Genomic DNA, 62,430 nt, shown 5'->3' on the forward strand with positions numbered 1-62,430 from the left:
TGCATTTCTTCTGTAAATATCTACTATGCAGTGGATGTAATATTATGCACCAGGGTGGTTTGCATGTGTAGAACATGTCTCAGTTTCCTATTCATATTGCAAAGACAGAAACCGCTCCCTTGTAGATCATCCCTGAAGACCTGGGTGAAATGCCTGCTGATAGCTCAACACACAGGTTTAATCATTTACACCTGTCCCTATGCTTCAAACCTGTAATTTGGAATCCAATGCCAGGTTCATAAATGAGAGTTTGAGCAAAGTCTACATCTCAGAAAATATTAGGTGGAAAACAACAATAAGGGGTCTCCCCAACCACCTTGTCTTCTACCCCAGCACTAACAGAAGTCACAGACCTGTAGCAAGTATCTTCAGCGACCGACATGATCTCATTCATGTTCCGGACACTAGACACTCAACAGGCAGGATCATGCAGCTGTCTATGACTCTGACCTTTCCCATTCTAAACTACATGGGGCTACCAGGAAGACCTGAATCTTCAGGTCCCACAACCATTGGCCTTTCCTGGAAATGCAGCCATAAATTCATTGAAAACTAAAGAAGAGATGGAGTTATTCAAAAGAAGACAAGGAAGTAGATAAAGTAGAGGAAGAGGAAAAGACTTAGGGGGATAGTAGCTAGGGGCAGAGCAAATGAACTGTCCACAGGAAATAACTATGAACTTCTTTCTGCATCATATTCTTGTTGCTAAAGTCTTTTGTTAAAAACAAATAAACAACAACAACAACGAGGCAATGGGGACCGTACACAGAGAAGAAACTTACTTAGGAGGGACCATACTTCTCAATGTTCCAGAAAACCAGGGAGAATAAAATTACTTGTTATCAGAAAAACTTGGTGGCTTCTTTCCCTAGACTTAATATAGAAATAAAAGACCAGGAAGTGGGCACAGACAGAGAAGCATTACTTGCAATGTGACCAGGTGAACATGAAAAGAGGAGGGAAGGGTAAAGCATACCCAAAGAGAGAGAGCCAGGAGGTGAGATTCCCCTTGAAAGCAGAGAGGAAGAGACACCAAAGGTTTGAGGAAGAGCCTTGAGATTTTAAATCTTCCCCTATGCTGGAAGCCAGCTCCAACCAGGTTCGGAACTTAAGAAGGTTGCGTGGAATAGAAGTAGAGAAAAAGAAGTGGACCACTACAATTTCAGGATTGTAATGGACAACTCAAGTAAGTTGTCCCCTTTATTTATACAGAAGCAGTCACAAACTCTGGCACAGACCTTTTACGTCATGGTGTTGCATCCACTCAACCACAGAGGGCAGGCCTCAAAAAGTACAATTGCAAAGTTTTCTTTAGGGGTAGTTTGACACAGTTTCAAGGGGCGCACAGTTTACAACAGGTGAGTGAGGAAGGATTATGCATTCCTAGCTTATCTCGGCTTGCCAGCTTCAGTCTGCTCTCCTCAGGTCGGGGCTCTAGCCTTAGTGCTACCTGTGACAACCAGACCCCGATCTTGAATTATCTATTGGTGAATAAAGCTGGAGCTTTGGTTTATGGGGATTGGGGCCATTGGCACCAGTTGGCAATTAGGCATGCAAGCTCGCACAGTTTGATAGCTAAGCAAGTAAAGCAGGAGTTATAAAGGCAAAAAGAATTGCAGTTAGCAATCAGCCATGTTTCTCCATTTTGATTTCAACTCTACAATGAACAAGTGGGTGTTTCCAAGGATAATTCTGCCAATTGTTTCACCTTAGAGTGGGGTATTATCCATTCTGATGTTGCAGATAGAAATTCCTCAGTAGTCAACACGTATTAACCAGTAATACACTCCTACTACGATTCTCATTCTATAACTTATCTTATCAGAGGAGAAAATATATCACATTGGGGAAAAGATAATGATCAGAGACAGAAAACTACAAACAGATTCCCATTGCAACTATGGACTCAATAATCCTGAATTAGTTTGAAAGCATGTATTACAATGTTACTACATTCTTGAGCTCTTCCAGACAAAGGGCCATTAAAGCAACCAAGACAGCATATATTATTAAAGGCCTGTTCACCAAGATGTTATCAGCAACATTAATTCCCAAGCTCATATAGGTTGTGAACACCATCTCGCAGGGGCAAACATCAATGCCTCAATATATTATAGAACTCTCAGTGGGGTGGTCAAGTGTCCTCGCAAAGGGAGTTGGAACTGCATTCAGGTGGTTGCAGAGACATCCACTGGGCCTTGTCATGCAGCAGGAAACTCCCCTGGGCCCTGCCAAACAGGGGAGCTGTTCTTTTCACACCTTCGTGTCATTCACACCTACTGTATGGACCTCAGTACCCTGACCCCTCCTTGTTGGGTGGGAACCTATAGGTAAAAGGTTCTTCATCGGCAATCTCTTAACCAGCTAGGAAATAACTTTGGAAATTTTTGTGTCACCCACTTCAATGTGACCAAGATCTCAGTGCGCTTGAATGGTCTCATTAATCATTGGAAATTTCAGAATCAGACAACTGCGAAGTTGAATGGCTGACTTGCCAGTGAGTGATGAAGGATTTGTCCAGGAGGGCAGAAACAGACAGAACTGCAGACACCCCAGCTGGAATAGACTTTCACAGTCAGATGTCCTCTGATAGGGGAAACAGCAGAAAGCAGGGCAGTGGCAATGTCTGAGGCCAGTGTTCCCAGAAAACAGACTGAAACAGACTTGGATGCAGGCTCAGAGGGTGGAAGACTGAGACAGACCTGGGTGCAGACACATGGGTTGAGAAACTGAGACCAACATGTGGGTTCAGCACAGGGGATGGGAGACTGAGACCAAAGCATTGGTGCAACTCAGGGACTGGGTTAAGGAAACAACAATAAAGGAGAAAGGTGTGGAAAGGAAGATAGGTCATGTCCATGGATACTGCCATGGACATTTGGCGTCCATGTTGCAGCAGGCATCCACTGGGCAGGACATGAAATGCTCTACATGGGTATCTGCAAGGAAGTCCAAAGGCAAGGAGCATTCTGCCTCCCTGTGGGAAAAAATTGCCCCAGGAGGATCTCACCTTCCCTGTGTTGTCACACACACAAACATCACCAGAGGGAACACCTCCTGCAAACTGTAGTACTGAGAGAGGCCAGTGGTGGAAGACCAAGTTGAGGAATGCATGCTGGAGACGGCACTGTCAGCAGACAGTGAATCAAAGCTTGCTGGGAACTGCCCACAAAAGCCATGGCTGGACTCAAAGATGAAGTCAGAAGGTGCCAGGTGGGCCCAGGGCTACTTCTCTGGGGTTTCTGCTGCTGTATGTTCTCACGCTCTGGCATGTTCCTCCCAAGTGCTATCACAAGGTTCCACCAAGACTCCTGTCCAACTATTGCTTTAAACGCCAAAAATACAATCTTATAACTCCTTCTTGAGTCACCAGGTCATCTTGACTTCTGTTAACAGAAAACTCTGAGTTCTCTGAAGGCAAAGACCAGCTCATGTCTCAACCTCTGGGAGGAAAATCTTTCTTACCCCAAATATCCCTGAGATAACTTTGACATCAATGTGGAGCAAAGTGTGAAAGAAAATTATACAATTCTTCAGGAGCATTTCAAGAGCAGACCTCAATGTTCTAAATAAAGGCAGTTTTCTCCTTGCTAGGGTGTCCTTGAAGTTTTTTTGAGGGAAAACACAGCTGATAAACTAACTCTGCGTCTACACATATGTCTGGAAGTATTAAAAAGCAAAATGTTCCAGATGTTGGTCGAGACCTACTATACGCCTGGACAGCAGAGCACTTAACACGCTGCTATGCAAGTTCATGGCTCTGGGAAGGGTTCCCGGTGTAAAGTGGTTATTTCAGTGCGAGTAGTGCCACCATCAGGGGCAAAGAGCCGACTGCACACGGCACTGAACATGTGCATGCATTTGTTAGGCATTGTTTATTCTGACACCAGTAGTTTCCTGTTTGAAAAGATGTATTGTGGAGTGGAATGTGGAGTTGATAGTGGCCATTAAGGTAAAACATGGAACTAGGGGATTCATATCTAGCTGGACCTTTGGGCAGTGCCCTTGGCTGCCCCCAGTTGTGGGAATATGCTTGCTTGTACTGACAAATTTCAATGGAAAGTTTTGAAAATCACTGGTGAATGAAAAATCTCTATGCAGTTAGACAGACTCTCATAAAAACAAAAATCATCCCTGGTACAGTCAGTTTGGAGATTAGTTTAGCTTTGTTAAGTCTGTATTCTGAAAGCAGACAGTAATGCCTACTTCCAAGAGTTGAGTGGGATAGGATAATCAAAAGTATAGTGCAGACCTGGTACTTGATCAATTCTTGCTTTTTTCCTCATTTGAGAAAGGTGGAAGCATGTTGAAATGCAAAGAGATTGAAATGGGGCCTAAGCAGTAGATCCAAGATCACGTTATGAACTAAAACCTAAGGCAGGCAGGGAAAGCACTAAGGGGCCTGGTTCCTTGCCTACCTGTTCTTCAGCTCTCAGTCCAATGCTGTATGACTGTGCTCTTCTGTGCTGACTTGGCTTTAGCTAACAGGATGTATTGAGTGTGATGTGAGCAGAACCGGGCAATATGTCTGCACTTGTCTCAGGTTGATGGTGCATTCTGTCATCCTCTTTAGAAGGTCAGGAAAAGACACAGGATAGCAGAGCCTGGCCATCTCCATGGTTCCAGCCAAAATCAAGTTAGTGCTGACAGCTACAATCTTCCAAGAAATAGGATAGCCCCATGAGCACCTCCTGCCCACCCGTGGCTCACCCTTACCTACCCAGAGAGTGGAATAATCACTGCAGAATCCCATGACCAGTGTGGTGCTAGACATATGTGATGGTACGGTGATGGCAGTTCAAACAACAGTGGGAATGCAGGCCCTTGTCTAATATGGATGATGTTCTTAGGAGATTGAAATGCATAAAGAGATGTGTGTGTGTGTGTGTGTGTGTGTGAGTGTGTGTGAGTGAGTGAAAGAACTATCACATGAGGACCAGTAAGAAGTGGCCAACTCCAAACCTGGCCAGGCTGTTTCCCTAACTCCTGAGAGAAGATCCACCTCATGGTGGACTGCCAGCTTCCCCAGGAGGGAAACAGCAAACTTTTGCTGTTTGAAGTCCTGGCCTGCATGGCTGCCAGAGCAGGCCAACACAGCCAGGGCTGCCAGAGCTTAGAAAAGAGGCATGTTTAGTGCTGGGTGCATTGCCTGCACTTTTCATTGAGTCCTTACAACAACCATATGTGATCAGCTTCATAGCACTAGTGTGGGGAGAAGATAGCCTAATGCTAGCAGCTGGATAGCATCTTAGCATCACTCAAGCCCCTGTGGTAGCTCCCACTGAGACACAAGAAGAAATTAAGCAGGAAGAAGCAGCCCCCCGCAACTCACACCCAAAATAGTGGTCTCAGAATGGATGCTTTCAATAATGTGTTTTCTATTCAAATTTGCCATGGAGAGTTAAGCCAACACCAGAAGTGCCAAAACCCCTTATGGGCTTTGTTTCAAGCCCTGGCTGATCCACTTCCTATCCAGTTTCCTACTAATGCACCTGGGAAAGCAATTGGGGATGGCCCAAGTGCTTGGCCCCCGGTACGCATGTGAGAGACCTGGAGAAGTTCTTGGCATTGGCCTGGCAAAGCACCAAGAATTGCAGACATTTGGGGAGTGAACAGGTAGATAGAAGATCCTTTATTTCATTTTTTTTTCTCTGTGTAACTGCCTTTCAAATAAATAAGAAAAATCTTTAAAACTATTCCTGCCATTAAAAAAAAAATGTAAAAGCAAGGAAACATTTTTATAGTTCCTGATTATTTTTAAATGAGCAATAACAAACCCAGTGTACTTTAACATAACACACCCACTGTGTTTTAACATAACACTTTCATGAAAATTCAGAATCAGACCACTGCTGAGGAGAAGAGAGAATGTCTCCTAGCTGCTGAGTCATGTCCTGAATAGAGGGGAGCTGGGTTTTCATGATCTCTTCTACTTCTGACCTGAATCAGTACGAGGCTCTTGCTGAGTGTGCAGAACAAGGCAGCCTCACATAGAGGGACTATCGGGGCAGAGAGAAGGGGCATTGTCATATCCCTTTTGGAGAATCCAGGATCCTCTTCCTCAATATTCCTTGGAGCCAGATAAGTAGTGTATTCCATGGCCAGACTTAAATGTGTAACTTGAAACCCTCTCAGTGAACTTTCCACTACCATACATTTTTCAGTTTGATGTGCACCTCAAACTTACCATTGCATGAGTCCTTGTCAACAGCTCTGCACAACTTGACGACCCAAAGTGAAGCCTGTTTCCAGGCAGCAGTAGGAACAGTCATCTCGGCAGAGCTCTTGCGGATAATGAAACCCCAACTGGAACATTTTTGGGGAGGTAGAGACTGAGAAAGGCAGATGGATAGTTCAAGTTGTTTACTTGCTCTGGAATGAATTTAAGAGATTGTTCCTGAATATACACTGGCCCAGAAGGAAAACAGAACAAAACAAACAAACAAACAAACAAAAACCGGCATTGATTCTAATAAAGCTGGATGTGCAAATTGGTTCAGCAATTTTCTAACTGGACAAAGATAAGCCACCACTTGCAGGACCAACATCCCTTACAGAATTGCTGGTTTGACTGCCACATACTCTGTTTATGATCCACCTCCCTACTAATGGCCTGGAACAGCAGTAAAAGATGGTTAAAGAGTGGGCCCCTATACTCACATGGGAGACTGGAAGAAGTTACTGACTTCAGACAAGTAGTGGCCATTTGGGTAGTGAACCAGAGAAAGAAATATCACCTCTTCTCTGTCCCTTCCACTCTCTCTGCCACTCATTCAAGCAAAAAAGCAAAATTCTCTTTTGAAAAAAAAATTAATACAAATGTAAACAATAAGCTTTTAAGTCTTTAGTTCTGAGATGAGAACATTGCCATATTCACTCCATTCCCAGAGCCCTATTGTAAGGTTCTTGGTCAATGTGTGATGTTCCAGGGAACCCAGAAAATGCCCAGAACACTAGGAGTCTCAAGGATCATCATGGTACCAAACTGGAGTCTGTAGTACTCCTGAAAAGCTCAAATGCAAGCACTTAAAAAAAATCTTTTTTTGGGGGGGTGGGGAGGATTAGAAAAGCCAGAGTTACAGACAGAAGGAGAAAAAGAGAGAAATATTCTCCATCCACTGGTTCACTTCCCAAGTGGCCTCAATGATTGGAGCTTAGCAACTTCAAAGCCAGGAGCCAGGAGCTTTCCCTGGATCTACCAAGTGGGCACAGTGTCTGAAGCATTTGGGCTGCCCTCTACTACTTTCCCAGGCCACAAGCAGGGAGTTGAGTGGGGAGTAGAGCAGAACCAGCATTCATATGGGTTCCCAGTGTGTGCACAGTGCAGCTTTAACCACTGAGCTACTGCATCACACCTGCTTTTTTATTTTTTACACAAAACATTTATTTTTGTTTGAAAGGCAGAGTTACAGAGAGAAGACAAAGAGAATCTCCCATCTGCTGGCTTATACCCCAAATGGCAAAGCCAGGAGTCAGTAGTCTCCTCTTGGTCTCCCACATGAGTATAGGGCACCAAGACCTTGGAACATCCTCTGCTGCTTTCCCAGGATACAACCAGGGTGCTAGATTGAAAGTGGCACAGCCAAGATTTGAACCGAAATTGATATGAGGTGCCAGCCCTAAAAGTGGAATTTTATCCTTATATAGCACAGAATCATCCCAGATCTGAAAAGAAATCTAATCAAACAAACCTGGTTTCCTCTACCAGCTAGAGTCTCGGGTCCTAAACCACGGCTCCAAGGTGACGTTGAGATTCTGTCAGCTTCTGTGGCATTTGGCCCAGAGGACAGGGAATAACCCAGATTACTTCAGTCTGATTTGTCATTCTAGGAAGATCTCCATTGATCTACCTCTGACATAAATAGACATAGTTCGAAACCTAAATGTCAGTCATCCATTCAAGAAATCACACTCTTGCCCATCACCACACATTCCTGCCTGTGTCCCTACAGCATTGAGCATCATCCCCCATAGTTCTTCCCATCACTCTACCTGGTGTCCTAGAGGAATGAGACTCTCCATGGAAACCAAACTGGTAGTTGCCATAAATGCTGAAGATAATGACACTGTCAGTCCAGGGACCACTTCTATGGGGAGATGGGGGATGGAGGGGTGGTGTGTAGGAGGCAGGGATTTCACTCAGCTGACCTCAAGTGGACAGCAGGAATTGTTCATGGCTTGAGGAGAGACTGGAAGAGTAAGACACATTTCTTGGGCCCAGCACGGTGGCGCAGTGGTTAAGGTCCTCGCCTTGCACGCCCCAGGATCCAATATGGGCGCCGGTTCTATCCCAACAGCACTGCTTCCCTTCCAGCTCCCTGCTTGTGGCCCGGGAAAGCAGTCGAGGACGGCCCAAGGCTTTGGGACCCTGCACCCGCGTGGGAGACCCGGAAGAGGCTCCTGGCTTCGGATAGGCATAGTATAGGCCATTGCGCTCACTTGGGGAGTGAATCATCAGATGGAAGATCTTCCTCTCTGTCTCTCCTCTCTGTATGTCTGCCTTTCCAATAAAAAAATAATAATAAAAAATAAATCTTTAAAAAAAAAAGACACATTTCTTGGCTGTTGAAAGTGCCAGAGTGTTCATGTTGCGATGAACCAAGAAAAGAGGTTCTTGAGACCTAACTGTATACTACTGCTCTGTGGCTGTTTGTCAGAGCCTCAGGAATGCACAGGGAGATTGTGGCCCAGAGTGCTTGCACTGTGGTCCATTGTACTGAAAGCTTCCTGTCAGGTGAGCAAACTGCACTGTGGAGCATGTGAGAGGCTAAGGAGTCACCACCCACTGGCACTTTGTCCTAAGAGCTATGTTTGTCTCAAGAGAGTATCCTGGATTCCCAGTTTCCCATCCAGCTCCCTGCTTGTGGCCTGGGAAAGCAGTTGAGAATGGCCCAGAGCCTTGGGATCCTGCACCCACATGGGAGGCCTGGAAGAATTCCTTGGCTCCTGGCTTTGTATTGCTGCAGCACCAGCCATTGTGGTCACTTGGGGAGTGAATCAACAGGTGGAAGATCTTCCTTTCTGTCTCTCCTCCTCTCTGTATATCTGACCTTGCAATAAAAATAAACACATCTTTATATTTAAAAAGGGAGAGAGAGAGTAGCTCCTGGGGAACAGCTTCTTTCCCTATTTGGCCATTAATACTGGAGAAACGTGTGTGTGTGTGTGTGTGTGTGTGTGACATTAGTGTTGATTTTCCCCTTTCTGCTTGCATTCAAGCAAAAGCAATTCTAGGACAGTAGCCTGCTAGGAGTTCGATGGTTTCTACACAATCATTGCATCAAGAGCTAGAAGCAAATGTGTTTGCTAGAGTAGCCTACACAATCAGATAGGAGCAAATCAAAAAGAAAATAAATCTACATACATATGCTTCAATAGTTGACGTTTATGTTAGTATGCATTTAAATGATGGCATAGCTTGTGGCAAACTATTACATGTTTTTCTATCAGGAGGACTGAGCGGGTGGGGAGTGAAATGTGGACAGTGAACTGGCATTCTGAGAGGTATATGGTGATGTGCTTTTGCAAGCCGTTCACAGATGTAACCAGGGTGACAGAATTCTAACGAATTATGCCCCATAACCTGGTGGTTAATGAGCTGCAGAAACCTTTGTTTATGGGGGTCCCTGGAAGTTCACATCTCCTGTTCAGGGATCAATAAGAGATTTCTGGGCTCTTCTGAATCCAAATGTATGTACAGATTGTGGGGTGGGGGGTTAGCTGGGAAGACACTCAGCCAGAGAGGGGTGGCAATTCTGCAGGTTCAGTTTTGTGTGTGGAAGGGGAGCCTCCTCTGTCTCAGAGATCACAGATTCCTACTCCTACCAAATATCATTCACAGTGACCTTGCTGACTATGACAACAACTCCTTTGGCTTAAAAGCTACTTTGGGAAGCCAGGGAAGCCTTTGATATTCAGTGTTCTGGATTTCCAAGGATGAAGACAATGAGCTGCTGAAGGTTGAAGCAGTGACATAAGGCTTCCTGCTAATCTGCCTCCCATCAGGCAGCTTTGCTCTGCTGTGCTTAGGGCTCTGGCTGCAGAATTACACACCCCCTTGAGGTTCCCGGGTTTGCTGTAATGGTCACCATGCACCTCCATCACCCGGAGCCGTTGCACTGACATAATGTTTTCACTGGCATTCCAGTGCCGTAGGGCACAGTCAACACCAGGCTGAAAAGAGCCATGCTTCAATGGTGTTTATTGCACACCTGCTACATGATGAACAGAAGACATCTAGGGACACAAACTGGGTGAGATGGCAAACTTACATTAAGTCTGCTCAGAGTTGACTGGCGAAGAACACATTCATGCTTGATGGTGATTTCCCTCTTGCCAAAATCCTTGAAAGATTTTACTTTTTATATCTTTGGAACCCAATAAATATTTTCCACTTGGAGATGCTTGCACGTCCTGTGATCAGGCTATCAAACCGCACAAAGTTAGTCCTACCGCCCAACCCTCGCAATCTCCAGCTCAGAGTTTACATAGAAGCCATTGCCACTGCACCTCCACTTTTATCCATTTTTATCCATTAAAGTCTTCTTCCCAGTATCAATGATCACAAGGTGCAGATGATCAACAGGAACAACACAGCAATTTGAGGAGGGAAAGGCTTCTAAAATGTGACAAATTAAAGTGATCTTGTTGCTGCCAGCAAGAAATTTTCACAGGTTATCTCATTCTGTTAACAGGAGGCTCTACATAACCCATCTGAGACTCAGAAAAATGTTTGCAATTCTGCAGGGGGAAAGATGGGGCAGCTTGGCTCTGTGCCAAGGTGGGGTTCCTCTCTTCCTGCTTGCTATTGACCACCAAGAATTAAGCACCAAAGTCTTTTATTGTTTTAATTAAAAATTAATTAATTTTATGATCAGTTCCAAAGACTCTGGGATTTTCATTCCCTCTTCCTCAGTCCTCCCAATGCAACACAGACTGGTTATCCCATGCATTATTACAATAAGATGTCTCATCAAAAACAGTCATAAGCACATCATCCTACTATGTAAGTGTATTCTGATAATTAAAAGAGAAAGAAAGAAGGAAGAAAGGAAGGAGGATGGAAAGAGGAAGGAAAGAAGGGAGGGTGGGAGGCTGGAAGGAAGGAAGGAAGGAAAAGAGAATGAAAGAAAGAAAGAAAGAAAGAGAAACCTAACTTGAAAAAAAAAACAGACCTTTCTGAGCAACACAGCCTTTGAATAATCACAATTAAGAGCCTACATTTTAGAAACAGAATCAATTTAACTTACAAAATGACAAGATAAAGGGAATAAACCCATTAGCTTAAATGCATGCTACATTTTATTTTTTAAAAAAAGGAGTTTTAAAAATCCAAGAGTCTTAAGAAAATTAAAATGATATCCAGGCAACCTTTTACTTGCGTACTAACCACAAGAATGACATTAGGGCTGCACATGTCAATATTTCACAGGGAAAAGCTGTTGCCTCTCCAAGCATCCAGCACATGAGGATGGGATAGACAGTTGCTGTGGGTGGGAAATCTGAACTGTCACCCCCATACCTATCCCCACCAGCCCTTCTAGCCTAGCTGGCTCACAATGAAAGGTCTGGAAATGTTGGCTTTATAATTGTGGTTTATAATTACCAATGTTCCTGTCAGCAATCTTTCTTCTGGGGGTCAAAACCATTAGTGGTATCCAGTGGGTACAGCACTAAAACTGTTTAAATGCCAGGACATCTGCTATGATAATTAGGATGCTCATGTGTTAGAGGAACCAGCCAGGCTCGAAGGCCTCTGGACCAAGGAAGCACGGCTGCCTCTGTAGTTCAGAGCTGAGCATCATGTGGGCCACACATGTGGTTTTGTCTTACAGACCCATGGGTAAAGCTTTGATTGGGTGTGGGTGGTTGGGAACACTGGATTTACTGTTGAACTTGCTCATGTGCTTGCACCAGGGCTAGCAGGAAGCACAATGCAAGCCCTTCATCCTTCCTCCCTCCAGAGGAAGCACCACTTCTCCTCTGTAGATTCCCTCAGCCACATTGTAGTTGATACCTTTGATGAAGACTGTTAAGGAAGACTATTTTACTTTGTACTCTGTAGCAGCTCATGGCCAGTTGTGCTGATGGGCAAGCTCTTCAATGCCCCCTTATTTCTCTGTGCCAATGACTTCTCTCTCTGAACTCACTGTTTTAACCTGTGCCTGACACTAAGTCACCAAGAGGAGGGATGCTTCTGTTTAGTCGATGGGACATGTTATCATTTTATAGCTAGGAAAATCCTCCCCTAAAGGTGAGTTTATGTGCTAGAACATAATTTGAAAATAAATATATACAATCTGTGCAATGTCAGAGGCTGTGAGGGTAGGCTGTGTTGCACAGTGACATAACTTTAAAGAACCCCTAACAAGAGGTGGCAGAGTATCATGTGTATGCCTCCCAGGCAGGCAGGCAGGCAGGCAGGCAGTTTCCATTGTTTTACTCATGGTAGTAGCCTGCATTCCTGCAGATTCCAACATGGATTAAACTGCTCCCACGGGAGGACTGATATAAAAGAATGTCAGGTTGAAAAAAAAGAGGGTGTGTTTCAGAACGCAAGGACATAGCCCGAGGATTCTAAAGACAGTTGAGGTACAGTCTCCTTGTCTATGCATACTCAGACATGAGCTGGGGTAAGATCATCTAGAATCACCACATTTATATCGTTCTACAGGAAATTCCCTGGCCAGAAGTGTTGGTCTCAAGTGGTGATGTCACATTACCACTTTGTGTCTATACTGTGTCTTGGGATGACAGTTGGACAAACATGAAAGGAAGGATAATTATATTATTTGGAAAGCAGCCTGGGTCCCCAAAGCTACCTGTTGAGTGAGTTGTTCCGGAGTGCCTGCTGCTTGTCCCTGAGACATGGAGCAGCCGGGAGCAACCACTCTGAGTCCATCTATGAACTAGACTGGCTATTGTGTGCCTTCACTCCTTGCCCCTCCTTTTCCTGTGGAAGGCCTAACTTGGGCTGACACCAACAATTTTCCATGCATGGAACAGCATTTTTTTGCAAGTCCTCAAAGAACTCATACATATGTATATGCTGAAACTCCCAGGCTGGGATCTCCACAGTCCCCTGACTAGCAGCAACAACTCCTGGGATTCTGTTAGAAATTCAGGTTCTCAATCCAGCAAATGCAACCACTAGCCGATCGGGGGTGATGGACTCTGCTGGGCTCTGTGCTTGCTAGAACACACAAGAATCTGGTCTGGGAATACCTTAAAGTTTCTTTGGGGATCTCCCCAATTGAAACGCCGGACTCAGAGCCCTAACCAAGAAAAGACAGAAGACAGAACAGCTATTTGTTGGCAGCAAAATACTGGGCATATGGAGACTCTATGAGGTACTGTGTCAATCAGTGGATTCTTCAACGACTTCATCATGCTTAGAGTGGTGAGATTGGCAGCAATTCATAAATGGTGAGCTATCAAAACCACTTGAGCAAGTATCTCAGAGCATGCCCCACATCTGGGACTTGGGGTGGATGGGAAACCTGGTGGGCCTTCTCCCTCAGTGTCCCCCTTTACCTCAGATACGTGAAGAAAACAGTATGGAAACAATAGTCTTGCCCAATTCCCTGTAGCCCTTGAACCATTTTACCCGAATTAACTATGTAAAGATTGTCAAAAATATAATTAAAAAATTAAAAAAAAAAGAAATTCAAGTTCTCAGACTTCCCCACACCCCTCACACACATCACTACCTGCATCAGAAACTCCAGTTGAGAACCCTGAGACACATGCACAGTCATGCAGGAAAGACTACTGTGTTCTCAAGTGTGAGAATTGCTGCTCTGTGGAGTCAGTAAGAGTGTGAATCAAAATCCCTTAGGAATTGATCTACTCACCATGGGGCCTCACAATGAGAACTCCTGAAGCAAAGACAATGTGCTGCTCATCTACCTCCTGATTTTGCATTGCCCTCTTAAATGGATGATTCACCCATTATTGACTACACTTTGGGGTTTAGCATTTAGCATAAGGAGCTAACTTAGAACACTTCCTGATAGATTATATGTGTATAAATTGCTTGAGAATTTTTCCAGAGCTTTGTGTTTGCTCTTTATATCTTCATGCATGACTTTTTTCAAATATTCATTTTTTTAAATTTATTTGAAAATTAGACTTATAAAAGAACAGAAAAGACAAAGAGACACATACACAGAGAGACAGATTTTACTGTCTACTGATTCACTCTCCAAAAGGCCACAGTACATAGGGTTGGGCCAGGCTGAAAAGCCAGGAGCCAGCAGGCCTTATTCTCAAGTATGCTATTTGGATGCAAGGGCCCAAAAAACTGAACTTTCTTCTGTTTTACTCCCAGATGTATTAGCAGAGTTCTGGATTGGAAGTGGGACAACCTGGACTTAACCCAGTGCCTTTATGAGATGTGGACATTGCAGTCAGTGGCTGAACTTGCTATGCCAAAATTTTGGTCCCACTCCAAATTATTTTTCTAAGGACAGAGAAATGTAAGAGACTTGGCACTATCAATAAATTAAGTCTAATCCATGCAAATCACCACAAAGTCAGTGGTGACCACATCTCTGTGTTCTAACTGCAAAGTTAGGCCCCGGATCTCAACTCTTGTTGCGGGGAGGAGTGCGTGAGTCAATGAGAGAAGTTAATGAGCAGATAACTGACTCTGATGTGACACTGTCTCCAGCAGTGAAGCATCTGTGGCCTGCCCCTGTACACATCACTAAGCATGAATTCTGTCTTATTCTAGAGGGAAATATCCATGGTGCCAAATGAGAACATATGGTTCTCTTAATCATATGGTGCTGTTTCACTACAACCTCCATCTGCAAATAGAAACAAGGATTCCATCTGTTTGTTAAAAAATGGAAAATTGATTGCTTATAGTCCTGTTTGGTTACCATTTTCTCATATGATTCATAGCTGCTGGAAGGCGGAGGCCAGGTGGGCAGGAGGAGATTGAGGTAATTAACAAAAGATGTTATCCTGCCTTCATCTCCAATACTGTCTGAGCTTCAAATGTCAATGTCATTTCAAATATCCCTGCATCACTCAAATGACGCATCTGTTCCGGGTGTTTGTCTTAACAGTGAGGCTGAACTGGGCTGGAGACCCAGCAAGCAGGAGGTCTACCTCATTAAGTGCCTGTGCATGCCCTAAATGAAGTGTGTGTGCATGAAGCCAGGACACCTGTGGGGAGTTTTCCAATACGTTTGAGTTGCAGCTTGCCTTATGGCACTCGGAACTCTGCAATTGTCCGTTGGTATCCCATCTATGTGAGTGCTGTGTGTGTGGAACAAAGGTCACATCAATGGCCCTGATCCCCTGACCATTGCCATCAGAGTCCCAGAAGGACCAGAATGCATGCTAGCCTCTCTGCTACCTGCTGGGGCTCCTTCTGGACACCTAGTGCCTGCCTTGTCCGCACTGTGAAGCAGGAAGCTCATTGAACTCACATCTAGAGGAGATCTTTAGTGTTCAGTAAGGAGATTACTTATAAGTGACCACAAAGGCACACCAGGGAAGCCCAAAATGGCCTCCTGAGAGTAGTGAGGGCCTTGAGCTCAGGCAACTGACCCATGATCTCCAGCCTCATCCAGACTCAGGGCCTGCTGGAGTTTTCCACGACCGACCGCTCTCTTTGCCAGCCTGCTTAATCATGGCTCCAGGATTGCAAGCGAACCCAGCCTTGTCATCTTCGCCTGGGATTCCCACAGTTCTCAGGAATATACACTAGAGATGAAAGAGCATTTTTTGCAGATGTTGACTCAGACTCAGACCCCACGCCAGGACTTGGCATGCCCCTGTCCCTCTATCTGCACAGCTCCCATGGGAGGGCCCAATTCTACACCAACTTTGTAATGGGCATGTGGAGGCATGGGGAGATTGAAAAACTTGCCCAAGAGTGTTCAGTCAGTCAGTACCACTGCCCACTGCTGCTGTAGGCATGTGGGTTGGGAGCTAGGGTGTCCAAAACATGGATCTAGGCTTGACCTCTTGCTGTTGGGGTACCCAACTGTTACAGGGCTCAAATGAGAGTTGATTCTATTAACCTGTATTCCAGGCAGAGAGATTTTGGGTCATGCATGCTGCCCCCTGTGTATGTGTGTCTGGGAGACAATGGCATTTTTTTTTTTTAAGATTTGTTTATTTACCTAAAAGTCAAAGTTAGTAAGGAACATAAATAAAACACACACACACACACACAAAAAAAAAAACGGGTTGTGTAGAGACATCTTCCTTCCACTACAGTGGCTGGAGCTGGGCTGGTCCAAAGTCAGGATCCAGTAGCTTTATCTGTCTCCCACATTGGTGCAGGGTCTAATGATTTAGGCCACCTTCAACCTCCTTCTTAGGAACATTAGCAGGGAGCTGGATCAGAAGTGGAGCAGCCAGGACTCACATTACAAGCAAGGGCTTTTACCTGCTAAGTCAGAGCATCAGCATTTGGGTCAGTTAAGGTCAGTTAAGGTTATGTGTGAGGGTACCATCCAATCCTCAAAGCTGGAATAAAAGGGCAGAGGAAGGGGATACTTTTCTGCATATTCTCTCTCTCTCTCTCTCTCTCTCTCTCTCTCTCTCTCTCTCTCTCTCCTCCAGCCTAAGTGGATCTAATGCCTTTTCCTGCCCACATGGGAGGGCTGGAGCTACTGGTTTCCAGGCTTTGAGATTCAGCCTGAGCCATACACCGGCCTTCCTGAGTCTTCAGAACCTGGGTTGCCACCTCCAGTCTCCATGATTATATTATCCAGTCCATAGGGCAGGTGTCCTCTCAGATAATGGGTTTTTAGAAAAATTGTGTAGATTTCAGAAAGAAGACAGACAAATCCTTCCTTCTCCTGAACTTTCTTTTCCAAGATGTCCACATCAGCCAGGGTTAATCTGGGGTTAGAAGCTACAAGCCATGATCTCTAGGCCCATCACCTAATTGTTGGCAGAACCCAAGCACTCAAGCCACCTTTGCTACCTCCCAGGGTACACACGTTAATGGAAAGTTGGGGTCAGGAGCCAGAGCCAGGCCAGGGAGAGAACTGACCAAACTGAAGATGGGATGCAGAGGTATTTTAAATTATTTTTAAATACTTTTTTTTCCTTTGAAATGAGTGACACACAAAGATTAGAAAATCCACTGGCTTGGAGCAGCCTGAAATTGCATCCAGGTCTCCCACATAGGTAGCAGGGGCCCAGTATTTAGGCCATTTTCAAAAGCCCTCTGAGTAACATTAGCGGAGACCTGGATAGGAAGCTGAGAGCAGGGACTGGTGCTCTAATAGAGTGTGCTGGAAATGCAGGTTATAGTCCAACTCACTGGGTCATAACACCAGCCCTGACTTAAACTTCCTGACCATTATTTATTTTCTGTTCTTTCAACATTTGGGGTTGAGGGTGGCATTCACAAAAGAGGGTGACTGGAGCAGATAAGGTTAGAAATAATGATCAATCCAAGATATTGAATACCGTTTTGTTTTTGTTTTTGTTTTTGTTTTTGTTTTTTTTTATTCAGACTAACTGATCTCTTCACACACAGCTAGCAAACATAAATTGGTGCAGACTGTTGGGGGGCAAATTATCTTCCAGTCCTAAAATGGACACAGCATTCCCCTGAGATTATTACTTCTATGTACCAGTCTTAGCGAATCCTAGCAGAAGCACAAACAAATTTGTAGAACCTTTCACTGCAGCACCATTTATGAGAACAAAAAGTAAAAATTCACCCATGGCAAAAAATGATCAACTAACCCTGTTATCCTCTGCTGAACTGAAAATAATGCTATCGGTTTGGAAGCACTACCAAAACAATCAAATCTATCAAGTTAAAACAAGTATCAGCAACCCTTCCCTAGAAAGAGTGACATGGGAACACAGTGCAATGACTCTGTGGCTAAATTCTTGCCTTGCATTCGCTGGGATCCCATATGGGTGTCAGCTAGTATCCTGGAAGCTCCACTTCCCATCCAGCTCCCTGTGTATTGCCTGGGAAAATAGCAGAGCATGGCCCAAAGTCTTGGTACCCTGCATTGGTGTGGGAGATCCTGAAGAAGCTCCTGACACCTGACTTCAGATTGGCTCAGCTCTGGCCATTGTGGACATTTAGGGAGTGAACCAGGAGATGGAAGGTTCTTCTCTCTGCATCTCTTTCTCTCTGTGAATCTCTATTTCCAATAAAAATGTTTTAAAATATAGAGAATTATTATTTTAGTGTTTGAGGGTCAGACAGTCTCTGAGAGCAGTCATTCTACCCCTTTAGAAAGGTGGTGCAGGGCCAGGTGCGGTGGCGCAGGTGGTTAAGTCCTCGCCTAGCACGCCCGGAATCCCATATGGGCGCCGGTTCTAATCCCGGCAGCCCCGCTTCCCTTCCAGCTCCCTGCCTGTGGCCTGGGAAAGCAGTCGAGGACTGCCCAAAGCTTTGGGACCCTGCACCCGCGTGGGAGACCCGGAAGAGGCTCCTGGCTTCGGACCGGCATAGCATCGGGCCGTTGTGGCTCACTTGGGGAGTGAATCATCGGACGGAAGATCTTCCTCTCTGTCTCTCCTCTCTGTATATCCGCCTTTCCAATAAAAAATAATAAAAATAAATCTTTAAAAAAAAAAAAAGAAAGAAAGGTGGTGCAGTTAAGACAGCGACAAAACTGATTTTATTCACCAAAAACATAAGGAGAATGGAGGAAGCAGTGGCACTGTATTGTTGCAGGACAAGCTGCCTCCTAAGCGCATCCCTTCTGGACATACTCACTCTCAGCTTTCACACATCAGATCCTGTTAATGGGCCTGGGAAAGCAGTAGAATATGACCCAGGCCTTCGGGCCCATGTGAGGCACTTGTAGGAAGGTCCTGGCTTCAGGCTCCCTAGCCCTGGCCGTTGTGGACATTTGGGAAGTGAATTAGCAGATGGAAAACCTCTCTCTCTCTCTCTATCTATCTCTTTCAGGATGGATCTTGTTTACATTTAGTAGTTTGCCAACAAGTGAGTTTAAAAGGAAAACTGTAGAACAGACAAGTTGACGAATAAAACTACTTCTGTACATAAAATCATAGTAGTATGAATATTTATCTGAAGGTATTTTAAAGGGTTTATGGAATGTTGAATTAAAACACAGAGGTGTTTTTAAAGATTACAATCATTATTATTATCATTACCACCACCACTACTACCACTGCTACTACTACTATTATTGAAACGTAGAGTTAGAAAGACATGCGTAAAGACAAACAGAGCAGAAGAGATCTTGTATCTGCTGGTTCTACTCCCCAGACAGCCACATAAGCAGGTCTGAGCCAGCCCATGTCTGGAGCCAGGTACTCCATCTGTGATTCCCACATGGGTGGCAGTCATCTAATCACTCGAACCAGCTTCCTTTGCTTTTAGTTCTTAAACATTCCAAGAGCCTAAAATAGAAACCTTAAAAGCTTTTAAAGATAGCTCATGTGCAGCATTAACTAAAATGCAAAGCACTCCAGAAGAACGGCTTGGCTTGATATGCTTGTTCCACAGTTTCTATGAATATGAAGCACTTGACAGGCTTCAGTTTGGAGTGAAAGGCACAACAGCTCACAGGTGGGCACCAGTGTGTGTCCCGCTGGTCTGTGTTCCCCTCAAGCTCCCTGCTTGTAGTTGGCAAAAGCAGCCAAGGGGGGCCCAAAGCCTTGGGATCCTGCACGTGGGGGGAGACCCAGAAGAAGCTCCTGGTTCCTGGCTCCAGATTGGCTCAGCCTTGACCACTGCAGCCACTTGGGGACTGAACCAGCAGGCAGATGATCTTTCTCTCTGTCTTTCCTCCTCTCGGGATATCTGACTTTACAATAAAAAACTAATAAACCTTTTTAGAATCTATTAGAAAAATAAATAACCAGAGGGTTGGAAAGAGGAGGGTGGAGTAAGGCAGCAGAGCCCTCAACAAGAGTCACTCCTGCCTTCAGAAGACCAGCGGAGGAGGGGACTGCCAGCATGTCCTTTGAGCAGGTGGAACTTACCTTGTTGGAGTGAGGGGTACAGCACACAGACCTAAGAGGCGATCGGTGCAATTTCTCCCAAGGCACAGACAGGCTCCTTGCCCTTCTGCCTGAACTGGTGAAGGGAAGGAAGAATTGAACCAGCATGAATGTCCATTTCTGACTCTCTGGGGACCACTTTGCTCCCTCTCCTGTTTTCTATTCTCAATGTTTTCAGCCCTTCCAGAGTGGGTTGCTTGTTTGTTTCTCTGTCAACCTCAGGAGCTCCTCTCACCTGCATCTCTCTGTCCTCAACCTCACTCCTGACCTCAAACTTCCCCTCTTTATTGTTTAGGGCAATTCTAGAAAGTGGTCACCCATATAGGATCCTCCAACAGAAGACTCCGCAAGCCAGGTGAGATAGTAACCACACCTACCCCAGTCATGTCTCAATCAGCCCATCAAGGCATCCCTTGCTACTACTGCTGCTGCTGTTGCTGTTTTAAGATGTATTTCATTTATTTGAAAGACAAAGTCACAAATATAATGAATCTTCCAACTGGGGGTTCATTCCCCAAATGGCTATAACAGCCAGGGCTCAGCCAGGCCAAAGTCTGGATCTTAACCTGGGTCTCCCCTGTGGGTGGCAAGGGGGTCACACACTTCGGTCATGTTGCAGTGATTTCCCAGTTGCATCGGGAGCTGGCTCAGAGGCAGAACAGCTGGGATTCAAACCAGGTCTTTGATGTGGGGTGCCAGATGTGCCACGATCAATGACATAAATGGCTTCTCCATGAAGGCACCCCCAGGATATCACTTTTCAACGTCATTATTGGTCTACCATGAAGGGTCCAGGTGAAAACTTCTGTGTCCACCTTGCTCGATGTCCCTTTAGTTCACCTCTTCTTAGGATCAGCTAAGCTGCTGATGGAAAGCTCAGATGGCCCCTGGTCTCTGCCTGCCAGTCTTTCTTGTGTTAGAACACAGCAAAGGAGCCATTTGTGGCACACTGGGGCCAAGGACTCCAGGGTTAACATGTCTGCCTCATCACTGGGCAGTGACACCAAGGATCAGGCACACACACAGGTTGGTTGGGTATACTACAACATGGCAAGGTGTGAGGACCAGAGCCGAAGAGCATACAGTGTGGCCTTGTAACAGGAGAAGGTTAGATGGTAGGATTCTCAGCTTCAGCCACACAGGGCAAAGGCTATCCAATCAGTCTTCAGAGGTACAAGATCATCCCAAGTGTGATCCTGAAAATGTGTGTTGAATTGCTCTGTGTACTCACTCTGTTTACCAGGTAGGACTAGGTTTAGTGTTAAGGTTAAAGTCAGGGTTAGGGACATCTTCTGGTTAGGGGTAAGGCTTACAGTAAAGATTATGGTTAGAGTTAAGGTTGCAGTTAGGAAAATTTGCTAGATGGATTTAGTGATAATGATAGGAATATAAATAGAGAGAGGGAGAGAAGGGGAGAGGATTAGGTTTAGATGGGGCTAGAGTTTGGTTAGAGTTAGAAAAGGGACATCTGGGCCCGACACCGTGGCCTAGTGACTAAAGTTTTTGCCTTGAGCACGCCGGGATCCCATATGGACGCCGGTCCTAATCCTGGCAGCTCCACTTCCCATCCAGCTCCCTGCTTGTGGTCTGGGAAAGCAGTTGAGGATGGCCCAAAGCTTTGGGACCCTGCACCCGCATGGGAAACCTGGAAGAGGTTTCTGGTTCCCAGCTTCAGATCAGCAGAGCACCAGCTATTGTAGTCACTTGGGGAGTGAATCATTGGACGGAAGATCTTCCTCTCTGTCTCTCCTCCTTCTGTGTATCTGACTTTGTAATAAAAATAAATAAATCTTTAGAAGAGAAAAGAAAAGAAAAGAAAAGAAAAGAAAAGAAAAGAAAAGAAAAGAAAAGAAAAGAAAAGAAAAGAAAAGAAAAGAAAAGGGACATCATCTAAACAGTTTTCAATCTCCCTTAAATGGAAGTTGATGAGGTGAGTCCTCTTCCTCCTTTTCATCAGTTGCTCTCTGACTAACACCTCCTGGGTGACAGCTGCAGAGTCTAGCTGGCATGTGAGCCAGGGGCCCTGGCCAAAGTATGCTGAGTCTGTATGCACCTGCTGAGCCTCTTAGACCTGGGAGGCAGCACATGGCAGGCCTGGCAACTGACTCAGCAAGACAAACTGAGCAAATACCCAACCCTATGTACACTGGGCTGCTCTAATAGAAAAATCCTTGGTTGGAAAAAGTAGTGACCTGCTTTCTGTGTTCACGATGTCTATACTGCTGCCTGAATCCAACCCCAAGTTCAGCCCTTGTAGAGCCTAAGGTCACTGTTAGAGCAGCTGGTCCATCTGCCCTCACCTGAAGCCCCACCCAGGTCACAGCCATGTCACAGGCATCAAAGACACTGTCAGAACCTAGATTTATGATTGTCATGAATTCCAAAAAGCAGCAGCCCAGCTTCCTGCAGACTTTTCCAGCAGGTGTTCTAGCTTGTTGTGCTTGACCTTGAGCCATGCAGTAACCTGCTTCTTCATCTGTGAGATCAGGTAGCAAACCCTTATCCTCCTCGCAGCCACACCTGGTTGCTGTGAGGCTTGATGCCTCCTAACAAGTGTGCCTCCTAAAAGTGTGTTGGCACACAGCCAACACCCAGGTGATGGTAACAGCAGTTAGGACAACAGTTACTATTCCCCAGCCACCAGCAATTGTGGTAACTGTTTGGCAAGTAGCAGCTAGTTTAGGCCTCTTCACAGCCCCACAAGAGACTGTCCCTACAGGGCTCAGCACAATGGCTCAATCGGCTAATCCTCTCCTTGCAAGCACTGGGATCCCATATGGGCACTGGTTTGTGTCCTGGCTGCTCTACTTCCCATCTAGCTTTCTGCTTGTGCCCTTAGAGGATGGCCAAAACCCTGGGGACCAAGCACTTCTGTGGGAGACGTGAATGCAGCCCCTGGACCCTGGTTTCAGATTGTGATAGCTCCAGTCATTGCAGCCAATAGGGGAGTTGACTAGCAGAGGGAAAATCATTCTCTCTTTCTTTCCTCTTCATAGACCTGATCTGTCATTTCAATAAATATAAATAAATTGGGCCCAGCCCCATTGCCTAGCGGCTAAACTCCTCACCTGGAACGCGCCCCAGGATCCCATATGGGTGCCAGTTCTAATCCCGGCAGCTCCACTTCCCATCCAGCTCCCTGCTTGTGGTCTGGGAAAGCAGTCGAGGATGGCCCAAAGCCTTGAGACCTGGACCCACATGGGAGACCTGGAAAGAAGTTCCTGGCTTCAGATTGGCGCAGCACTGGCCGTTGTGCTCACTTGGGGAGTGAATCATAGGACGGAAGATCTTCCTCTCCATCTCTCCTCCTCTGTGTATATCTGACCTTCCAATGACAATAAATAAATCATATATATACATATTTATATGTATATATATATATATATCCTTTTTTAAAAAAAGGCAGAATGGCTCTGTGTCTTCTGCACCCAATTAATGAGTCCATGTTATGCCTAGCATACCTTAAGGGTCTGCCAACTAAAATGTACTAACTTGACATCGGTTTTGGAGCTAAAATAAAGCTGTTGTTTCTCAAATTGCCTGGCTGGTGGTATTATGTTATTAGGCAACCAAAATGGACCCGTTTTGTAGGAAGAGCTGTATTGCCAAGTCCCAGTATAGAAACCTCAGGAGCTTCCACAGCATGTAACTCGGGTCTGAATTCTGGAACTGGCCCTAGGGAGTCCTATGGCTCACTACATTTCTATCAGATTCCTTCTTCCCATACACACATATTTGATGCTTAATTCCATATACTCACCATCTCCTGGTGTTTATAGAGTCCAGACATCCTCCTGCCAGTGCATGTGAAGGGTAACTGTCACAGAAAACTGAGCCTGAGACACTCACTACATTGCTATGTTAGTTAGTAACCATGACTTCTCCTAGAATGGTAACACTACAAGATTCCATACTACTCTGACCTTGCAGAAGCTTATTGGGCAGTTTGGATGGCCATGAAATGCTATGTTGTAACAGAAGATACATCCAATCAGAATCCTTCCTCTCACCAGTAGGACCATATGGGGTTGACTATGGAAGCATGAGTGAGGAGAGAGTTTGGAACTCAAGTTTTCAGTTGTCATCTCTTCATTGATTCTGGCTTTCCCTGTAGGTGGTGCTAAGTCATTGTCCTGTGCGTTCCATGTGTCCATATTCCTGCTACTAACCGTGAGCTGGAGAATGCCATAACCTGTGGCAGCTGTTATGATCCACTGACTCGTGATTGGCTTCTAAACCTTTTCTTTTTAACTTCTCTTTATACTCCTCAATGACTTCTAAATATATATATATATTTAACTTTTATTGGAAAATCAGATATACAGAGAGAAGAAGACATAGGAAGATGTTCCATTTGATGACTCACTCCCCAAGTGACCACAACGGCTGGTGCTGAGCCAATCTGAAGCCAGGAGCCAGGTGCGTCCTCTGGATGTCCATGGAGGTGCAGGGTCCCAAGGATTTAGGCCATTCTTGATTGCTTTCCCAGGACACAGGCAGGTAGCTTCATGTGAAACAGGGTTTCCAGGATTAGAATTGGCCCCCAAATGGGATCCCGTGGTGTGCAAGACAACAACTTTAGCCACTAGGCTACTGCACCAAGCCCTAAGTATCGCTTTCAAAAATGCTTTAGTTTTCTTTGGTTCATTTTACATTCCGGTACTTGCTTCCCAGTTTGCCTTTTGTTGTTGAATATCACCATCTGTTGTATTTTAGTGGCGTATGATAATTCTCCAAAATTTATTTAATTATTGATCTAGTAATTTTGCTTACTTGCAGTGTTTGGATTATGATGGGTTTTCTTTACTTGTTTTAGTGAAATGCATATGTTTTATTTGTTTAAAAGTAGACTCTTAAGCTTAGAAAGAGCACAAAATAGAAAAACTAACTTTTGATATGAAAATGAGAGTAGAAAGTTTGCATTTTGGTTTATCTTTAACTCTGTGAAATTGGAAAAATAACAAAACATTCTATTTGCCTTAGTTTCTACCAGCTGTATGTGAGCCTGGGCCACCTAATCCCCTTTATGCTTCTGAAACTCAGAAGCTACTTTCTGAGTTTTTGCTACTTTCTCTGTTTTACAAATGTATTCTCCTTATTTGAAAAAAAAAAAAAAAACTTAAAATAAAAGGAAGAGAGACACAAGAAAGCATTCTATCTATCTTCTGGTTCTTTCCCTCAAAGGCCACATTGGCCAGAGCAGAATGAGGTCACAACCAGGATTCTTTTTGTGACACATCCAACTCTGCCACATAGATGGCATTAACTCAAGGACTTGAGTCATTTTGCCATGTTTTAATAAATCCATTAGCAGGGCAATGGATTACAGGTAAAGTAGCCAGGAGCTGGCATGCAACCATATGGAGGTAAGTAGTTTCACAACTCTTTGTGCCACAATGCTTGCTCTCAAATTGTAACTATATTAAACCATGTATTTCTAGGTCTGAATACATTAATTCTATCTGTGTAACACAACATTGAAAGGAAGTTTAGGCAACTGGCCTCACTGTTGCACAATGTAAATGAAAGGAAATGGTCCCAATGTTCTTACTGGTACAATTTGGAGGCTGTGATGGTATATATTTGAATAAGTCATAGGAGAGTAAGAGAATTTTAATCTGTCTCACACAGAGAAGTTGAATTCTTTTTAAAGATTTATTGGTTTATTGAAAAAGGCGGAGTTACCAGAATAGAAAGAAATAAAGAGAGGGAGAGAGAGAGAGAAAAGATCATCGCTAACGTTAATGTCCCTGAAGGGCTCCAATCTCCATGTCTGGAGCTGGGCAAACACAAAGTGCCTAAAAATCCATCGGACTACTCATACACTCCCCCTGCTTTCTAGACGTATTAGCTAGTAGCTGGATTTGAGGGGAGCAGGAAAGACACACAATGATTCCTCAGATGGGATGTTGGTATTATAGGTAAAAGATTACCCTGAGATACATAGCAGTAAGCCCACAGGAGTTTAGTTAAAAAATAAAATCACTGGGAACCCAACACAATGGCTCAATTATTGAATCCCTACCTTCTGAGTATCAGGATCACATATGAGGGCCAGTTCATATCCTGGATGCATAATTAGTACCACTTCCAGCTCTCAGTTTACGGCCTAGTTGGTCAGTGGAGAATGTTCTTTTTTCTTTTTAAAGATTTTATTTATTTATTCAAAAGTCAGACATACAGAGAGGAGGAGAGACAGAGAGGAAGATCTTCCGGCCGATGATTCACTCCCCAAGTGAGCGCAATGGCCGATGCTATGCCAATTCGAAGCCAGGAGCCAGGAACTTCTTTCCAGGTCTCCCACACGAGCTCTATTTGTTGGCCTATCCTCACCATCTTTTGTTCCAAGTTCCAAATCAGTGCACGATGTAAGAGATTACAGTGATTTTTATCAAGCAGCCCCCACCCCCATGCCTCCTGGATACTGCTTTTCCTTCCACCGCTCTGTTCCTCAGGGCTCTCAGGCTCCCTGCACTGACTGTACCATTCACATGTGGGCCCTTATGCATCAAGGCATCCTAGTGTGTGTATTTCATCCAAGAGTCCTTTGTTCGGATCTAGGCCCCAATGTGTAAATGGTCCCTGCATGTCTGGATGAGAGCTCATTGACTTTCCACTTCATACCTTTTCCATGTCTCCTCGTTTACAGCACAGTTCTGGGATTGAAGTGAGAAGAGTATGAAATCTACAAATGAAGACAAGAGTGGCTGCACTGACTTCATAACTTCCCTGTGCCCTCTGATGTGGATGTAATTGTGCGAGGCAGGAGTGTATAAATTTGCTGGATAGTTAAGCTCTCTACAGTTGAACATAAAAAAGTTAGTTAAATCGACACGTAAAAAATGATGGATAAAATAAAGAGGATCTCCAATCAGACCTGCAGCTATAATACAGGCTAGTATAGAATAGAGATACATAATCCAGATTTTAAAAGGTAGGAACTGAAAACTCAGCAATGTGCATATAAACATGCTCATTTTTATATGAAGATGAAATTTAAAAAAACCCTAGGCAAGCAGAATTTGAAAGAATTCACTTCTACCAAACCAGCCCAACAAATAATGCTTGGGCATTCTTAGGGATATGTCACACACAGAAAATGAATATAACATTCATTGTAAACACAAAAGACAGAAGTAGAAAACATATCCTGCGGCCTGGTGAGGTAGCCTAGTGGCTAAAGTCATCACCTTGAAGTCACCAGGATCCCATAAGGGCACCAGATCTAATCCTGACAGCCCTGCTTCCCATCAAGCTCCCTGCTTGAGAGATCAGTTGAGAACTGCCAAAAGCGTTGGGACCCTGCACCCATAAAGAAGAGCAAAAAGAAGTTCCTGGCTTCTGGCTTTGGATAGGCACAGTTCCAGCCATTGTGGCCACTTAGGGAGTGAATCAACAGATAGAAGATCTTTTTCTCTGTCTCTCCAGTAAACAAATAAATCTTAAAAACAAAACAAAACAAAAAAACATAAAAAAGAAAACATGCCCTGTAAATTCATAAAAGAAACCTAAAGCAAACAAGGAAAAAAATTATGTTTAAGTTGAAGCACTAAGTTACTACCTATCAAATGGACTACAGTCTCTTACTGAGCGATAAAGACTGGAAAACTGCATCTAAAAACAAAATCCATCTACCTGATGCTAAATATATATATTTAAAAGATGTATTTATTTTATTGGAAATATAGATGTACAGTGAGGAGGAGAAACAGAGAGGAAGATCTTCTGTTGGATCATTCACTCCCCAAGTGACCACAATGGCCAATGTTGCACTGATCCAAAGACAGGAACCAGGAACTTCTTTCTGGGTCTCCCATGCAGGTGCAGGTTCCCAAGGCTTTGTTCCTTCCTCAACTGCTTTCCCAGGCCACCAGCAGGGATCTGAATGGAAAGTGGAGCTGCTGGGACTAGAACCGGCGCCCATAGGGGATCCCGGTGCGTTCAAGGCGAGGACTTTAACCACTATGCTATCACACCAGGTCCAAGAAACACATCTTAACAAAGATACAGAGACAATAAAAGTGAAAGTATGGAAAAACATATTCAATGACAATGGGAAAGAAAGATGGGTTCATATAGCTGTTCTAGTATAAGAAAAAATAGATTTCAATTGAAAAATAAATCCAAAGAAATGAATAAGGGCCACATGTAATGATTAAAGTGTCTACTCAAGAGGAGACATAGCGGTTAGAAATATGTATGCCCCCTGGGCCAGGGCTCCTGGCTATGCAAAACAACTATCAATGGATTTTCAAGGAGAGAGCTTTAAGTACCCTAACAGTGGGGGATCTCAACACTATGCTTCCATGAATGGAGAGATTGATTAGACAGAAGCTCAACAAAGAAACAACTGAGTTTACTGACACAATGGATCAAATGAGCTTAATCCATACCCACCGAAAATTTCATCCCACTGGCACAAAATATGCAATATTTACATGAGTACATGAAAGCTTTACCAAGACAAACCATGTCACAGGAAATAAAAGAAACCTCCATAGATTTCAAAGAATCATAATAATACAATCATTTCAGATGACCAGCAAATGAAGCTCGAAATAAGGGAGGAAATGAATTTCAGAAAGACATAAAAATATGTAATAAACTTAATAAACAATGTTTCATGTAAAAAAAATCAAACTGAAACATAAAAGTCTTGGCAATGAATGAGGGTGTTAACACAACATGACAAAACAAACTGATGAACAAAGATGGCAAAATCCTCAACAATCTATTAGGTAATCAAATCCAACATCACTTCAGAAAGATCATTCAACCAGATGAGGTTGGATTTATTCATGGTACGGGGATAGAATACCATACAAAAACAATTATATGTGATACATCACATCAACAAACTAAAAATTAAAACCACAGCTTATCATAATAGATATAGAGAAAGCATTTGAAATAAAAAAACTAACACCCCTTTATGTGAAAAGCTTAAATCAAATTAAGCATAGAAGATGACTCCTCCAGACATTGAAAACAATATGTGAAGAAGCCAATGCCAGCATCATAGGACATGTGGAAAAACTGAAGGCATTTGCGTTAAGATCTGGAACCAGACAAAGATGCCCACTCTCACCAGTGTTATAATACTGAAAGTTGTAACTAGACCTAAATTACAAGAAAATGAAGTTAAAGGAATGCACACTGGAGCATAGGAAATCAAATTATCTCAGTTTGCACATAGTATGATTCTCTATTCCAATGGAAGAGAAGATTAATGGAGCAGAAGGGAGACCCCCCCAAGGCTCAGTGATTTCTAGCAAAATGACCCAGTTGTGCAACTGTCACCATTGTCCAGAGTTGGAATGTCTTCTCCCTTTCAGCTCTTTTCTTCCATAACAACTTTTTTGGGTTGCCTTCAGGCAATTTTCCAATTATACATAGTTCCTGGAGGGTGCCTTGTTCTTCCATCTCAAACCTTCCATATGTGACACATCAAAGATTAGTAAGTATTATTGACAAATTATAAGTTTCCTCCGGTGGATATCACATTCAAGTCTCTCAGCACCAGCAGATTTGAAACCAAGAGAAATTTTGAAGTTTTCTGGACTGTACAGAAAGCCCCAATCTTGTCCTTTCTGGATGGACTTGTTTACTCCAGATATTGAAACACTCCTTTCCTTAGGAAAGATTATGCTGACAGGCTCCAAAGCAATAAATAAAGCTCTATCGATTTGGCTCGGCATCAATTACTGATGTGACACGACAATATTAATTGCTGCAGAAAAGCAGCCATGAACCCACTGCAATAAAATGCAAATAATTCAAAAGAAAAATATCACCAACACGACAAAGCACATCCTAATTCTCACCAAAAAATGTTTCACTTTTCCTTTCGGATTTACCTAATAATAATGCAAAACAAGGAATCAATAAAGTGTCCAATAAATAAGGTAAACTCCTACACCCTTCCATAGATTTCTTACAACACATAAAATATCTACTCTAGAGTGGTAGGGTTATTGACTGATATGCAACATTTGACACTATGCTTTCTGAATTACAGTGACATGTAGATAAGTTACGAGGCAATTCTGAGCAACAAAATAAATATCCTCCATTAACTGCCATGGGTTTCTGGAGCTTTATTGCTTTTGGACAGACAACTGTGAAAGTCCAAACAAGCAGATCATTATTTTTTCTTTTTTTTTTAAGGTTTATTTATTTTTACTGGACAGGCAGATTTACAAAGAGAAGTAGAGACAGAGAGAAAGCTCCTCCACCTGCTTGTTCACTCCCCAATTGTTCACAACGGCTGAAGCCGAAATGATGCAAAGCCAGGAGCCAGCCGCTTCTTCAGATCTCCCACACAGGTGCAGGGTCTCAAGGCTTTGGGCCATCCTTTTCTCTTATCCTAGGCCACAAGCAGGGAGCTGGAAGAGAACTGGAGCTGCCGGGATACAAACTGGCATCAATATTGGATCCTGGCACATGCAAGGTGAGGATTTTAGCCACTAGGCTATCGCAGGCCGGAGATCACTAAGTTTAACCAAACTAAACAACAGTCATGTATCAATCTAAGCAGCAGCAAAAATACTTATCATCCTTATCCACCTAAATCTTACTCATCATCAAATAAGAATAAATATCTTCAACATAATTTATTTCCCAGACAAAATAGCTTTCATTTTAGAGTTTTCTGAACTTTTAAATGAGAAAAAAAATTATAGCAAATAAGTTTTGAATACAATGTCAAAGATAAGTTACTGTCCCAGTGCAATAGCCTAGTGGCTGAAGTCCTCATCTTGCATGCAACAGAATCCCATATGGGTTCCTGTCGCAGCTTCTCCACTTCTCTTGCAGCTCCATGCTTGTTGCTTCAGAAAGTATTAGAGGACTAACCCAAATTTTGGGACCCTGGCCTCACTTGGGAGACCTGGAAGAAACCCCTGACTCCCAGCCTCGATCAGCTTAGCTCCAGTCACTTGGGAAGTAAACCAGCAGAAGGATGATCTTTATCTCCTTCTATTTCTTTTTCTTTAGTTTTTCTAAGAGTGCTTAAGATTTTTATTTCATCAATATGGAGGGAGCAAAGGAAGGAGGAAAACAGAGACATGAACTTCTGCCATCCACTGCTTTATTCCCCAGATGCCCACAAGGATGCTGGGGTGAGATGCGGGGAGAAGACATGGGTTAAAGTAGGAATGAGGAACTTCACCCAGGTCTCCCATGTGGGTGGCAGGGCTGTAACCATCATCACGTGCTGTCTTCTGGGGACCCTATTAATAGGAAATTCAAACTCAGGAGCCACAGCTGTGTGTAAACCCAGACACTGTCACTTGGGAGGCAGGCAAACCAAAGGGTGGCATCACTTGGGATGCAGGCAAACCAAAGGGCGGCTCACTTCTAGACCACATGTCCGTCCCAAAATTTACCTGCTAATTGAGTTTTCAAATGAACATTCCGAAATCCTCTGGCATACACACATATCCACACATACGGGTATGCATATTTCTTTCTTCCCAAATCTTACAAACAGGGTTTCCTCATTGTTACAGAAACGGCAACATGTTGATTACCAATGAAAGCAAATTTTTCCCCCAAGTGATTTTTAAACCAACCACCTTTTTCTGTGAGCTTACCTTTTCCAATCATTTCCCAGCGCATAGTTTAAGAGTCAAGTTGCATATCCCAAAAGCACCATTATACACAGCTTGTCTGTACAGGAGGTGACAACACAACAAAGCCACAGCTACTTGCCTGGCTTCCTACCAAGCAGCCTTTGCTAGCCTTCCTTCGAGATATACATGCGTGGGGTATTTAAGCTGATGTATTTTCACTTTTTTTTCTTTAAACAAAAAAAAAAAAAAAAAAAGGGAAGAGAGAGAGAATGTGCAACTGATCTCACCTGCCAGCTCACTTCCTGAATGCCTGCACAAGGACAGCTGGACCAGGACACATCAGCAGGGGGAAAAGACTTCATTGTGGGTCTTACACATGGGAGGCAGGGATGCAGATGTTTAAGCAACCACCTGCTGCATCCCAAAGTCTGCAGCATCAGGCAGCCGAAATGCAGAACAAGCCCGCATCCACACCCGTCACTCTGAATATGTTTATCAAAGTCAACACTACTGCAAACTCCTGCCCATGTACCAATACTTTTGTTCAATGAGCACATTTTGCATCTTATGGTTTACACATAATTTATACTGATGGGGCCCGGCAGCGTGGCCTAGTGGCTAAAGTCCATGCCTTGAATGTGCCAGTATCCCATATGGGCACCGGGTCTAATCCCAGCAGCTCCATTTCCCATCCAGCTCCCTGCTTGTGGCCTGGGAAAGCAGTCGAGGATGGCCCAAAGCTTTGGGATCCTGCACCCCTGTGGGAGACCCAGAAAGAGGTTCCTACTTCCCGGCTTCGGATCGGCACAGCACCGGCCGTTGTGCTCACTTGGGGAGTGAATCATCGGATGGAAGATGTTCCTGTCTCTCCTCCTCTTTGTATATCTGAGTTTGTAACACAAATAAATAAATCTTTAAAAAAAAAATTATACTGATGTTCAGCTGAGTCAAGAATTGTGTTGGCAAACATGTTTTTACACATTCCTGAATGTTCTGCTTGGGCTTAATAAGTGCTTAATCATTGGGTAGAAGATCTTGCTCCCTGTCTCTCCTCCTCACTGTATATCTGACTTTGCAATAAAAATAAAAATAAAAATAAATCATTTTAAAATGTTTTTCATGCTATCCCTTTTTAACACAGCATGTGTGTTAGAACACAAAGTAGCAATACATCATATTCCAATCAAAGGAATAGAAATTAGGTAACACAAAATAAGTCATTTATTGTCCATGTCAATTATTGCCATTGGTAACTTATTGTAAATTCACACCTTGAAAATCTTGGTGAAAAGTATATTTTACTATGAATGTGCTTAGAGTGAATTCTATTTCCCTGACAGGCAATCTAAGAGCTCAGACAACTCTGTCTCATTTCCTTTCTCTCTTCCTCAGCAATGTAAACCCTCTCAGTTCATCCCTTGAGTTCTAGTCTAACAGGTGAACCCATTATAATTACATGATAAAACAGAAAGTATCTCCAGTCCCAGCACGCATGCCCTCCTCAAGGAAAAACCAGAGCAACACCTGTTCCTAAACACACCTAAGAGGCCTATGACATGGGCACCAGATCAGTGCCATCCTTCTCTAGCCCTGGCAATCAACACCTGTTTTGTGTTCATCAGGATACCTTAAAAAGCCCCTGGAAAACATAGCTAAGATAGGAACATAACTTCCGACCTGACCCAGCAGGCGTGCTTGCACACCAGCGAGTACACCACTCAGGCTCACACTTCCCTCTGTGTGTGCCTGCACTCCCTCCATCACAAGGCCTCCCTGCGTCACAAGCCCCAAGGGTCGCTCTCCACGAGGATTGGCTGCTGCCCACACGTCTCCGCCCATCGCCGCCACTCTCAGGCCAACACAGGGGGGCTTTACCTCCGGGGGGTGGGTGAGGTGCGAGAGAACAGGGCCGGCCTAGGGGCAGGGTCTACAAAGTGGGGCAGAGTCAGCCCTATGGGGGCAGAATCTGCAAGGTGGGGGCCGGCGCTGTGGGCGGAGTCTGTAGTGAGGGGAGATGTCAGCATTGTGGGGGCGGAGTCGCCGCTGTGGGGCGGGGCCGGTGCTGTGGGCGGGGCCATCTCTGTGTGGGCGGGGCCATCTATGTGGGCACAGGGCCAGCTCTGTGAGGCCGGGCCATCTCTCTGGGGCGTGGCCCGCGCTGTGGGGACCCAATCCTACCTGCTGCCTGAACCCGCTGGACGTTCCCTCTGCAGGCCACCCCGGGAGAAGGACACTCCTCAGGTCAGTCCCCCTGCTCCCCTGGGTCCCCGGCCACAGCCTGTTCCTTCCTGCAGGTCAGCAGGGACAGGCTGGGAGAGGCGGGTGGAGCTGTGCTGTGTGACCGTTGGGGGCCACACCTGAGCATAGATGGGGGAGGGGGTCCCGTCACCTCTCCTCTAAGTGATTGGAGAGGAAAACCCGGACTTATTCCTGAGAAATGACACTTGCCCGAAATGAAGGATGATTTACAGATGGACTGACGCTGACTGGAATCCTTCCTCTGAAATACAGTTTGTTTAATATGTTTATTTCCCACGTCGTACGCGGTGTGACTCCAGAGGGAACAGGAAAGACCCCAAGCCCAAATGCCCTGATCTGGGGAAGTTTAGAGTTCCCTGAGAAACTTAAAGGACTTACCCTGGGGAAACTGGTGTCCCATGGGAAGGAGCTGGAGAACAGAAACCAATCTTTAACAGCCCTAGATCACGAAGTGCTGAGGGGCACTTGGGGACTCAGGGGAGTTGTTTGGGGTCTTAATCATACCGCTTGTATCATTCTTGTGCGAATTTTAAATGTGAGAATTTGTGAAGCGTCAAAAATGTAAAACGGATTTATTGGATGATGGAAGGTCCTGCGTGTCATGAGCTCATACATTTATGTCAGGGTTTTAAATAATTTCTTTGCGATATTAAGACAAAGCTAGACCTAGAGCTTATTGTGAGCCAAATATGCTTCCAATCCCTGCTGTGATGGTTCCTGTGGCATAGCCTCTGGCATTCCTGGGGCCACCAATCATTTCATCAGGTTACTTCAGCAAGTAGGGCAACTGATACTGATGTGGGTTAGCTGTCCACCTCGGCTTCCCAAAACAAATGGGAAGGTTCCTATGGGGCTTCCTGAAGTCCTGTGACCTCCAAGTATTTTCCTGAAGGTAAAAGAACTGCCTAGAATAATTGAAAATATCTTTCAGATGAGAGAGTTGCTCTTGAAGGGCAGTGAGAAAAATCAATAACACTTTCAAACTTCGCTAACAACAGCGGCAGACATTTGGCCCAGGAGTGAAGCCACTGTTTGGAATTCTACAAGTTATATCAGAGTACCTGAAAATTACACATCACATTGAGATCTTGTTTGCTCACCACTGGACAGCCAGATCCCCAGGAAGAGAGCTGGGGGAAAAAACAGGTTTCTCTAAGAAGCCAGCCTGCTTGGGAACGACCACGTTTGGAATCAAAGAGGTTCTGTTGCTTCCTTAGCAGATAAATGTTGGCTTTTTAAAATAAACACAAGTGTCTGCTTGTGTCAGCTGTTATCTCTGGTGAATTGGCTGTTCAGCTGGGAGTAGCCAGGGCCTAGTTATGACTGGGAACAACATGGCAAGCCAGCCAGGAATAGCAGTATATTCTCCAAGCAGTGTGGTTCTTCCATGGGGCAATCAACCCCTGCTGGCATCCACCAGTCTGCTCTTTGTGAACGGGCTCTGTAGTTGGGAGCTCAGGGACATCCTAGAAGCTGTTGTGAGTCCAGTTTGTCACTGTTCCCTGAGCCCCGGCTGTGGCGTCAGCTGCATAAAACACTTTGTTGCTGCAAGGAGATGGTCCTTTTGGTGGTCAGGTAGTACCCAGGACTGGTCTGTTGAACTGGGTCACATCCACCAGAAATCCTACTGCCATTCCCACCTCCCTAAGGTGGTTCATTCCGGTACTGGTTGCTGGGAGAGAAGATTCTGAGAATCTTATCCTAGTCTCTTTACAAGGAGACTGTGGGTTGGATTAGTGTTCTGAATGAGAATTAGCCTCTGTTATATATAGAGAACTTAAACATCATCCAGCAGTTATCTGAGTCCTCTCCCATTTCATTGGGCAGGCTATAGTTGTGGTGCTGTGGCTGAATTAGGTCCTTGGACCTGCCTGCATTGTGGGTGCCTTGACTATGAGTCCCAGGGATGGGGCTCTTGGTGGAACCCTGGTCACCTAGCCTTGATCCTTGGCCGTCCTGTGCGTGTCAAGTCCATGGGCCCTGGAGGCAGGGGTGTCCCATGGGGCCTGGAACACCTGGCCCAGGTCCTTAGGCCCACCTGTGAGAAATAGTTCTCCTCAGTTTAAAAGACAGAGCAATGGAAGGCAGACCTTGATGCACATGGAGAATATGGAAACCCACTGGGACCTGAAGTGGACATATCTGGTACCATACCAGAGAAAGGAGGGTGGAACCAATTGGACAACTGCCCCAACCAAGTGATGACAGAATTATCTGGGCAGATGGAGGCAGTAAGATCCACTGTGTCTGCCAATGTGTATTAGAAGTGTTTCCTTATCCGTGCATTTTAGAATCAAAATCACCTAGTTAGAATCCTTGGAACATGCGCCACATTGGGACCCTGGCTTGGTACCAGATGAGTCTTCCACATCCCTGAGTCCTGGGGCTCTTGGGAGGCTGGATGTGACTTTTTCCCTTGTCTCTTCTTCCAGAAATAGGAGGGAAATAGGAGGTAGAAATAGAAAAATTGAAATTATCACACCCAATTTCCCCTAACCCTCGATCCTTCCCACCTTGATCAAACTATATAAACATCTAAAATAAAAATTAAAAAAAGAATCATAATAATACCAAAAAAGTGCCTTTCTAATAGAGTGCTAGTGGAAGACTCTGAAACTGAGATGTAGTGGTGTTTACATTAGCAAATATGCAATTCTTTTTGAGAGATTAAAGCTGTTTGGTGATGTGAATTTTCAAGTTATAGTTTCTCACTTGCAGAATCCAGCAGAGATATAAATATGTGACAGTTGAAAATTGCTTATTAGGTTTTTCACAAGAATTGTGGTTAATTAAATCACTGAAGAGTGAGAAGTAGTTCTAATTGATTAATAGTAGTAAAAGATTAAAGTGATTTTTTTCATGCTGTTACAGACCTGCTTACTTTTTCTTCTTTTGTGATTCTTGCCATCTATAGATGAGTTGTATTGCATCCATGTTGTATTGGGTCTACACATTAAGAACCCCTGAGCAGCTGCATTTCAATTGGATTACAGATTGATTTTTGCATAATTCACACATACAAATTTGGATAAAATAAAGATGTCTTTAAATTTGCTGACATACATTTATGTCTAGGTTTACTAGCCAATGGCATTGATATTTATACCTTCCATATTTAAGGTCGTAAAAATAAATTTAACCTAAGATTATGTCAAAGTACCCCATTCTTCTGTGTTTCCACTATCACAATTTTCAGAAAATTTGTTTTCCACAATTTATTTTGTCGGTATAAGGGTTTATCCCTCCCCCTCCTTTTTCTTCCTCTCCAATTTCCCCTCCTACCATGTCCCCCTATATTATCACAGTAGTTTAGTCCCTTAGTACAAGTTTCTTACAAATTTCTTACTCATGTTTAAATGGTATGTGCAACAAGATAGAAAACCTAGTGTTATATTTTAGAGGAATATTTAAAAGTTTCATTGGTAGCCCTCCTTTAATTGTGGAAAGAGATGTGAACTGCATAGTACCGTTATATCCTGCTATGCTAGTCTCTCTTGTATAGTTCATGCATATTAATAAATAATACATATTTGCTTAATATATTATTATGTAACTGTATATATTTGCTTATACATGTGTATATATACATATGTCTATATACATGTTGTATACTGATTGTCTTGTGTCTGGGAGAAGATATTTGTCCTTCTGTGAGTGATATATTTCACTAAGCATAATAGGTTCTAGCTGGGACAATTTTTTTTTTTTGCAAACTTTCCCCCCATTTTATTCTTATTTTCTATTTTAGACACTGTCAGTATAGAGCTTACCCCATTTCTCTCCATTTTCTCCCTCCAGCCTCCACTCCCCACTGACACCTGAATATTACACTTGTATAGTTCTTCATGTATAGTCTTAGCTCAGTTATTGTTGTACTTTATGTGTGCCATGACAGTGTTGGTATAAGCAATGGCAGAGAATCTAGTGTCTTGTTTTCAATGTGTATTTAGCAGTTGTATTGGGAGTCTGTTTTGTTTCAGAGAAGAGATGCATATATCAGTTCTTTGCTTCCCAGTACTCTGATTTACATTACACTGATTTACATTTATGAGATTACAAATGTATATTTGTTACCTACCTTTTCATTCTGTATTTTGCAAGGAAGTTCTCTTATGTAAGACAGAATATATGGTATTTGTCCTTTTGCATTGGCTTCTTTCACTGAACATAGTGGTATTTATCTGAGACTACTTTTTGGCAAATGGTAAAATTTCATCCCTCTGTGGCTTAGTAGTATTCCATCAAATAGGTGTACTACAATCTCCTTATCCATTCCTCTGTTGACAGGCACCTGGGTTGATTCCATATCTTCTCCAATGTGAATTGTGTTATTATAAATACAGGATTGCAGATTGTTCTCTTGAATGTAGTTGGTTGTTTTGTACATATTTGCAAAAATGTGAAAGCTGAGTCATTTGGGAGATCAATTATCAGCTTTCTGTGTACTCTCCATAGTGATTTCCAAAGTTGTATTGGTTTACATTCCCGATATTACTGAATCAGGCTGCTTTTTCCCCTGACATAATTGCAATAATTGTTTGCCAACTTCTTCATGTAGGTCATTATCACTGGAGTTATGTGGGACTTTGCTGTGGTTTTAATTTGTATTTCCTTGATGCCTGGGGAACCGGAGCATTTTTTTTTTTTATGTGGCCAATACCCCTTTGGATTTCATGTTTGCAGAAATATCTGTTCATCACCTTTAACCATTTCTTAACAGTGTCACTTGTTTTGCTATTGTTGATGTTCTGAAACTCTTAGTAAATCTTAGTTATTAGCCCCTCTATTTTGTAAAATGCAAAGATTTTCTCCCATTCTGTTGGTTGCCTACACAATTTACTGACCATTCCCCTTGTTGTAAGGAAGCTTCCTGGTTACATATGATCCTATTTGTCTATTTTCTTTTTAACTGCCTGTGCATATGATGTCTTGTTTTTTTTTTAAAAAAAAAAAGCCTTTGTATGATGTTCTCTGTGTTTTTTTCTAGTAGTTTGTTGGTATCTGACTCTAGGTGTAGATTTGGATCCATTTGGAGCTGATTTTTGTATAAGGTGAAACATAGGAGTCTAGTGTCTTACTTACAGAGACTGATATCCAGTTGTCCCAACAGTTTTTGTTGAAGAGACTACCCTTTCTCCCTGAGTTGTTTTTCGTTCTTTTGTTGAGTATTAGTTGGCTTTAGATGTGTGGCATCATTTTAAGACTTCCTATTTTCTTATGTATCTTCTCTTTTTTTGTATCAATACCATGCTGTTTTGGTTACCACTATAAGATGTCTTCTAGTACATCTTACAAGATGGTATTATGTTTCCTCCAGCGTTGTTTGTATTGTTTAAACATGTTTTGGCTATTTGGAAACTATATTTTCCATGTAAATTTTTGTATCATCTTTTCTATTAATGAGACGAATGTAAGGATTTTGGGGTCATATGGAATCTGTAGATTACTATTGATGATATGATCATTTTGATAAATGTGTCTACCAGTCATTTAGCATAACAGATTTCTTCACCCTTTAATAACTTCTTCTGTATCTTTCTTTAATGTTCTGTTATTTGCATCATGTATCATAGAGATTTTTCTCATTTTTGGATCAATTTTGTCCCAAGATATTTAATTAAGGTTTTTTTCCACTAAGTTGAATGCGACTTATCTTAAAAATTCTTTCTCAACTGTAGAGCTGTTTGTGTATAATAGACAATGATTTATGTTCTTTGAATTTTTACCCTGCTACTTACCAAACTCTCTTATGAAGATGAGCTTGAGTAACTGAAGATCAAAAATTATCAACTGTTAAGGCTCTGACCCCTTTATTCGTGAGCCTGTTTGGCATTCATTGCCATGTAGTCAAGCCCACCTTCTTGGCCACCTGCCCCCACAGCTGTTATGTAATGGGTTGGCTTTGGCATGCTGTAGTCTGTAATACTTATGTAAGGATCTGAGGGGCTAGTTGGGCTTACCTATTAGTGGGTGGGGCTACTGGTGAATACATCTCTGTGTTGATGTGTAGCTGTGTGTTACTAGCACTGCGGACTCAAAAGAGAATATCTTATGTGATCCCACTTGTTTGTGGGCATAGTGATTGTTCCTAATGCATTCCCCATTGCCAACATGAGTACAAGCAATGGGTTGGAATGACAAGATTAAACTCTAGTCATAACACAGCTCGAGAATGATACAGCTGATAGATCAAGAGGAAAACCAAGAGGTGCTGGAGAGAACAACTCAGTCTGCAAGAAGTAGTTAAAGCACAACCACTGAGAGGCAGAAACACACTGTTATCCATGTCCCAAAAGTGATGAATTGCTATCCTCTGGCTTACAACCAGTACTCCAAGGCCACCCAACAGTTTTAATGGTTGAGTGCTTTGGCGGTGAGGACAATTATAAGCATGGAATGTTATTCTGGGACTCAGTCTACCCAGCCATGGGCTTTAGGGGCATATGAAATCCTCTCCATCCAGCTAAATCCAAAATATTAAAAATACGCAACTGTGTATACTCATCCTTGTACCTACAACGCAATATCACTTCATATTGTTGGTTGATTCAATGTTGTGGCCAGTATTTTTAATAACATGTATGTTACATTGTATAAAATGGTTGATAACTTATGTTTGTGATGCACTTAGCATCTATTGTGTCCATGAGAGAGAGCTATTGCCTTGAGAAATGGAAAATAGAATTTAGGGGGTATGAGGCATACAAATTATTGGCTTCAAATGGCCTAACAAACTGAGTTTTGCAGTAGTAACCACACATCGCCATGTAATAAACACAATGAGTTGCCAAGTTGATATGAGTAAAGGTTACCAAAGAAAGTTGACCAAGAACAACAACAATAACAACACAACACAGCATATAGTAATAAAATGATGCATCACTCACCTAGAGATTTCAGTATATTGAATTAAAATTTGTGTAGGACGATTAGATACTGTATGTTATAATTTAATGCTTTAGATGGCATCATTTTGATGGCTTTTGTCCTTTTTTGCATATACACCCTATTTGTAGCCTTCCAATAGCAGCTTTCAAGAAAATGAGGCATGTATCAATTATAATGTGCAAATGCTTACACTAATAGAATATTGAGAATTTCATTTTGGGAAAATTAGGCTAGCAAGGCCCATGCCTTTAGGGCCAGCGTCACACCTTCTTCCTCTGTCAGTCTCTGTGGCAACTAATGCACTATAAGCCACAAGCCCACATAGTTGGTTAGCTATGCCGAAAGCTATTTTATAATGCATAAATTAACCTTACTGTATGGAAGGTACACAGCTTTATGCTTGATCGTAGAACAAGGAGGGGGTGGAGAGGGCATGTAGAGGAGCTAACTAAACAGGATTTATGCAGAGAGAAGAAGAGATCTTTCTCATCTACTGATTTAGTCCCCAAATGGCCTCAACAGCTGCGGCTGAGCCAGTCTGAAGCCAGGAGCCAGCAGCCAGCAGCCTCAGGTTCATGCAGGTGCTGGGTCCTAAGGCTTTGGTCCATCCTCCACTGCTTCCCAAGCCACAAGCAGGGAGCTGTATGGGAAGTGGAACAGCCATGATTCGAACCAATATCCGTATTGGATCCTGGTTCATACAAGGCAAGGACATTAGCCACTAGGCTACCACACTAGGCCCTTGCTCTTTTGCTCTCCTTTTAGCTATTAGGAAAACAGTAGACTTTCAGTCAGAGGGTTTCATACATGAATGTTATTTGATTTCTTGGTTTGTTTTTATTTACCCGCTTGGCTTTTATTTGCACATGACATATTCCTTTACTTTGTTCCTTTTTCCATTTCCTGTCTTTTTCATATTAGATACGTTTTTAAAGTTTTGCTTATTTGTTTCCTTCTTGTCTAAAGCTTTACTTTTTATAGATTAAATCTTCATCAATACCGTGAAAAATCATTAATTTCACATTTTATTTGTCAATTTAACTGTGTTATTCCTTGAAAAAGGAAAGGAACACATATTTCAGTATATTGCCTGCCCTAATTATTTAGGATACAATTATTATTATTTAATTTACTTCATAATAATGTTGCGATCTTTCTATGAAATCAAGTACAAGCTGAAACAATAGAAAAATAATCCTGTTTTATTTTTATTTGACATTTAACATACACTTCATGAAAATTTACTTGTCCCCTCGTATCAATTCATTCCTTTTTGAAGAGTTTACTTCAATGAATCATATTCGTTATGAGTAGACCACAAACTCTGATCCTTTTATATTTTTTTTCTGCAATGGTTTGTATTTTATCTTTATTCGGATTACCAGTCACATCTCTCATCTTCTCTAAAGATGTCTTGATATCACCTTGGATAACATGCTGGATTCATGTTATCATTGATAATGTTTCCATGGTTGACAAGGATGAATGCCCATGTGAATCACCTACTGGAAGCAAAGGGTGCAAGAATGGAGGAAAATGGAAGAGACAAGTGCTTCTGATCTCCCAATGTATTCCTCCTGCTTTTGACCCAATAGAAACACCTTAAATTGCATGATGTGCCTTATTTGTTTGAAGACAATCCAAAAGACTTATCACACATTCAGCACAACCTGAGCACCAGAATGGCTTGTTGTGTGTAGGAGCCAAGACAAGAAGCAGGAACTCAGTGTAGGCGGCCCACACAGGTGGTTAAGGGAGCATCATCTGCTATGCTACTTCCCATGGTGGGCAGCAGCAGAAAGGTGAAGTTGGGAACAAAGCTAACACGTGATTCCAGGCACTTTGATCTTGGATGCAGGTGTCCTGGGACGCATCTTAACCATTATGGCAAATCCCCTACATTCCCTCAACTGAAAAATAAAAATACTTCTACTTCTGAAAAACACATAGGATATGCAATAGGCTTAATGAAGTGGTAAAGTGACATAGGAACGTAAAACTTCTTGGGAAACTCGTATTCCTATCAATTGAATGTCACTGAAGTTTGAGAAAAGAAACAGGCCTATGTAATCAACACAAACGTACATAACTCTAAGTAGTAAGAATGGAGGGAAAGGATGGTCCCCATCAGTGGTAAACTTCAGAAAGGTCCAGGAAACGTGGTGCATCAGCCATGCTTAGACAACTGAGGGGCAGGGCCCTTTAAGAGGCCATGACACTCTCCACATTCCAAAACTGCTGTGGCAACTCCACATTGTGACCTGCTACTCGACCCTCCCACCCTCAGAAACATCACTACAGGCAGTGGCATTAGCTTAGGGCTCTGGCAACTTCATCCTTTTTTGTGTGATTAAGAACTCTTGCGTATTGAAGGGCAGTGATAAAATGATCCTCTAGAGTAAATGGAGAGTGACAGCGATTGCCATCCATGAAAACTTATTGAGCTCTTTGACTTTGTTTCTTTTCAACATCATATGCTTGTTTCTCTCATGCCTACATCCTGGATGAACGGCTGCCACAACCATCAGCACAGCAGCATGTTCCAATGCTCCAACAGATCCTAGGATGCAAATCAACCTGCTATCAGCTGGCCAACACTCAACAGGAGCTTGACGATCTCAAGGAGAAGCTTCTTCCATCTGAGCCTACTGCCTATACCCTGGACAAGCAGCTAGCAAAACACTGAAAGTTCTGCAGGTGCTGGGTGATTGTCTTTCTTCTGAGAAATGAGATGAGATACAGGTTGGGCCTTGGGTAATAATCCCTCTTACTGATCCCTGCTATAGACACAGAGATGCTTGTTTGTCACACAAAACAATTTATCTCTTATTGATTAAGGACTTTTGATCTTTGTCTCTCTCTGAATCCCTCTCACTTCTCTGGTGTTTATTTATTTGTTTGTTTATTTGTTTATTATCAGAAAAGCAGATATGCAGAGAGAAGAAGAGATCTTTCTCATGTACTGATTTAGTCCCCAAATGGCCTCAACAGCTGCAGCTGAGCCAGTCTGAAGCCAGGAGCCAGCAGCCAGCAGCCAGCAGCCTCAGGTTCATGCAGGTGCTGGGTCCTAAGGCTTTGGGCCATCCTCCACTGCTTCCCAAGCCACAAGCAGGGAGCTGGATGGGAAGTGGAACAGCCATGATTCGAACCAATATCCGTATTGGATCCTGGTTCATACAAGGCAAGGACTTTAGCCACTAGGCTACCACACTAGGCCCTTGCTCTTTTGCTCTCCTTTTAGCTATTAGGAAAACAGTAGACTTTCAGTCAGAGGGTTTCATACATGAATGTTATTTGATTTCTTGGTTTGTTTTTATTTACCTGTTTGGCTTTTATTTGCACATGACATATTCCTTTACTTTGTTCCTTTTTCCATTTCCTGTCTTTTTCATATCAGATACGCTTTTAAAGTTTTGCTTATTTGTTTCCTTCTTGTCTAAAGTTTTAATTTTTATTGATTAAATCTTCATCAATACCGTGAAAAGTCGTTAAGTTCACATTTTACTTGTTAATTCAACTGTGTTATTCCTTGAAAAAGGTAAGGAACACATATTTCAGTATATTGCCTGCCCTAATTATTTAGGATACAATTATTATTATTTAATTAAATCCATAGTAATATTGCGGTCTTTCTATCAAATCAAGTCCAAGCGGAAACAATAGAAAAAGAATCCTGTTTTATTTGTATTTGACATTTAGCATACACTTCATGAAAATTTACTTGTCCCCTCGTATCAATTCGTTCCTTTTTGAAGAGTTTACTTCAATGAATCATATTCGTTATGAGTAGACCACAAACTCTAATCCTTTTAAATTTTTTTTTTGCAATGGTTTGTATTTTATCTTTATTCGGATTACCAGTCACATCTCTCATCTTCTCTAAAGATGTCTTGATACCACCTTGGATAACATGCTGGATTCATGTTATCATTGATAATGTTTCCATGGTTGACAAGGATGAATGCCCATGTGAATCACCTACTGGAAGCAAAGGGTGCAAGAATGGAGGAAAATGGAAGAGACAAGTGCTTCTGATCTCCCAATGTATTCCTCCTGCTTTTGACCCAATAGAAACACCTTAAATTGCATGATGTGCCTTATTTGTTTGAAGACAATCCAAAAGACTTATCACGCATTCAGCACAACCTGAGCACCAGAATGGCTTGTTGTGTGTAGGAGCCAAGACAAGAAGCAGGAACTCAGTGTAGGCGGCCCACACAGGTGGTTAAGGGAGCATCATCTGCTATGCTACTTCCCATGGTGGGCAGCAGCAGCAGCAGAAAGGTGAAGTTGGGAACAAAGCTAACACGTGATTCCAGGCACTTTGATTTTGGATGCAGGTGTCGTGGGTCGCATCTTAACCATTATGGCAAATCCCCTACATTCCCTCAACTGAAAAATAAAAATACTACTACTTCTGAAAAAAACATAGGATATGCAATAGGCTTAATGAAGTGGTAAAGTGACATAGGAACGTAAAACTTCTTGGGAAACTCGTATTCCTATCAATTGAATGTCACTGAAGTTTGAGAAAAGAAACAGGCCTATGTAATCAACACAAACGTACATAACTCTAAGTAGTAAGAATGGAGGGAAAAGGATGGTCCCCATCAGTGGTAAACTTCAGAAAGGTCCAGGAAACGTGGTGCATCAGCCATGCTTAGACAACTGAGGGGCAGGGCCCTTTAAGAGGCCATGACACTCTCCACATTCCAAAACTGCTGTGGCAACTCCACATTGTGACCTGCTACTCAACCCTCCCTCCCACCCTCAGAAACATCACTACAGGCAGTGGCATTAGCTTAGGGCTCTGGCAACTTCATCCTTTTTTGTGTGATTAAGAACTCTTGCGTATTGAAGGGCAGTGATAAAATGATCCTCTAGAGTAAATGGAGAGTGACAGCGATTGCCATCCATGAAAACTTATTGAGCTCTTTGACTTTGTTTGTTTTCAACATCATATGCTTGTTTCTCTCCTGCCTAGATCCTGGATGAACGGCTGCCACAACCATCAGCACAGCAGCATGTTCCAGTGCTCCAACAGATCCTAGGATGCAAATCAACCTGCTCTCAGCTGGCCAACACTCAACAGGAGCTTGACGATCTCAAGGAGAAGCTTCTTCCATCTGAGCCTACTGCCTACACCCTGGACAGGCAGCTACCAAAACACTGAAAGTTCTGCAGGTGCTGGGTGATTGTCTTTCTTCTGAGAAATGAGATGAGATACAGGTTGGGCCTTGGGTAATAATCCCTCTTACTGATCCCTGCTATAGACACAGAGATGCTTGTTTGTCACACAAAACAATTTATCTCTTATTGATTAAGGACTTTTGATCTTTGTCTCTCTCTCTCTCCCTCTCTCTTCTCTGATATTTATTTATTTGTTTATTTGTTTATTATCAGAAAGGCAGATATGCAGAGAGAAGAAGAGATCTTTCTCATGTACTGATTTAGTCCCCAAATGGCCTCAACAGCTGCAGCTGAGCCAGTCTGAAGCCAGGAGCCAGCAGCCAGCAGCCTCAGGTTCATGCAGGTGCTGGGTCCTAAGGCTTTGGGCCATCCTCCACTGCTTCCCAAGCCACAAGCAGGGAGCTGGATGGGAAGTGGAACAGCCATGATTCGAACCAATATCCGTATTGGATCCTGGTTCATACAAGGCAAGGACTTTAGCCACTAGGCTAACACACTAGGCCCTTGCTCTTTTGCTCTCCTTTTAGCTATTAGGAAAACAGTAGACTTTCAGTCAGAAGGTTTCATACATGAATGTTATTTGATTTCTTGGTTTGTTTTTATTTACCTGTTTGGCTTTTATTTGCGCATGACATATTCCTGTACCTTGTTCCTTTTTCCATTTCCTGTCTTTTTCATATTAGATACGTTTTTAAAGTTTTGCTTATTTGTTTCCTTCTTGTCTAAAGTTTTACTTTTTATTGATTAAATCTTCATCAATACCGTGAAAAGTCATTAATTTCACATTTTACTTGTCAATTCAACTGTGTTATTCCTTGAAAAAGGAAAGGAACACATATTTCAGTATATTGCCTGCCCCAATTATTTAGGATACAATTAGTATTATTATTTAATTAACTCCATAATAATGTTGCGATCTTTCTATCAAATCAAGTACAAGTGGAAACAATAGAAAAAGAATCCTGTTTTATTTGTATTTGACATTTAGCATACACTTCATGAAAATGTACTTGTCCCCTCGTATCCATTCGTTCCTTTTTGAAGAGTTTACTTCAATGAATCATATTCGTTATGAGTAGACCACAAACTCTGATCCTTTTATATTTTTTTTCTGCAATGGTTTGTATTTTATCTTTATTCGGATTACCAGTCACATCTCTCATCTTCTCTAAAGATGTCTTGATATCACCTTGGATAACATGCTGGATTCATGTTATCATTGATAATGTTTCCATGGTTGACAAGGATGAATGCCCATGTGAATCACCTACTGGAAGCAAAGGGTGCAAGAATGGAGGAAAATGGAAGAGACAAGTGCTTCTGATCTCCCAATGTATTCCTCCTGCTTTTGACCCAATAGAAACACCTTAAATTGCATGATGTGCCTTATTTGTTTGAAGACAATCCAAAAGACTTATCACGCATTCAGCACAACCTGAGCACCAGAATGGCTTGTTGTGTGTAGAAGCCAAGACAAGAAGCAGGAACTCAGTGTAGGCGGCCCACACAGGTGGTTAAGGGAGCATCATCTGCTATGCTACATCCCATGGTGGGCAGCAGCAGCAGCAGAAAGGTGAAGTTGGGAACAAAGCTAACACGTGATTCCAGGCACTTTGATCTTGGATGCAGGTGTCCTGGGACGCATCTTAACCATTATGGCAAATCTCCTACATTCCCTCAACTGAAAAATAAAAATATTTCTACTTCTGAAAAACACATAGGAGATGCAATAGTCTTAATGAAGTGGTAAAGTGACATAGGAACGTAAAACTTCTTGGGAAACTCGTATTCCTATCAATTGAATGTCACTGAAGTTTGAGAAAAGAAACAGGCCTATGTAATCAACACAAACGTACATAACTCTAAGTAGTAAGAATGGAGGGAAAAGGATGGTCCCCATCAGTGGTAAACTTCAGAAAGGTCCAGGCAACGTGGTGCATCAGCCATGCTTAGATAACTGAGGGGCAGGGCCCTTTCAGAGGCCATGACACTCTCCACATTCCAAAACTGCTGTGGCAACTCCACATTGTGACCTGCTACTCGACCCTCAATCCCTCCCTCAGAAACATCACTACAGGCAGTGGCATTAGCTTAGGGCTCTGGCAACTTCATCCTTTTTTGTGTGATTAAGAACTCTTGCGTATTGAAGGGCAGTGATAAAATGATCCTCTAGAGTAAATGGAGAGTGACAGCGATTGCCATCCATGAAAACTTATTGAGCTCTTTGACTTTGTTTGTTTTCAACATCATATGCTTGTTTCTCTCCTGCCTAGATCCTGGATGAACGGCTGCCACAACCATCAGCACAGCAGCATGTTCCAGTGCTCCAACAGATCCTAGGATGCAAATCAACCTGCTATCAGCTGGCCAACACTCAACAGGAGCTTGACGATCTCAAGGAGAAGCTTCTTCCATCTGAGCCTACTGCCTACACCCTGGACAAGCAGCTACCAAAACACTGCAAGTTCTGCAGGTGCTGGGTGATTGTCTTTCTTCTGAGAAATGAGATGAGATACAGGTTGGGCCTTGGGTAATAATCCCTCTTACTGATCCCTGCTATAGACACAGAGATGCTTGTTTGTCACACAAAACAATTTATCTCTTATTGAGTAAGGACTTTTGATCTCTCTCTCTCTCTCTCTCTTCTCTGATATTTATTTATTGGTTTATTTGTTTATTATCAGAAAGGCAGATATGCAGAGAGAAGAAGAGATCTTTCTCATGTACTGATTTAGTCCCCAAATGGCCTCAACAGCTGCAGCTGAGCCAGTCTGAAGCCAGGAGCCAGCAGCCAGCAGCCAGCAGCCTCAGGTTCATGCAGGTGCTGGGTCCTAAGGCTTTGGGCCATCCTCCACTGCTTCCCAAGCCACAAGCAGGGAGCTGGATGGGAAGTGGAACAGCCATGATTCGAACCAATATCCGTATTGGATCCTGGTTCATACAAGGCAAGGACTTTAGCCACTAGGCTACCACACTAGGCCCTTGCTCTTTTGCTCTCCTTTTAGCTATTAGGAAAACAGTAGACTTTCAGTCAGAGGGTTTCATACATGAATGTTATTTGATTTCTTGGTTTGTTTTTATTTACATGTTTGGCTTTTATTTGCACATGACATATTCCTTTACTTTGTTCCTTTTTCCATTTCCTGTCTTTTTCATATTAGATACGTTTTTAAAGTTTTGCTTATTTGTTTCCTTCTTGTCTAAAGTTTTACTTTTTATTGATTAAATCTTCATCAATACCGTGAAAAGTCATTAATTTCACATTTTACTTGTCAATTCAACTGTGTTATTCCTTGAAAAAGGAAAGGAACACATATTTCAGTATATTGCCTGCCCTAATTATTTAGGATACAATTATTATTATTTAATTAACTTCATAATAATATTGCAATCTTTCTATCAAATCAAGTACAAGCGGAAACAATAGAAAAGAATCCTGTTTTATTTTTATTTGACATTTAGCATACACTTCATGAAAATTTACTTGTCCCCTCGTATCAATTCGTTCCTTTTTGAAGAGTTTACTTCAATGAATCATATTCGTTATGAGTAGACCACAAACTCTGATCCTTTTATATTTTTTTTTCTGCAATGGTTTGTATTTTATCTTTATTCGGATTACCAGTCACATCTCTCATCTTCTCTAAAGATGTCTTGATACCACCTTGGATAACATGCTGGATTCATGTTATCATTGATAATGTTTCCATGGTTGACAAGGATGAATGCCCATGTGAATCACCTACTGGAAGCAAAGGGTGCAAGAATGGAGGAAAATGGAAGAGACAAGTGCTTCTGATCTCCCAATGTATTCCTCCTGCTTTTGACCCAATAGAAACACCTTAAATTGCATGATGTGCCTTATTTGTTTGAAGACAATCCAAAAGACTTATCACACATTCAGCACAACCTGAGCACCAGAATGGCTTGTTGTGTGTAGAAGCCAAGACAAGAAGCAGGAACTCAGTGTAGGCGGCCCACACAGGTGGTTAAGGGAGCATCATCTGCTATGCTACTTCCCATGGTGGGCAGCAGCAGCAGCAGAAAGGTGAAGTTGGGAACAAAGCTAACACGTGATTCCAGGCACTTTGATCTTGGATGCAGGTGTCCTGGGACGCATCTTAACCATTATGGCAAATCCCCTACATTCCCTCAACTGAAAAATAAAAATACTTCTACTTCTGAAAAACACATAGGATATGCAATAGGCTTAATGAAGTGGTAAAGTGACATAGGAACGTAAAACTTCTTGGGAAACTCGTATTCCTATCAATTGAATGTCACTGAAGTTTGAGAAAAGAAACAGGCCTATGTAATCAACACAAACGTACATAACTCTAAGTAGTAAGAATGGAGGGTAAAGGATGGTCCCCATCAGTGGTAAACTTCAGAAAGGTCCAGGAAACGTGGTGCATCAGCCATGCTTAGACAACTGAGGGGCAGGGCCCTTTAAGAGGCCATGACACTCTCCACATTCCAAAACTGCTGTGGCAACTCCACATTGTGACCTGCTACTCGACCCTCCCTCCCTCCCACCCTCAGAAACATCACTACAGGCAGTGGCATTAGCTTAGGGCTCTGGCAACTTCATCCTTTTTTGTGTGATTAAGAACTCTTGCGTATTGAAGGGCAGTGATAAAATGATCCTCTAGAGTAAATGGAGAGTGACAGCGATTGCCATCCATGAAAACTTATTGAGCTCTTTGACTTTGTTTGTTTTCAACATCATATGCTTGTTTCTCTCCTGCCTAGATCCTGGATGAACGGCTGCCACAACCATCAGCACAGCAGCATGTTCCAGTGCTCCAACCGATCCTAGGATGCAAATCAACCTGCTATCAGCTGGCCAACACTCAACAGGAGCTTGACGATCTCAAGGAGAAGCTTCTTCCATCTGAGCCTACTGCCTACACCCTGGACAAGCAGCTACCAAAACACTGAAAGTTCTGCAGGTGCTGGGTGATTGTCTTTCTTCTGAGAAATGAGATGAGATACAGGTTGGGCCTTGGGTAATAATCCCTCTTACTGATCCCTGCTATAGACACAGAGATGCTTGTTTGTCACACAAAACAATTTATCTCTTATTGATTAAGGACTTTTGATCTCTCTCTCTCTCCCTCTCTTCTCTGATATTTATTTATTTGTTTATTATCAGAAAGGCAGATATGCAGAGAGAAGAAGAGATCTTTCTCATGTACTGATTTAGTCCCCAAATGGCCTCAACAGCTGCAGCTGAGCCAGTCTGAAGCCAGGAGCCAGGAGCCAGCAGCCAGCAGCCTCAGGTTCATGCAGGTGCTGGGTCCTAAGGCTTTGGGCCATCCTCCACTGCTTCCCAAGCCACAAGCAGGGAGCTGGATGGGAAGTGGAACAGCCATGATTCGAACCAATATCCGTATTGGATCCTGGTTCATACAAGGCAAGGACTTTAGCCACTAGGCTACCACACTAGGCCCTTGCTCTTTTGCTCTCCTTTTAGCTATTAGGAAAACAGTAGACTTTCAGTCAGAGGGTTTAATACATGAATGTTATTTGATTTCTTGGTTTGTTTTTATTTACCTGTTTGGCTTTTATTTGCGCATGACATATTCCTTTACTTTGTTCCTTTTTCCATTTCCTGTCTTTTTCATATTAGATACGTTTTTAAAGTTTTGCTTATTTGTTTCCTTCTTGTCTAAAGTTTTACTTTTTATTGATTAAATCTTCATCAATACCGTGAAAAGTCATTAATTTCACATTTTACTTGTCAATTCAACTGTGTTATTCCTTGAAAAAGGAAAGGAACACATATTTCAGTATATTGCCTGCCCTAATTATTTAGGATACAATTATTATTATTTAATTAACTTCATAATAATATTGCAATCTTTCTATCAAATCAAGTACAAGCGGAAACAATAGAAAAGAATCCTGTTTTATTTTTATTTGACATTTAGCATACACTTCATGAAAATTTACTTGTCCCCTCGTATCAATTCGTTCCTTTTTGAAGAGTTTACTTCAATGAATCATATTCGTTATGAGTAGACCACAAACTCTGATCCTTTTATATTTTTTTTTCTGCAATGGTTTGTATTTTATCTTTATTCGGATTACCAGTCACATCTCTCATCTTCTCTAAAGATGTCTTGATACCACCTTGGATAACATGCTGGATTCATGTTATCATTGATAATGTTTCCATGGTTGACAAGGATGAATGCCCATGTGAATCACCTACTGGAAGCAAAGGGTGCAAGAATGGAGGAAAATGGAAGAGACAAGTGCTTCTGATCTCCCAATGTATTCCTCCTGCTTTTGACCCAATAGAAACACCTTAAATTGCATGATGTGCCTTATTTGTTTGAAGACAATCCAAAAGACTTATCACACATTCAGCACAACCTGAGCACCAGAATGGCTTGTTGTGTGTAGAAGCCAAGACAAGAAGCAGGAACTCAGTGTAGGCGGCCCACACAGGTGGTTAAGGGAGCATCATCTGCTATGCTACTTCCCATGGTGGGCAGCAGCAGCAGCAGAAAGGTGAAGTTGGGAACAAAGCTAACACGTGATTCCAGGCACTTTGATCTTGGATGCAGGTGTCCTGGGACGCATCTTAACCATTATGGCAAATCCCCTACATTCCCTCAACTGAAAAATAAAAATACTTCTACTTCTGAAAAACACATAGGATATGCAATAGGCTTAATGAAGTGGTAAAGTGACATAGGAACGTAAAACTTCTTGGGAAACTCGTATTCCTATCAATTGAATGTCACTGAAGTTTGAGAAAAGAAACAGGCCTATGTAATCAACACAAACGTACATAACTCTAAGTAGTAAGAATGGAGGGTAAAGGATGGTCCCCATCAGTGGTAAACTTCAGAAAGGTCCAGGAAACGTGGTGCATCAGCCATGCTTAGACAACTGAGGGGCAGGGCCCTTTAAGAGGCCATGACACTCTCCACATTCCAAAACTGCTGTGGCAACTCCACATTGTGACCTGCTACTGGACCCTCCCTCCCACCCTCAGAAACATCACTACAGGCAGTGGCATTAGCTTAGGGCTCTGGCAACTTCATCCTTTTTTGTGTGATTAAGAACTCTTGCGTATTGAAGGGCAGTGATAAAATGATCCTCTAGAGTAAATGGAGAGTGACAGCGATTGCCATCCATGAAAACTTATTGAGCTCTTTGACTTTGTTTGTTTTCAACATCATATGCTTGTTTCTCTCCTGCCTAGATCCTGGATGAACGGCTGCCACAACCATCAGCACAGCAGCATGTTCCAGTGCTCCAACAGATCCTAGGATGCAAATCAACCTGCTATCAGCTGGCCAACACTCAACAGGAGCTTGACGATCTCAAGGAGAAGCTTCTTCCATCTGAGCCTACTGCCTACACCCTGGACAAGCAGCTACCAAAACACTGAAAGTTCTGCAGGTGCTGGGTGATTGTCTTTCTTCTGAGAAATGAGATGAGATACAGGTTGGGCCTTGGGTAATAATCCCTCTTACTGATCCCTGCTATAGACACAGAGATGCTTGTTTGTCACACAAAACAATTTATCTCTTATTGATTAAGGACTTTTGATCTTTCTCTCTCTCTCTCTCTCTTCTCTGATATTTATTTATTTGTTTATTTGTTTATTATCAGAAAGGCAGATATGCAGAGAGAAGAAGAGATCTTTCTCATGTACTGATTTAGTCCCCAAATGGCCTCAACAGCTGCAGCTGAGCCAGTCTGAAGCCAGGAGCCAGAGCCAGCAGCCAGCAGCCTCAGGTTCATGCAGGTGCTGGGTCCTAAGGCTTTGGGCCATCCTCCACTGCTTCCCAAGCCACAAGCAGGGAGCTGGATGGGAAGTGGAACAGCCATGATTCGAACCAATATCCGTATTGGATCCTGGTTCATACAAGGCAAGGACTTTAGCCACTAGGCTACCACACTAGGCCCTTGCTCTTTTGCTCTCCTTTTAGCTATTAGGAAAACAGTAGACTTTCAGTCAGAGGGTTTCATACATGAATGTTATTTGATTTCTTGGTTTGTTTTTATTTACCTGTTTGGCTTTTATTTGCACATGACATATTCCTTTACTTTGTTCCTTTTTCCATTTCCTGTCTTTTTCATATTAGATACGTTTTTAAAGTTTTGCTTATTTGTTTCCTTCTTGTCTAAAGTTTTACTTTTTATTGATTAAATCTTCATCAATACCGTGAAAAGTCATTAATTTCACATTTTACTTGTCAATTCAACTGTGTTATTCCTTGAAAAAGGAAAGGAACACATATTTCAGTATATTGCCTGCCCTAATTATTTAGGATACAATTATTATTATTTAATTAACTTCATAATAATATTGCAATCTTTCTATCAAATCAAGTACAAGCGGAAACAATAGAAAAGAATCCTGTTTTATTTTTATTTGACATTTAGCATACACTTCATGAAAATTTACTTGTCCCCTCGTATCAATTCGTTCCTTTTTGAAGAGTTTACTTCAATGAATCATATTCGTTATGAGTAGACCACAAACTCTGATCCTTTTATATTTTTTTTTCTGCAATGGTTTGTATTTTATCTTTATTCGGATTACCAGTCACATCTCTCATCTTCTCTAAAGATGTCTTGATACCACCTTGGATAACATGCTGGATTCATGTTATCATTGATAATGTTTCCATGGTTGACAAGGATGAATGCCCATGTGAATCACCTACTGGAAGCAAAGGGTGCAAGAATGGAGGAAAATGGAAGAGACAAGTGCTTCTGATCTCCCAATGTATTCCTCCTGCTTTTGACCCAATAGAAACACCTTAAATTGCATGATGTGCCTTATTTGTTTGAAGACAATCCAAAAGACTTATCACACATTCAGCACAACCTGAGCACCAGAATGGCTTGTTGTGTGTAGAAGCCAAGACAAGAAGCAGGAACTCAGTGTAGGCGGCCCACACAGGTGGTTAAGGGAGCATCATCTGCTATGCTACTTCCCATGGTGGGCAGCAGCAGCAGCAGAAAGGTGAAGTTGGGAACAAAGCTAACACGTGATTCCAGGCACTTTGATCTTGGATGCAGGTGTCCTGGGACGCATCTTAACCATTATGGCAAATCCCCTACATTCCCTCAACTGAAAAATAAAAATACTTCTACTTCTGAAAAACACATAGGATATGCAATAGGCTTAATGAAGTGGTAAAGTGACATAGGAACGTAAAACTTCTTGGGAAACTCGTATTCCTATCAATTGAATGTCACTGAAGTTTGAGAAAAGAAACAGGCCTATGTAATCAACACAAACGTACATAACTCTAAGTAGTAAGAATGGAGGGTAAAGGATGGTCCCCATCAGTGGTAAACTTCAGAAAGGTCCAGGAAACGTGGTGCATCAGCCATGCTTAGACAACTGAGGGGCAGGGCCCTTTAAGAGGCCATGACACTCTCCACATTCCAAAACTGCTGTGGCAACTCCACATTGTGACCTGCTACTGGACCCTCCCTCCCACCCTCAGAAACATCACTACAGGCAGTGGCATTAGCTTAGGGCTCTGGCAACTTCATCCTTTTTTGTGTGATTAAGAACTCTTGCGTATTGAAGGGCAGTGATAAAATGATCCTCTAGAGTAAATGGAGAGTGACAGCGATTGCCATCCATGAAAACTTATTGAGCTCTTTGACTTTGTTTGTTTTCAACATCATATGCTTGTTTCTCTCCTGCCTAGATCCTGGATGAACGGCTGCCACAACCATCAGCACAGCAGCATGTTCCAGTGCTCCAACAGATCCTAGGATGCAAATCAACCTGCTATCAGCTGGCCAACACTCAACAGGAGCTTGACGATCTCAAGGAGAAGCTTCTTCCATCTGAGCCTACTGCCTACACCCTTGACAAGCAGCTACCAAAACACTGAAAGTTCTGCAGGTGCTGGGTGATTGTCTTTCTTCTGAGAAATGACATGAGATACAGGTTGGGCCTTGGGTAATAATCCCTCTTACTGATCCCTGCTATAGACACAGAGATGCTTGTTTGTCACACAAAACAATTTATCTCTTATTGATTAAGGACTTTTGATCTTGCTCTCTCTCTCTCTCTTCTCTGATATTTATTTATTTGTTTATTTGTTTATTATCAGAAAGGCAGATATACAGAGAGAAGAAGAGATCTTTCTCATGTACTGATTTAGTCCCCAAATGGCCTCAACAGCTGCAGCTGAGCGAGTCTGAAGCCAGGAGCCAGAGCCAGCAGCCAGCAGCCTCAGGTTCATGCAGGTGCTGGGTCCTAAGGCTTTGGGCCATCCTCCACTGCTTCCCAAGCCACAAGCAGGGAGCTGGATGGGAAGTGGAACAGCCATGATTCGAACCAATATCCGTATTGGATCCTGGTTCATACAAGGCAAGGACTTTAGCCACTAGGCTAACACACTAGGCCCTTGCTCTTTTGCTCTCCTTTTAGCTATTAGGAAAACAGTAGACTTTCAGTCAGAGGGTTTAATACATGAATGTTATTTGATTTCTTGGTTTGTTTTTATTTACCTGTTTGGCTTTTATTTGCACATGACATATTCCTTTACTTTGTTCCTTTTTCCATTTCCTGTCTTTTTCATATTAGATACGTTTTTAAAGTTTTGCTTATTTGTTTCCTTCTTGTCTAAAGTTTTACTTTTTATTGATTAAATCTTCATCAATACCGTGAAAAGTCATTAATTTCACATTTTACTTGTCAATTCAACTGTGTTATTCCTTGAAAAAGGAAAGGAACACATATTTCAGTATATTGCCTGCCCTAATTATTTAGGATACAATTATTATTATTTAATTAACTTCATAATAATATTGCAATCTTTCTATCAAATCAAGTACAAGCGGAAACAATAGAAAAAGAATCCTGTTTTATTTTTATTTGACATTTAGCAAACACTTCATGAAAATTTACTTGTCCCCTCGTATCAATTCGTTCCTTTTTGAAGAGTTTACTTCAATGAATCATATTCGTTATGAGTAGACCACAAACTCTGATCCTTTTATATTTTTTTTTCTGCAATGGTTTGTATTTTATCTTTATTCGGATTACCAGTCACATCTCTCATCTTCTCTAAAGATGTCTTGATACCACCTTGGATAACATGCTGGATTCATGTTATCATTGATAATGTTTCCATGGTTGACAAGGATGAATGCCCATGTGAATCACCTACTGGAAGCAAAGGGTGCAAGAATGGAGGAAAATGGAAGAGACAAGTGCTTCTGATCTCCCAATGTATTCCTCCTGCTTTTGACCCAATAGAAACACCTTAAATTGCATGATGTGCCTTATTTGTTTGAAGACAATCCAAAAGACTTATCACACATTCAGCACAACCTGAGCACCAGAATGGCTTGTTGTGTGTAGAAGCCAAGACAAGAAGCAGGAACTCAGTGTAGGCGGCCCACACAGGTGGTTAAGGGAGCATCATCTGCTATGCTACTTCCCATGGTGGGCAGCAGCAGCAGCAGAAAGGTGAAGTTGGGAACAAAGCTAACACGTGATTCCAGGCACTTTGATCTTGGATGCAGGTGTCCTGGGACGCATCTTAACCATTATGGCAAATCCCCTACATTCCCTCAACTGAAAAATAAAAATACTTCTACTTCTGAAAAACACATAGGATATGCAATAGGCTTAATGAAGTGGTAAAGTGACATAGGAACGTAAAACTTCTTGGGAAACTCGTATTCCTATCAATTGAATGTCACTGAAGTTTGAGAAAAGAAACAGGCCTATGTAATCAACACAAACGTACATAACTCTAAGTAGTAAGAATGGAGGGTAAAGGATGGTCCCCATCAGTGGTAAACTTCAGAAAGGTCCAGGAAACGTGGTGCATCAGCCATGCTTAGACAACTGAGGGGCAGGGCCCTTTAAGAGGCCATGACACTCTCCACATTCCAAAACTGCTGTGGCAACTCCACATTGTGACCTGCTACTGGACCCTCCCTCCCACCCTCAGAAACATCACTACAGGCAGTGGCATTAGCTTAGGGCTCTGGCAACTTCATCCTTTTTTGTGTGATTAAGAACTCTTGCGTATTGAAGGGCAGTGATAAAATGATCCTCTAGAGTAAATGGAGAGTGACAGCGATTGCCATCCATGAAAACTTATTGAGCTCTTTGACTTTGTTTGTTTTCAACATCATATGCTTGTTTCTCTCCTGCCTAGATCCTGGATGAACGGCTGCCACAACCATCAGCACAGCAGCATGTTCCAGTGCTCCAACAGATCCTAGGATGCAAATCAACCTGCTATCAGCTGGCCAACACTCAACAGGAGCTTGACGATCTCAAGGAGAAGCTTCTTCCATCTGAGCCTACTGCCTACACCCTGGACAAGCAGCTACCAAAACACTGAAAGTTCTGCAGGTGCTGGGTGATTGTCTTTCTTCTGAGAAATGAGATGAGATACAGGTTGGGCCTTGGGTAATAATCCCTCTTACTGATCCCTGCTATAGACACAGAGATGCTTGTTTGTCACACAAAACAATTTATCTCTTATTGATTAAGGACTTTTGATCTTTCTCTCTCTCTCTTCTCTGATATTTATTTATTTGTTTATTTGTTTATTATCAGAAAGGCAGATATGCAGAGAGAAGAAGAGATCTTTCTCATGTACTGATTTAGTCCCCAAATGGCCTCAACAGCTGCAGCTGAGCCAGTCTGAAGCCAGGAGCCAGCAGCCAGCAGCCTCAGGTTCATGCAGGTGCTGGGTCCTAAGGCTTTGGGCCATCCTCCACTGCTTCCCAAGCCACAAGCAGGGAGCTGGATGGGAAGTGGAACAGCCATGATTCGAACCAATATCCGTATTGGATCCTGGTTCATACAAGGCAAGGACTTTAGCCACTAGGCTACCACACTAGGCCCTTTCTCTTTTGCTCTCCTTTTAGCTATTAGGAAAACAGTAGACTTTCAGTCAGAGGGTTTAATACATGAATGTTATTTGATTTCTTGGTTTGTTTTTATTTACCTGTTTGGCTTTTATTTGCGCATGACATATTCCTTTACTTTGTTCCTTTTTCCATTTCCTGTCTTTTTCATATTAGATACGTTTTTAAAGTTTTGCTTATTTGTTTCCTTCTTGTCTAAAGTTTTACTTTTTATTGATTAAATCTTCATCAATACCGTGAAAAGTCATTAATTTCACATTTTACTTGTCAATTCAACTGTGTTATTCCTTGAAAAAGGAAAGGAACACATATTTCAGTATATTGCCTGCCCTAATTATTTAGGATACAATTATTATTATTTAATTAACTTCATAATAATATTGCGATCTTTCTATCAAATCAAGTACAAGCGGAAACAATAGGAAAAGAATCCTGTTTTATTTTTATGTGACATTTAGCAAACACTTCATGAAAATTTACTTGTCCCCTCGTATCAATTCGTTCCTTTTTGAAGAGTTTACTTCAATGAATCATATTCGTTATGAGTAGACCACAAACTCTGATCCTTTTATATTTTTTTTTCTGCAATGGTTTGTATTTTATCTTTATTCGGATTACCAGTCACATCTCTCATCTTCTCTAAAGATGTCTTGATACCACCTTGGATAACATGCTGGATTCATGTTATCATTGATAATGTTTCCATGGTTGACAAGGATGAATGCCCATGTGAATCACCTACTGGAAGCAAAGGGTGCAAGAATGGAGGAAAATGGAAGAGACAAGTGCTTCTGATCTCCCAATGTATTCCTCCTGCTTTTGACCCAATAGAAACACCTTAAATTGCATGATGTGCCTTATTTGTTTGAAGACAATCCAAAAGACTTATCACACATTCAGCACAACCTGAGCACCAGAATGGCTTGTTGTGTGTAGAAGCCAAGACAAGAAGCAGGAACTCAGTGTAGGCGGCCCACACAGGTGGTTAAGGGAGCATCATCTGCTATGCTACTTCCCATGGTGGGCAGCAGCAGCAGCAGAAAGGTGAAGTTGGGAACAAAGCTAACACGTGATTCCAGGCACTTTGATCTTGGATGCAGGTGTCCTGGGACGCATCTTAACCATTATGGCAAATCCCCTACATTCCCTCAACTGAAAAATAAAAATACTTCTACTTCTGAAAAACACATAGGATATGCAATAGGCTTAATGAAGTGGTAAAGTGACATAGGAACGTAAAACTTCTTGGGAAACTCGTATTCCTATCAATTGAATGTCACTGAAGTTTGAGAAAAGAAACAGGCCTATGTAATCAACACAAACGTACATAACTCTAAGTAGTAAGAATGGAGGGTAAAGGATGGTCCCCATCAGTGGTAAACTTCAGAAAGGTCCAGGAAACGTGGTGCATCAGCCATGCTTAGACAACTGAGGGGCAGGGCCCTTTAAGAGGCCATGACACTCTCCACATTCCAAAACTGCTGTGGCAACTCCACATTGTGACCTGCTACTGGACCCTCCCTCCCACCCTCAGAAACATCACTACAGGCAGTGGCATTAGCTTAGGGCTCTGGCAACTTCATCCTTTTTTGTGTGATTAAGAACTCTTGCGTATTGAAGGGCAGTGATAAAATGATCCTCTAGAGTAAATGGAGAGTGACAGCGATTGCCATCCATGAAAACTTATTGAGCTCTTTGACTTTGTTTGTTTCAACATCATATGCTTGTTTCTCTCCTGCCTAGATCCTGGATGAACGGCTGCCACAACCATCAGCACAGCAGCATGTTCCAGTGCTCCAACAGATCCTAGGATGCAAATCAACCTGCTATCAGCTGGCCAACACTCAACAGGAGCTTGACGATCTCAAGGAGAAGCTTCTTCCATCTGAGCCTACTGCCTACACCCTGGACAAGCAGCTACCAAAACACTGAAAGTTCTGCAGGTGCTGGGTGATTGTCTTTCTTCTGAGAAATGAGATGAGATACAGGTTGGGCCTTGGGTAATAATCCCTCTTACTGATCCCTGCTATAGACACAGAGATGCTTGTTTGTCACACAAAACAATTTATCTCTTATTGATTAAGGATTTTGATCTTTCTCTCTCTCTGTCTCTCTCTCTTCTCTGATATTTATTTATTGGTTTATTTGTTTATTATCAGAAAGGCAGATATGCAGAGAGAAGAAGAGATCTTTCTCATGTACTGATTTAGTCCCCAAATGGCCTCAACAGCTGCAGCTGAGCCAGTCTGAAGCCAGGAGCCAGCAGCCAGCAGCCTCAGGTTCATGCAGGTGCTGGGTCCTAAGGCTTTGGGCCATCCTCCACTGCTTCCCAAGCCACAAGCAGGGAGCTGGATGGGAAGTGGAACAGCCATGATTCGAACCAATATCCGTATTGGATCCTGGTTCATACAAGGCAAGGACTTTAGCCACTAGGCTACCACACTAGGCCCTTTCTCTTTTGCTCTCCTTTTAGCTATTAGGAAAACAGTAGACTTTCAGTCAGAGGGTTTCATACATGAATGTTATTTGATTTCTTGGTTTGTTTTTATTTACCTGTTTGGCTTTTATTTGCACATGACATATTCCTTTACTTTGTTCCTTTTTCCATTTCCTGTCTTTTTCATATTAGATACGTTTTTAAAGTTTTGCTTATTTGTTTCCTTCTTGTCTAAAGTTTTACTTTTTATTGATTAAATCTTCATCAATACCGTGAAAAGTCATTAATTTCACATTTTACTTGTCAATTCAACTGTGTTATTCCTTGAAAAAGGAAAGGAACACATATTTCAGTCTATTGCCTGCCCTAATTATTTAGGATACAATTATTATTATTTAATTAACTTCATAATAATATTGCAATCTTTCTATCAAATCAAGTACAAGCGGAAACAATAGAAAAAGAATCCTGTTTTATTTTTATTTGACATTTAGCATACACTTCATGAAAATTTACTTGTCCCCTCGTATCAATTCGTTCCTTTTTGAAGAGTTTACTTCAATGAATCATACTCGTTATGAGTAAACCACAAACTCTGATCCTTTTATATTTTTTTCTGCAATGGTTTGTATTTTATCTTTATTCGGATTACCAGTCACATCTCTCATCTTCTCTAAAGATGTCTTGATACCACCTTGGATAACATGCTGGATTCATGTTATCATTGATAATGTTTCCATGGTTGACAAGGATGAATGCCCATGTGAATCACCTACTGGAAGCAAAGGGTGCAAGAATGGAGGAAAATGGAAGAGACAAGTGCTTCTGATCTCCCAATGTATTCCTCCTGCTTTTGACCCAATAGAAACACCTTAAATTGCATGATGTGCCTTATTTGTTTGAAAGACAATCCAAAAGACTTATCACACATTCAGCACAACCTGAGCACCAGAATGGCTTGTTGTGTGTAGAAGCCAAGACAAGAAGCAGGAACTCAGTGTAGGCGGCCCACACAGGTGGTTAAGGGAGCATCATCTGCTATGCTACTTCCCATGGTGGGCAGCAGCAGCAGCAGAAAGGTGAAGTTGGGAACAAAGCTAACACGTGATTCCAGGCACTTTGATCTTGGATGCAGGTGTCCTGGGACGCATCTTAACCATTATGGCAAATCCCCTACATTCCCTCAACTGAAAAATAAAAATACTTCTACTTCTGAAA

The 62,430-nt window shown here is 42.5% G+C and overlaps 1 long non-coding RNA gene across 1 annotated transcript; it reads left to right on the forward strand.

Annotated features, from left to right (window-relative positions):
* Positions 1 to 50,488: 50,488 nt before the first annotated feature.
* On the forward strand, positions 50,489 to 55,721 carry LOC121156185. The gene is made up of 3 exons (XR_005883821.1): positions 50,489 to 50,836; positions 53,104 to 53,303; positions 55,580 to 55,721. It is a non-coding gene; the product is annotated as an uncharacterized LOC121156185 (long non-coding RNA).
* The last annotated feature ends 6,709 nt before the right edge of the window (positions 55,722 to 62,430 follow it).

The sequence above is a fragment of the Ochotona curzoniae genome, unplaced genomic scaffold (genome assembly GCF_017591425.1).
Source record: "Ochotona curzoniae isolate NIBS_2020 unplaced genomic scaffold, NIBS_Ocur_1.0 contig_3297, whole genome shotgun sequence".
In the NCBI taxonomy this organism is placed as follows: domain Eukaryota; kingdom Metazoa; phylum Chordata; class Mammalia; order Lagomorpha; family Ochotonidae; genus Ochotona; species Ochotona curzoniae.